Raw genomic sequence first — 72,089 nt, 5'->3', positions numbered from 1 at the left:
TCCACAACATCGGCAGGTAGGAAGCTGCAACGACTGAGGGATCCCACTGCATGTATTCTCCCTGTATTTCAAACTGCAGGTCTCCTTCGCTTCGCCACCTTCGTTCATTAAGTGCCTCACAGATGATCCACATTGCTGCTAATATCTTGCTTCATTTACTATCAACCGCAAAGGTCCATTGAATGTGTGTTCACAGAAAAAAAGGTTGCAGCTCATCCCTGCAACTCGGCCGCTTGGGATATTTCCAAGCTGAGAGAGCATGCACGTCTCCTCATACCTTTAGACAGATCACGGGACTTGATTATGTGAAAGCATTAAATTAATTTCTTATGTGCTGAAGCATTCCGATTACTTTTTCTGGCTATAGTACACGTTGTTTTCGCGAAGGAGAGTTGCTGGTTGGCTCGCCATCTTACAAATGAATGTGCGCCGTTAAAACGAAAATCCCAGACTTCCCAAGCATGCAACATATGCAGCCGCCGCTTTGCGTATAGGAGCTCGTATGCGCGTAAATAATTGAGCCGTTTTTACCGCTCTTTTACTTATGGCGAAAACGTACTGCTAGAGTAAATGAGCGATATTCATTGTAGATGAAAATTTGCTGTGCTCATGAGTTGAGTGACTGAAGATGCTGGCGAAATTGCCTACGTTCCTGCAAAGCCTTGATCACACTCTGGATTTGCCGCGACGTTGACAGGAACAGAGATTTTTTTTTTGTCACCAGAGTAAAATTAGGCGCAAATGGAAAAATATCTTCAATGAGGCCGACCGAGAACTACACTATAAATGCCACCCTAGCGAAAAAAAGCTGCATTTTGCAGTGGCCTAATGCATCTAACATTAGGGCGACGTTTGATTTTCTTGACCTCTGTATTTATTTCTTTACCGTAAGGGAGGGTTACTTTCAAGTTTTGGAAAAGCACGCAAATAGCAAGAGTGCTTTATCTCAATGAAATAAAGATATTACCGTTTTGTTCTTCATCACTGGACTAAAATATCATTCCTATGTAACCAGATTTTAATATTTCTTCTTCATCTCCAAGGCCTTAACCTCACCTGCACAAATGCCTTACGATAGTCACAGCGGTTCATGCGAAACTAGTCAGAGTGCAAATTTCTCGTTCTTATGATAACGTTTTATTTGTTCATGTTCGGTAGAGTTTGTCGTCCGCATGTCGATGCACCTAAACAGTATTTTCTTCTTATTTTTGTTTTTTCTAGTACCGAAGAACAAAGGGTAAGAAAAATCAAGAACAGCAGTTTTCTCAGTAAATCATGCTCAAATACACAGCAGACAGCATAAAATTTTCCTATTTATTTTTTCTGCAAGAGCAATTGCATAATTAGATTTATTATCTCTTCCATGCAGGCAAGTATCTAATAGTGCAGTCAGTTTAGTGCTGAAAGCTACAAATCAGTAGAATTCACAACGTTTCGCTTAATAGACGCTTTGATAGACGCAGCTATAAGTTTCACGGACTGCAGATGTACATATAAAAAAAAATCAAAGGTGTCAACTGTGATTCTTTAATAAGGAGAGTTGGCACGCAGTGGCCGTCTGTAATCAGAGCTGAGTCACGGATAAAACTAATGGGCAGAATTCAGTGGAAGCACTCCTGTCCTTTGCGCTATCACATCTGTTGCTATTTCGGAACATGAAAAGAATATAAAAGACACAAGACCCGCAGCATGCCTTTGGGTCTTCCTACATATTAATATCCGATTCCTTTGCTTCGATTATAACCGTGCAATTAGCGAAGTATTGGTTCGAACTATGTACAATTCCTCAGCGTTATTTTTATACGTGCAATGCGAAGAATTTCTGACTCTAATGACAAGATTATTTGGAGTTCCATGATCACGCAGTGCTCTGCCTATCACATCCAGCACAGCAGTAAAGAACATTCAAAAGCAATACGACGCATTCGAGACATGGGGCATTGTTAGACTGTTTTCAACCTCTGACGTAACATAATTGATCGACGCTGACCAGGAAACATGATTCAGCGTTGGTATAGAAGTTTTAAATGAAAATTACAGAGGGCACTAAAGATTACTTACGTGCGTTGAATGCGAAAGCATTGTTTTGTTTTAAATTTTTGTTTCCTTCTTATTTTTATTCGTTTCTCCTGCTTTGTAACGACACACCTACTCATTAGCATAGTAATTAGGCAACGTACATACTAGGTTCGCTTTTGTTCATCAAAACGTAAAGCGGTTTTGTAGCCTATAGGTTGCGTGCTAGCCTCGCTATTCCTCGTAATTTGCGAAGACATTATTTTTCACTGATACCATGGTGACGTTATCTGCGCTTTTCCGGGCCACTGCTACCTGTGCCTGTTTTCGTTGCCGATATGCCGTATAATGCTGCCGCATTAAAACACCCCAGGTGGAGAAGGTGGTTCTTGCGCTTTCCTAACACGCTTTTATTTCATTGCTGCAGGGAGAGCAGCGGGAAGCCAGTCGTGCTGTTGATGTGCGCCATGCTGTCTTTCTTGGTCGCCTCTATGGCCATCACGGCTGCCTTCGTTCTGTGGGGAGGTAAGCCACTGGAGAGCCTAAATGACCTGGCACCAAGAACAAACTAAAGAGCTGTATTCTGGCGAGAGGAACCTACTTGTACTTTCTGGAATACTGCTTGATTGAAAAGGTCACGCCGGTAATAGAGTCACCTCACACGCGTCATGCCGTTTTCGCTCTATCTTTGTTTCTTTTTCTTATCCATTAAGATTCATAAGTAGGCGCACCACAGTCAACATGCTTCTTAATTGGCAACTTTATGAAAGCAGTGCTGACAAACGAGAGATAAGCCACTCAATGCAGGGGTGTCACTACGTTTTCATTTCCAACGAAAGCTGCGCTCACGCCTACAACGCCAGCTGCGCCTCCATTTGCCCAGGACAGCCTTCGTCTGATTCTACGTTAGAGTCGCTATTCAAGAGACAGTGTATACAGTCATCAATTTATTCATTCATAAAGAACAGCCGCCGAAAACCTGCTACTGGTGTTGTACTGTTTATTACACATATGACATCATGCAAGATTGTCTCATTCCGGTAAGGGGAATTCTTATAACCGGCGTACGCTGACTTCACCTATACCAGTTTTCTAGGACATTGCCAGTAAGCACCATTGGTCTGCCCAAAGTGCCGAACACTGCGTAGCTCGATTACAATATTTTCATTTGTAGTTGAGAGAGAGCTACAAGTAGGGCTATAACGGGCAAAGGGCGCCCCTGTTGGTGAACTACTCTTTCTACTGGCTGAAGAATCTTACTGATAAAATTCTTCATCCTCTTGCACCAACTTGTTTAACGACCATCACAAATCATATGCATGTGCCAAAGATAAAAAAACACTCGGTAATTATTGATGTTCATTGCAATCCAGCACTTCGTAGCAGCCGCGCAATCTAGAAGCATTTGTCAAGGTTATTGGAACTTGGCATACTTTTTTATAAGAAGTAATGGCACAGGCATGGCATATAAGGAGGGGTCAAAATAATCTATGTTCCCTTATAATAATATAATATAACGTATTAGAAAGTTTGTGGGATAAATTGACGCAGCTGTCACAGCACAGTACGATTAGAAGAGATTTCAGAGGGCATTTCCTCTGTGGTGGACATAATTATTCTGATTATTGTAACTATTATGTGCCTCATTTGCCTGTTTATTTCAAGGTTATTTAGAGCACTTACAGTTCGGGGCACACGAGGTGTTTTGCGACGCAACGTTTCATACGAACTCGATGAAAACTTCTCCGCATGAACCCGCAGCTTCTTCGACCCTTTCGACCACGACAGAGGACGACAGCATGGGGTACAACAGGCATCCGAAAGTCATCTACCGCGGAAACGTCGAAATCCGCGTAGCCGCCACTCCCACATCTGAAACAACAGATGTTACGCCTTCGATAAGTGAGTGCAACGGCCCATTTCTCTAGCGCACGGTGTCTGCCAGCTTTCGGTCACCGATGCGGCACAGTTGCTCTCTTTTAAAAGTCGTTCGCAGGTCAGAACTGGGACCATATCGACTGACGTGAATTAAAAAAAGGCGCACTTAAAGAGAAGCATGCAAGTACAGGTTAAAAAAAGTTACTCAAGCTGTACCTCGAGACCTTACGACACTCACTTCTCTCTGCTATGCCATCTACCTTTTACTTTATACGTTGCTCATTGTTCTGTTTGAGAAACTCGATATTCATACCCAATCATTCAGAACAAAAGCATTTTTAATTTCAAAATCGTTTATGAACGCTATTTTTTTTTCATATCTAAGATTTCACTAAAACAATCAATATATCCGCAGATCACCTGACGGTAGTCTTGCATTTTTCTTATTAACGTTTCTGCTATCGTCAAAAGCGTTCCCCATTGGTTTTCTATGGCAGTTTAACTGCTCGATGCGATCGATGGAAACACTCAGAAAGATTTTGCTACATATCAGAAAAATAGACCATTACCTTCAATATTTCCGTTCCAGTATCTGACAATTTTTCGATTTTCAAAGTCTTTGTCTTAGAATGTTGCACATGAGTGGGATGAAATGCTTCTAAGGAAGTTCCAGACACTGACCGCAGCGGTGCTCTAGTCGTTTGAGCATCCGCCTCGCATGCTCAGGTGTGGGGTTCGATCCCCAGCGCCAGCGGGTACCCACTGGTGATATAAAGGGTACAGGCTTTGCCCCACCTCGTGCGCGCCTTCTTTAGGGTGAAATGCTTGGGAACTGGGCCGCTGACCCCACCTTGAGTAGAAGAAACAACCTTGTGCCATGGCGCTCTCTGGCCACAGATGCCATTGGGAATAAAAATTCACCATCACCATCAAAGTTGCAGACACGTTTGCCACGGCACACATTGGACAACCTGCCCTGCACCTAACAAAATTAAAATGCGTATCATTAGCACAATTACCATAAGAAGGCAATATAGCCGCTGGTCCTTAAGGGTAATGGAGTAAAACACGTTTTTGGGCAAGTTGGTAACATTCTTGATTCATATTGCAGCGAAGAAGCACACACACACAGAGAAGGAACACGCAAAAAACACGGACGAACGCTGCACTCACAACTGGTTTACTGCGAAAAGAATTCAAGCTTAAAATGGCTCACGCATCTGCGCACTACAGAAAGAAAACCAAAACAAACACGTGCCACGAGATAACATCTTATCGCATTGCCGCGAAAAGGTTGAATTCCGAAGCGTACAAAAAAACGGATGCATCACTAATGCAGCAATCTGCTTTTTCCTTTATGTGACAGGCCTCCAGTAGTTCACGTGCCGTTTTATACCTGCTTCTGCCTAGGATTCGAACACTGTCGAAACATGGCGAACATGTTACGCATGACTGGCAGTGCCTAACCAAGTGCACATTCTCTTTGTTCTTTAAATTCCTTTGGTGCTCCCCTAGCCGGTCGTTAATACATCGCCCCGTTTGACCGATGTACACTTTTCCACATGAAAGTGGCAGCTCGTATACCACCTCAGAAGCGCATTGCACATAGGGCGTAGTGTGCTTTTTTCCACACCCGCTTCTCCTTGTTTCGCTTCCGGAAATACGAGGGCACAACTTTGACAGCTTCACCGGCGCCGAAAAAACGAGCGGCACCCCATACCTGTTCGCAACCTTCTTCATGTTATGCGACACCTTGTGTAGGTAGGGGGCAACTTCCGCTCGCAGGTTCATGTTCCTTTCTTTCTTCTTGGAGTTCTCTGTGCGTGCCTTCACTTTTTTCAGGCAAGCTTCTGCAACAGAAGTCACGACCGACAAGGGGTAGCCCGCTGACAAAATTCTAGCCAATTGGTTCTGAAAGCTAGACTGCATCTCATGGACGCACGATTTCTCAAGCGCCGAATCCAGACACAAACTAACTATGCCTCTTTTTATCACAAGAACAAAGAGAATGTGCACTTGGTTAGGCACTGCCAGTCATGCGTGACATGTTCGCCATGTTTCGATAGTGTTGGAATCCTAGGCAGAAGCAAGTATAAAACGGCACGTGAACTACTGGAGGCCTTTCACATAAAGGAAAAAGCAGATTGCTGCATTAGTGATGCATCCGTTTTTTTGTACGCTTCGGAATTCAACCTTTTCGCGGCAATACGATAAGGTGTTATTTCGTGGCACGTGTTTGTTTTGGTTTTCTTTCTGTAGTGCGCAGAGGCGTGAGCCATTTTAAGCTTGAATTCTTTTCGCAGTAAACCAGTTGTGAGTGCAGCGTTCGTCCGTGTTTTTTGCGTGTTCCTTCTCTGTGTGTGTGTGTGTGCTTCTTCGCTGCAATATGAATCAAGAAGGGTAATGGAGTAGAATCCAAGAGAAGGCAAGCGTAGCAGGGGGCGGCAGAAGGTCAGGTGGGCGGAGGAGATTAAGCAGTTGGCAGGCATAGGATGGGCCCAGCTGGCAAAGTACAAGGTTAATTGGAGAGACATGATAAAAGCTTTTTCCCTGCAGTGGGTGTAGCCAGGCTGCTGCTGATGATGATCATTAGCAATCTAGCGTTTCCTTCACCTCTTAGCACGGTGTACGCGCTTGGCCTTAAGTATTGGCCCGTACATGTGCAGGAGTCGGGCCGGAGCAGCTGCTCTGCACGTACGGCTTCAGGACAACGTCAGATGCAGTGATGGCGAGCGACGACTTCTGCGACGTCGCCTTCCACGAGTCCATCTGTGTGAAGAACACAACTTCCTCTACGGTGGCAGGCCTTTTGAGTCGGATCTTGTCACATTCATGGGGGCTGCCACAAGATACACTGAGCAAACTTTGGGTGTGGCGCTTGCGTTTCAGTGAGTGCACCTGCGATTTTGTGAGTTGTTAGGGCATTCGAAGGTTCTCTATTTAGTACATGGGCTCCGAGAGCACTGTTTTGTAGTGATAGCTACATTACGGTAGCATTCCGAGACTTCGGCGTGGCGGCGCCATGGCAGTGGCGGCGCCGCCACCTTGTGATGGCGCTGCAACCCTGTGGCAGCACCGTCGCGCTGTGGCTGCGCTGCCACCCTCTGGCTGCGCCGCCACGTTGTCGCGTGGTTGGTCACGTGATGCGGAGCAGCTGCCGGCGGCGCGGCGCCGTGACTGATCACGTGGTTCGTCACCTGATTGGTCACGTGACCAAGTTACTCTCGGCCAGCTTTACCTATCTCGTCACTTCAGGTTTAGGCAGAGCTAAACCACCGCCAATTTTTTTCATCACAGATGTATCCTTGTAGTTAACACCAAAACAAAATTTGTTATTTTTATACTAAATAATTGTTTGTAAGACTGCCTTGTTGCTGCCTTTTATTTCACTTTGAAGTGAAAACCTTCACTACGCTAGGTAAAGCAGTCGTCGCGTAGGCCGGAAAATGACTCTGAATGACCTTCAGCCCAACCACGTTAGCCATTCATGACCATATGTGGTACATTTTTGGTGTCGACCCCTTGACCCATGACAATTAGTTGGCCTTCGAGCCTTTGATCTTTGACCGCTAGCCTTTGACCTTTGACATTGGGTCAACTTTGGGTTGACCTCTAAGCTTAAGACCACACGATGGGGCAATGTGAAGCCACGTGATGATATCCGATGGGGGGTGTCGTAAAACCATGTGATCCCACGCCGTAGCCACGTGTTCGGGTGGGTATATATAGAACAGCTGTCGCGAGCGAAAAGCGGAGCTGCCATGAACGAGCGTCAGGCGCTTAGCAAACGTGCTTGCTTTTCGCCGAATTCCAGGGTTAGCGAAGTTAAACCACTGCCAATTTTTTATGACCGTATTCCAATTATGGACCAGTTGCGCCACGTCACATCTATGCAGGCACATGGATCGGCTGGGAAACGATCTCAGGAAAACCAACCCGAGTCTCCTGCAGCTGTTCTGGCACAGCGGCCTCTACCACACCGGAATACTGGACACGCCCGCATACGCGTCCAGAAATCAAATGACGACGGCCATGTGCCGGCTCAAGGTACCGTTCACTGTCGCATGGCTTTCTGACCGTCCTATAGTAACTATAATATCAGATTCTGTCCAATGCTCCCTGGCCGGCGCCAATGTTGCCCACTTAATCTTCCTGATAGCGCAAGTCTACCCATCATCTCTCTCTTCCACTGGAATCCATGTTGTGACCACAAAAGTCAATCACTTGCCGGTGCTCTGCATGAGAAGTACAGCTCGAACCATTTTCCATTCTATATTTGAAAAGAAACATTCCGCCCTTCTCTACATCTACATATAAATAATGAACGATTTGCAGTCAGGCGCCCTCTACATTCTGACAACTGTTGTCACACTCGTCGCTGTGCCATGAGCAGATGATTCTGCCCATCGGAGATAGGGAGTAGAAAAGCTGTTTCTTGTCTATCCTTCAATCATTGGCATTGCAAAATATCTGAACTGCGTTACTGACATTTGACGAGAACTCAAGAAGGAACTGAACAGCAGTAATCCTCCACTGAATACGCTTTAAAAATTTGTAGGGAGAAGTAATTAAAACCCAGAGAAGAGATGTTATGCGGCTATTTTACAGCTTCATACTTGCTGAAAATTTACTCCTATCAATGTAATTTTATCGTGCAGGACTGTAGTTCTTGAAAAACAAGGCGGCTGCCTGGGCACGCGGTGGAATTAGTCAAAACTAGGAAGCAGCTGGTTTCTCTCCGCTTTTCTATCTCACAGGAGCTGGATAACCTTGGACAGTCCCAGAGGGCGCTAGGCCACCAGCCGCTCAAACTTCTCGCCGTGCCAGCTCCCGGCAGGCAGTGGATATACTTCTTGGACGAAGAGTTTAAGTGAGTTCCGTTCGATATGTTGCGAACAAGTTATTGCAGGCATGGTTTTAAGCCTGAGATTCGAGGTAGGAGGAGCATGGAGAACAAGTAAGATAGCTTGTTAGCAGCGCTCTAGAGAACATTCTGTTTCACGTCTCATATTTGTGGCACACTTCCTGAGCTGTTCCCTGGTGGGTTCGTACATAACCATTAATTCTGGACAAAGGCGTTTTTGATCGGAAAGCTGTTTATGAACATAATTGTTACATACAATGTAAGATTTCGCTTTAACAATGAATATATCCGCAAGCCACCCTACGGCATACCTGTATTGCTATCGTCAAAAGCGTTCCCCGTCGGTTTTCTACGGTAGTCTTAACGAAGCGATGTGATCGCAGAAAACACATTAAAAGAAAGATTTTGCTAAATATAAGAATAATGAACCATTACCTTCAGTATGTTTATAACAGTGTCGTAGAATTTTCCAATTTTCGAAATATTTTGCCGAGAAAGCTGTACTTTAAGATGCAGCAACATGGCGGAACCTGCAACTTTCCTCGGCAGATAACCACCAAAACTGTTGCACTTAAGATCCGCCTGTGACTGACTTATAACGTGAACATTTTACGTGACCCCATTGCGTTTTCTTTCACCACTACCAGCTAGAACGAGTCAGGAAAGGTTTTTTCGTATTTGCATAATATCACAGCGTCACATGGTGCAGGTGGTGCCGCAGCAAGGAAATGTCCTCGTATAAATTGTCTGCAAGCCACTCGTTTAATTACGAGCTTCCAGATCAGAGAAACCGCGAGACCCTAACCAATTTTCAATCGCGGTGTCTAAATAATGGCGCCTATACGGTTAAAAAAAGAGCAGCCTGTATAATAATGTTCTAAAAGGCTTTAAGGGAAGGCGACACGAATTCTCTGCTATTAATTATTTAGTTTTGGCTGGCGTTTCGTATTATATTAAAAATACTAACATTTCCACATTAAGTTACATTACCTTAAAAAATAAAGAAATTTGCTGACTGCATGCGCGGTTACATTATCATCGGCCTAAGTTACGTTATGAGCTCGAATTTAATAAATACAGAGGCATGTAAAAAATTACAAACACCATTCATTTTTCATTACTTACAAACTGTGAAGTGTTTGCTGCTATCAAAGTACTTGAAATGCAGCAAGGAACTACGGCTTAAGACACCAGAAAAAGGTTCGGAGCTCAATAAAAAAAAATAAAATTGTGTCGCAGGTTGGTAAGGCGGGAGGCAGTGGGAGGGAAGGCAAAAAAAAATTGATTATGAGCAAAACAAAAGCCGACGTAAATGACTTCTCAGCGGCCACACCTAAGCGAAGAGGTGCAGCAAGTGAAGGTATAGGAAAAGAAAAGCCAGTGCTGTAGTAGTCTGCTCTGGATAGATTTTGACAAGGTGAGGCACTTTGTTGTTGTAAACGTGGCACATGCCCACGCGGTGAGATTGGCCAAAGTATGGTGGTGAATGACAGGGGTGGTGGGTTAATAAATATGATCTCTACAAAAATATGTCACCGGGCATCAATCTCGCAGAAAGTTATGCTCACTGACTGTGAGCTGTTGGCGGTTGAAATCTCTCTTCCACAGTGCGCCAAAGTAACCATTGCTAACGTCTACTTTCACAGGACAGACTGTTTGGATACCTTACTGAGCGGAGAAAACAACACAGTCATCGCAGGGGATTTTAATTCGTACCACAGTTCTGGGTAGTCACTCTGATTCCTGCGGCCAGCTTCTCTGGTCATGGATGTCTATTAATGCAGTGCGCTGCTGCAATTCTGGAGCAGTAACCTTTATGCATGGAGTTTCTATTTCAGTCATAGATTTAACATTAGCATCTCGTGGGGTTGGAGTATCTGCATGGTCAACAGTAGACTGAGGTACATCTAGCCACTTTCCAATAACCTTTACTATTATGTCCTCTCCTATCAGAAAAGGAGGTGCAACCATGAAATTTGTAAATCACATTACGTATAAAAACTGACATCTGCCTCGCTTCCCTCCAGAGTTAGCTCAGCTCAAGTAGAAAGAGCTCAGCGGGCAATTTCCATTCTGCAAGAAGCTGCTGTGAGCTCTGTATTCTCTGTGTGCGCTACTGCCCCTGCCAGACAGCCGTCTCCTTGGTGGACGGAGGACTGTGAGAAAGCTTATCGCCTTAGAAAATCAGCATGGAAAATCCTATCCTATAATCAGAGCTCGGCTACTCTGCATCTTTCTAAATAGCTCTTTAAAAAGCAGAGGAGAATTATAATCAAAATTTAAACACTTATCTCTCTAAACCTCAGATTAAGAAGGTTCTATATAGATTCATGGCGCAGAATAACTATCCGGCCTCCAACCGCATGAAATCAATGATATTGTCTCCGCAGGAAGCTAAGCAACACCTTGAACGTATCGCTTAGGGGCTGGCTTTACGTTTCGAAGTGCAGAAAACGGAAACTTTGCCCACACTCACCCCCAGCTCGGACTATAGCGAGGTGGACGTGTCGGAACTCCGCCCATTTGTTTCCTCGGTGCAGTCTGCTGCCCCGGATCTGATGGGGTTACTTTGGGCATGTCAAAGATTTTAGCGCAAGACTTTCCAACTCACTCACCTTCTGGATATTGTAAGTGCGTCATTGGAAAACTCCTGGATTCCTTACAGTTGGAAAATTACGAAAATAATTTTACTTTTCAAAAATGTAGAGAATGGATTTCATTTAGACATTATTCGGCCGATTGCTTTAACGTCAAATTTAGTAAAGCTAATAGAAAGAGTAGTACACAGTCGCCTCACAGAGCATGTTCATCACGTTAACAGCCTCAGCTACGCACAGATTGGCTTTCGTCGCGGTTGTTCCATATGATCCGCGCATGTAGATCCCGAGAGCCGAATACGGCTCTCAATGCGCAAAAGAGAAGTTGCGGCCCTGGTGACACTTGATGTTGCTAAAGCCAACGACTGCGTTGAACACACGGTCCTTATTAACAATCTTGGCCAGCTACATCCACCGCACTACATCTATGCTTAGATTTGTGAATTTTTAAAAGATAGATTAATTTATCACTTAATGTCAGCAAATGTGGCGTGCTGGTATTTCCGCCCGATACTCCTTTGTACATCTCGCTAGTATACTGCTAAACTCCAATTCCGCAGGTGGAGTCGGTTAAATACCTAGGCGTTACTTATGATCGAAGTTTGGACTGGCGACACCATATTAAGAATAATGTTAATAAAGGGGAACGCGCTCTGGGCCGCTTGACACGAGTTGACAATAAAAAGTTTGGCATCCGTCGTCACACGTTACTGTGTCTCTATAAGGCTTATATGAGACCGATTCTGGAATTTGGTTATGTCTTGTTCTCTGGTAGCGCAAACTACAAGCTGGAACCATTAACTTTACTGGAAAGGCGTTCCCCACGGCTATGCCTCGGGCTCCCAAAATCAGCTTCAAACGCTGTCCTTTATCTGGAAGCCCGTATCTCCGATCTCTTTTCCCGCTTCCAACTTCTAACAGTGCGTACTTTCCTCAGGTCCTTTGACCCGGCCCCCGGCGTTCGTAGTCCCATTTTTCTATCCCAACCACACCTGTTTTTCACTAATCATTGGCCATGCTATCTGTTTCCGCAAGTTAGGTTCACGCCGAATCTGTTAGCCCCGCTTCAGAGGTTCACGCCGAATCTGTTAGCCCCGCTTCAGGTTGATCTGATCTCCTTGCAACGAGTTGCAGATACGCAGGCTGACCCCGTCTTTTCTTATGACCATATTTTCCTGTCCCATGCGAAACACATGCCCGCAAATATCCTAAATTGTCTCCTTTCTGAACACCTACAGAATTTTCCTCTTCATACTGTTATCTCCACTGATACCTCCGGCAGCTGTGAGAAGGCGGCTGTTTGGATATATTCGCAGGAGCTGGCTTGGAGCTTCAAACGCTGTTCTCAAACTTCCTAGGCATGTAGCACGGGTTCTTATTCTTGCAGACTGCCTTTAAGTTCTAGCCTCTCTCAAAAATTCGGTAAAATCTTTTTTGAATCGTTCACTTGGGTTTTTTGTTCCGCACACAGCGCGCGAGATCCGGTTCGTCTATCTTAACGAGGTGGCTGATTTATTGGCAAGGTCAGCTCTTAGCGCACCTGTAATCTATCCCGTCCCTCACCTCATTCTGTTAGAAACTTCACGTTTCCAGCGCTTCCAACATATTTCAGCCAACCTGAGGGAACCATTGCTCAATATCGTGGAGTTTAACCACTTAAAATTCTCATGAAATATCCGGCGGTGTAAATCAAGGCTTTGTGAGGTGTCAATGACGCTTCTGCGATGCAGAATCGCTCACTTAAATCTGTACTTATGCAGATGTGGGTTCGCTACGACAAACCTTTGTGTATCATATGGGCAAGTTGAAACAATAGATCATTTTCTCCTCTCTTGCCGGTGATTTGCAGTTCAAAGAAAACAGTATTTGGAGGCCCCTCTTTCTAGATTAGGACTCCAACTGTCTCTTCCAGTTATTTTTTCCTTCGGTGCGAGCGTAAAGGGATTCCCGTTAAATAGTGTCAGCAGCTACCTTCATGATTACATAAGTGCAACTGATCGATTACCTTGTTAGCTCTATACAAAATTTTGTCGCATGTCCAAAAATGCTCGATTCTGTTCCTGGTAATTCATATTACTTTAGTTCATTAGACTCTTCCAATTTTTATCTTGATTTAGTCTTCTCACGCCTACTTTTCCCGCGCAAATTCCTCATTGCGATTATCTACTGAACCTTGGCCAATCCCCCTGCGTGGGCATGTGACATGCTCACTAAGAAGAAGAAGAAGAAGCAGATGATGATGATGATGATGAAGAAGAAGAAGAAGAAGTAGAAGAAGAAGAAGAGGAAGAAGAAAAAGAAAAAGAAAAAGGAAAAGAAAAAGAAGAAGAAGAAAAAGGAAAAGAAAAAGAAAAAGAAAGAAAAAGAGAAAGGAAAAGAAAAAGAAAAAAAAAGAAAAAGGAAAAGAAAAAGGAGAAGAAAAAGGAAAAGAAAAAGGAAAAGAAAAAGTAAAAGAACAAGAAAAAGAAAAAGAAAAAGGAAAAGAAAAGAAGAAGAAAAAGAAAAAGGAAAAGAAAAGAAGAAGAAAAAGAAAAAGGAAAAGAAAAAGAAAGGAAGAAAAAGAAAAAGGAAAAGAGAAAGTAAAAGAACAAGAACAAGAAAAAGAAAAAGAAAAAGAAAAAGGAAAAGAAAAGAAGAAGAAGAAAAGAAAAAGGAAAAGAAAAAGAAAAGGGAAGAAAAAGAAAAAGAAAAAGGAAAAGAAAAAGAAAGAGAAAAAGAAAAAGAAAGAGAAAAAGAACAAGAACAAGAACAAGAAAAAGAACAAGAAAAAGAACAAGAAAAAGAACAAGAACAAGCGAAAGAGAAAGCGAAAGAGAAAGCGAAAGAGAAAGAAAAAGGAAAAGGAAAAGGAAAAGAGAAAGAGGAAAAGAGAAAGAGGAAAAGAGAAAGAGAAAAAGGAAAAGAGAAAAAGGAAAAGAGAAAGAGAGAAAGAGAGAAAGAGAGAGAAAGAGAGAAAGAGAGAAAGAAAAGAGGAAGAAGAAGAGGAAGAAGAAGAGGAAGAAGAAGAGGAAGAAGAAGACGAAGAAGAGGAAGAAGAAGAGGAAGAAAAAGAAAAAGAAAGAGAAAAAGAAAAAAAAGAAAAAGAAGAAGGAGAAGAAGAAGAAGAAGAAGAAGAAGAAGAAGAAGAAGAAGAAGAAGAAGAAGAAGAAGAAGAAGAAGAAGAAGAAGAAGAAGAAGAAGAAGAAGAAGAAGAAGAAGAAGAAGAAGAAGAAGAAGAAGAAGAAGAAGAAGAAGAAAAATCTCAACTTGTCTGCTATTCAAGGAGGCGTACGGAATTCGCGAAACGCCTTCGTGTTGCTGCTTTGAGTGAGTTTTTCCTGATTTTCATTCGTCGGCGCAGTATGAATTGGATGAAGGTTGTGATAGATGCGTGATAAAATCAAGTGTGGTTTTAGTGTGCCTGCGCGGTAAAGAAATATCGACTCGCGAATGCCCAAAATATTCCAATAGCGAATCGACTATCCTCCTATTCGATACACTGCACGAATCAAATAGTCTCTCTTTAGTGTTGCTCGAAGCGATTCCAGTGGGAATTCTCTGGAGTCGTTTTCAAAGGGGTGGCGATTCTCCTGGCAGCAGTAAGAATTGCGTTTCCGATATTCTCACGCTAATCGCCGCTCATTGGCTGTGCTAAAGCTATAACTAAAAAGCTAAATATAAATAATAATAAAAACAACCATAATAATAATAATGTAATAAAGTAATAAATAGTAAACTGCAAGCACTAGCCGCGTGAGACGATAATTTGCCGGACATGTGATCATGTGCAGCCAATGAAGGCAACCGTTTCGAAAACAAGCCCCAATCCAACTCGTCACAACGTGCTGCTGTGTTCAGACTGTGCGAATAGGAGGGTTCAGCGCACTGGCGTGGTTCACTCGTGTGGTGACGTTTCTATAGCTCATACACATGATGGCCTTCAAAATTGTACAACGCGACTGGGTTAATGAAAGTAGATACGACGATACAAAAAGAGCTGGAAGTTCGAGTTAGGTCCTTTATGCATTGCGACACGCCACCCCTTGACGTAACATTTGCATTCATCTTAACCCGCAAATTGCTTTGTATCGAGGGCCGCGTGAGAGCGGCAATTGATGACATGGCCTGTGAATTACTCTAGAACCATTTTACTGCTCCAACATTCAAAACGTGTACTTTGTGGCCGAAGATTGAAAGAGAATGAACAACGGTTAATGACTTTGGTAGTCGTCCAGTGTTTTGGGCTACATATCACACCTCACACGATCTGTTTCAAATTTTTGAGCGAAAATATCTAGATTTATTCCCCTTGCTAGGCATTACGCACAAAAACTCTTTCGTTTTGCAAACTGATGTGATATCGTCTCGCTCTTGTCTAGTCGCTTGCCTTTGGCCATCATTACGGGTCTGTTAAGAAAGTACACCGTGGGGTCAGTTGGTCATGTATATCTGAAAGAAGAGAGAGAAGTTGTTGCCAGGAAGAAAGAAAAGGAAAGTGCACAGGCCTGCTCACTGGCTCAAGCCGAGCCACAATCGCTACCACGTGCAGATAGTAAGAGAGTTGAAATATGGGACCGAAAGACAGGATAGTAAAGACGCGCTAAAGACAATGCCGATCCCGGAGGCAGTGCAATACCGGGCCAACCGGTGGTGGGAGTGAAGCATCCTTTAAACTCTGCGCCACATTTCCAAAAATAAGTCCAATTGGACCCGTTACAGATACTCTACGAGGTCCGGACATTCCCTATCTAAAAGAAGAAGTAGCGTTGAGAGAGCACACAGAAAGGCGCACGTCCTGTCCTCGCTTTCTCAGTGTCCTATCTCAACGCCACCTTCGACGTTCAAACAATAACAGATTATTACTGACAAATGAATTGCATATCGATCGAGTTATTTAGCTTTTATGTATGCTTTACAAATTTAAGAAAACCAGCCGCCATTGAGATCATATCTGCATAAATTTTATTTATCACTGCAGCCCCCCATATCAAGAAGTTTTAAGAGCGTAGTTAGCTTTTATTCATGTTTCCCGATTTCATGGGGTCTGCTACTACGTCCTTTCAGCATGAATTTTTCTATCCGAGGAATTAAAGACGGTAGCACCCTTTGTAACTGGATATAGAAACTGAATTGGTGATTGATTGGTGACGTCACTGATTTTGTTACGCCATAATTAACTACTCTCGTGACTATGTTTAATCGCTTTTATTTCAGTAATTAAGGAGGTAGTCATAAAACGAATTAGATATTGAAAATTCCCTAGATGAGAAAAAGAAGTTAGCCCCCAATATTAACTAATGAAGTTAATATTCAGTTATGGTTAAGCTCAACGTGGCGACCTTGGCGTCAGCACTCGGCAGCTTACAATTTAATACATCACGGCGATCGGGCACCTACCGCCTTGAGGTAAGAAAAATGGCCCTCCAAACTGTCGAAGAGAGAGAAAAACTTTATTTGGTCCTTTAAGTGTTTAGCGTTCGATCTTCGTCTGCATCGCTGCAGACTCTTGACCTTCAAAGCAGGGTCGGGCCCCTAGTCCAGGGCTCCACCGAGTCGCGCTCCTTCGCTTGCGTGCTGCACCATTGCCCTTCGGGCGGCGAGCTTTTCCGGCCAAAATCATGTGCTGTGCGATATCACTGCACGTTAGATACCCAGGTGGTCGAAATTATTCCGCAGCCCTCCACTACGGCACCTCTTTCTTTCATCTCAGTCCCTTTTTTATCCCTTCCCTTATGGCGCGGTTTAGGAGTCCGCCTCGATATGAGGCAGATACTCGTTACTGCTCGTTACTTCGACGTCTTCCAGACTGGCTGCTTATATTTTTTAATATCCAGGTCCTCAAACGAGCCTACACGGTTGGACGAAGGGAAACCGGGAGAATTTGCGAACAAAGAGAGGAGGAAAAATAGAAGTTGAAGGCCTTTCACAGGACGTACATTTTGCGTGCGACTTCGGCGCTCATAAATTCCTCTCACGAATGGCCTCAGCAAAAAAATCTTTGATATTCTTAAATGGGGTAGATCACATCTACAAAGAGTAACGGGCGTCATCTCCGTACTGCACAGGTGCTTCATTGTTATGATCAGAAACCTCCCTAGGTGTACCGGTAACAACAAGAGCCCTTACTGTTACATTCACAAGCACTTTGCATACTCCCCGTTGAACTAATACCTGGCCTGTTATTTCTTCCACCACACATGTTTAGTTAATTAGCATCGCATAAAAAACGAAAACAGTGGCAAACAAGCACTTAGATAACCAATGCCCATTAATCTTGCACACTCTGGAAAAATTGAAAATTGGATTTTGGGGAAAGGAAATGGCGCAGTATCTGTCTTACAAATCGGTGTTGCGAACCGCGCCGCGAGGGAAAGCATAAAGGAGGGAGTGGAAGAAGAAAGAGGTGCCATAGTGCCGGGCTCTGGAATGATTTCGACAACCTGATGACCATAAACATGCACTGACATCGCACAGCACACGGAAGTTTTAGCGTTTCGGTTCCATCGAAACGCAGCCACCGCGGTCGGGTTCGAACCCGGGAACTCCGGATCAGTAGCCGAGCGCTCTAATTACTGACACACCGCGGCTGGTACGCACACTCTGGATGAACGCCTCGATAACGCCTCAGCGGTGTCGTTGCAAACAAGCAGACAAGATAGAATTTTCACATACAGAGAAATTGGTACTCAGAAAAAAGAAAGACATAACCGCTGCACTACGTGAAAACGAAAGATGAGGATGGCGCGATACTGTCTTTATGCAGAAAAAAAAACGATTGGTTATCAGGAAATATGCCAGCCGCGGTGGCCCAGAGGTTAGGATGCTCGCCTACTGAACGCAAAGGCACCCATGTGCTGTGGGATGCATCGGCGCTCTCCTTTACAGCCCCTCTACGGCACCTCTTCCGCTTTTTTTTTCACTCCCACTTCCCTCCTTTCCCTTGCGGCGTGATTAGGGTGTCCACCGATATGTGAAACAATTGCTGCGCCATTTCTTTTCGTCAAAAAAATAGCTGCGGTTTACTAGTGCAAATTTCTTTTTTACTGCTGCCCGGTTTACCTGCTGCCCGGGTTACTACTGCCCGGGTTTCGAACCCGACCACAGTGGCTGCGTTTCGATGGAGGCGAAACGCTAAGGCGCCCGTGTGCTGTGCGATGTCAGTGCACGATAAAAATCCCCATGTTGTCAAAATTATTCCGGAGCCCTCCACTACGGCACCCCTTTCTTCCATTCTTCTTTCACTCCCTCCTCTATCCCTTCCCTTACGACGCGGTTCAGGTATCCGCCGAGATGTGACTGATACTGCGGCATTTCCTTTCCCTAAAACTTGGCAGTGCATGAGCTCAGCTCTGCCAGGATATACATACCGAGAGCTGTAGTTCCGCCCTGGTCTAATACCGTGGGAAATTGTACGACGAGCCTTTACATCCTCCTCTTGAGTTGGTGTTGTTGATGACGATGTTGAAAATGCTTCATCTTCATTTTCTTGCGAAGGAACCACGCGAGCTGCTATGCGCCGCCTGATACGCTCCCCCTCTTAGCGTCTTCGCTTGGCAAGACGTTCTTCTCTTTGCTCACGCGTATCCGCCGCTCGTTTAGCCTTCTGATTATTCTTTCTCTGCAGAGCGGCTAAGTGCCAGGCGACGACTTCTGGGTCGGAAGAATTGATCTTCTCATGACGATAAATCCGCATAGCGGCAGCTGAAATCTCCTTTTCGTCACCCTTACGAAGCGATCGTGATACAACGAGTCGTATCACCTCAGCTTTTAAGCATACATCAGCACATACGCAGTTTATCGATACAACCCCACACGCAGCCGCGGTGGCGGCCGAGCTGTGCCGTCATGCGCCGCGCACCTGCCGCCCTTCTCCCGTTGCCGCGCATGCGCATTCACGCGCGGCGCCGGCGTAACTCAAGCTCCTATTTGGGTTGAGGGTCATTAATCGTGGAACAGTGAGGAACAGGCGGAGAGCTCTACCGCAAAGTGCTTCTACCAGCGCAGAAAAATATTGGGACATTTTACAAACTCCGCATGATTCTACAAGGTGATGTTGTGGTGGGTATACAACATGAGCGTTGCAGTCTAAAACAGAAAGGAGTAAAAAGGTGGTTAGTTGTCCTCTAGCGCAATTGCTTTTATGAAAGAAATCGCGCTGGAATACAGCTTACTTCCTTTTTACTCTCGTATGGGTGCATTCGTGTTCAGTGTGTAAATATATACCGCAAACCAGAGTTGAATGCAACGCGTTATACTTCCTGGAACGATGGTTCTACGGAGTGCGAAACCAGCCGGCTTGCAGAAGAAAAACTGGTATGTGCGGGATGCGGAGCCCGCAAAGCGTATGCCTAACGTGTTTACCTATGAGTGTGAGCACGTGTTTACGAGTGATTTCCTGCTAGGAATCAATTAGATTTGCTTGCAAATTTTCAATTAAACCATCTCATTTCGAACAACATTCTGGTTGATTGAATGACATTTTTCGGCAATTGATTACAGGTCATCAGTTGAACAGTTTCGAGAACCAGAACTTCAGGGCAATCAGTGGCGCTAGCTAGGATGTCTAAGCTGTCAAAACATCGACGTGGTCCCCAAAATACAAAACCCGAGTGCGGAGCAGTGCGAGACTCTGCTGTCCAGCGACCGCTGCGAAGCACCACGGAGTCTGGTCCAGAGAGCTCAACGGGCGGCAGTGGCCAGCGGAGCCCTGGACTGAGAGCAAGCGACCATTCATTAATTGTCGATGAGCTCGACAGAGGACTTCGGGGGATAACACGGAGAGAACATCTCTGAAGGTGCACCAAAACAGCAGAATAAAATAGTCTTCTCCCCCTCTTCCTTCATTGCGACACAACGTAAATAAATCGGTGGTGGAGAGCATTGAAAAAATTTGCAAATTGAATTATGAGGGAAGGAAATGGCGCAGTATCTGTCACATCTCGGCGACACCTGAACCGGTAAAGGAGGGAGTGAAAGAAGAAAGAAAGAGGTGCCGTAGTGAAGGGCTCCGGAGTAATTTCGACCACCTGGAGATCTTTAACTTGCAATGACATCGCACAGCACATGGGCGCCTTTGCATTTCGCCTCCATCGAAACGTTGCCGCCCACTCTCATCTCAATTTTTCAAGCTGCAGGTTCAACTTTTTGAATCCAAAGCTGCACTACGAAGGTAAGGCCGAGTTCGCCATGCGTTGACGGCTGACCTTCCAGTGAGCCAGATTTCAAGTGTGGCTGTAGGTCTTATCATATATGGTCTACCATGGTGACACACCACTTTCCGTTTGACCTTTCGATTCGCCGATAGAGAGCGGTAAAATAGCAAGCAGCGTTCACTGGCTAACTAACCTCTCGCGATCAACTATTAAAATAACTGCCACCAGCCAGGGTCGTAGTATGGGCGCGCTGCCTATCCAGAGCGTGGAACACATTCAACGTTACAGACGCCAAGCAGCGTCTACTTGCCCGGTACACCACAGTTTTCGCCCTCTATCCAGGTTCAGCAGTATTTAAACCCCAGGCGGTTGAAGTTTCCGGAGCCCTTCACTGAGCCCGAGCCGCTTCCGAGTCCGAGATAGGGAAACCAGTGTCTCCGTTTTATTTTTAATTTCCTTTTCACCCAGCTCTGCAAGGTAAGGAACCGGGCACGAGACGTGACATTTGGCATCATCGCCTCTGACGTCGACTGCGACGACTACGCCGACCAGTCTGGCTCCTTGAACAAGTTCGGCGAACACAGCCGCCTCAAGGCACTCCGCAAAATCGCCGACTATTACAAAAGCCTGACGGACGATATGTTTAACGAGACGCAATGCAGGAAGGTCGTGTCCTGAGGCACGACTTTGCGTCTATAATTCGAAATCGCTATTTATTCTTAATTAGGGCAGTGTGGACGGGCCAACATCTGAACATCTAATCCGTGGCCACCAGCTAACCAGCAGTCGCGTGCTGCGACGCGGTCTGATTGCGGCAACACATATGCCGCGGAGGAAGCTCTGTCCAGATACCGCGTTAAATTTATTGCACAGGACGGGATGACGTGCGTACCTAGTTCCTTTCCTTCATGAAAAATCGGGTCGCTGTTAAGATAATGCCCGTATTTTTTACACGCCGTGGTGGGAAAAGTTTGGCAAATAATTTATTGTTGGAGACCGCAAAAGCTCTTTGTTTTTCTCCAAATCATATTTCATAATCATATCTAATATATATATATATATATATATATATATATATATATATATATATATATATATATATATATATATATATATATATATATATATATATATATATATATATATAATTATTTATTTATTTATTTATATATATTGATACGGGAATAAAAGAAGAGGCGGAGAGCGAGCGCGAGCGGCGAGCGCGCGGCTCTAGCGCGAGGGAGATAGAACGAAAAAGCTTGGCCGCCGCCGGTCGTGCTTCGCCGGCTCTCCTCCGTACTGCTGCTATATTTCTCTGGGCGGGCCCGTGGCCACCCCGTGGCATCCCACACCGTAACATTTTGGTGGCAGCGGTGGGATCATGCCGCTCACCCGCTCCCAGAGTCAAGCACCCGACGTGCCAGACGACAGGAGTCCACCACCAGCCGATAGCGCCGACGACGCGGCGGCCGGCGCCGCTAGACCTAGGCGCTCGGAGGGGCTCGGCTCTTCGCAGCAGCCGGACGCCGGTGTTGAGCGCCTCCTGGATACAGTCACCCAACGGATGGAAGCATGGGAGGCCCGTCTGACTGCCCAGGCTGGGGAGATGGAAGCTCTCCGGCGCGAACTCCGTCGCCTGGTGCCAGCCGAGCCGAGCACAGGTCAGGTGCCTTTGGGCGTCCCCGCCGCCGCTGTTTACGGCTCTGCCGTCGCTGGGCCTGCGGTCGTGGCCGCCAATGGCGTGCTCGGCGCGGGTGCGTCCTCGCCGCAGTGTTCGTTGGACGTTGTGGAATTGCCCACATTTGACGGCACCATCTCGTGGGATGCTTACCGCATCCAGCTGGACGGTATTGCGGCGGCGAGAGGCTGGGACGAGCAAATGAAGGCATGGATGCTCGTTGCAAAACTGAGGGGCCGCGCCACCGAGCTGCTGCAGAACGTGCCGCCCGACCAGCTGGGCTCTTACACTGTTCTGGCGGGCCTCCTCGCCGACCACTATGGTGCCTCAGGTCAACCCCGTGTGCAGTACCACCGCCTGCGAGCCCGCCGTCAAGAGCCCGGGGAGACGTACCAGGACCTCGCCGCCGCCATTGAGCGCCTGGCTCTGCAGTCGCTGCCGGGAGCGCCTCAGAACGCCGTGGCCCTGGTCGGCACCGAGGCGTTTGTCGACGCCATCCGACTCCCCGAGGTGCAGCGCTTGGTCTGCTCTGGCCGTCCTGATTCCGTCCGCGCCGCCATGGCGCTCGCCATCGAGGCGGAATTGACTTTGCTGGCCACGCGGGGGTCGCCACCGTCTGCCGAGCGCAGCGTTCGGGTGCAGGCTCCTCGGTCCGCAGCCCCAACTGCGGCCTCTATCCGACGCCTGCGTAACGACGTCCGCATGACCTGCTTCCGCTGCGGCCTGCGGGGACACTACGCGAGGGACTGTGCCGGCCCTCCAACGTCGGGAAACGATTTGGCGGAACTCCGGGGGCACCGTTCCGCCGAATCCGTCCCCACACTCCTTCGTTCTCCGCGTACCCTCCTTTCGTCGGCTCCGATTACCACTGATGCTCCTTACGTGCTCGTCGACGTCGCCCTGCTTGACCGGGACGTAAAGGCCTTGGTTGACACTGGATCGGCTGTCAATGTACTGCACACATCGTTTGTTGCTAACGCGCCCCACCTGCTTCTGCCAGCCGCCAAAACCCGGCTCTTAGCTTTTAACGGCACCCCTGTGGAGCAAGTCGGACGTGTCGTCGTCAACCTGACAGCACTCGGAAATACCATCTCCACCGAGTTTGTTGTCGCAGACAGCCCTATTTGGCCAGTGGTCCTCGGGTGCGGGTGGTGCCAGCAAGCCGGAGTCGTCTTTAATTTTACTAGAACCAAACCACGGGCGAGCCGAACTCTCTGTGGGCCGGGCTGGCTTAGCCGGGTTTCCAGCCTCGGTGTCGCCCTGTGGCAGTCCCTGGTGTCGGCGACCAAGCGTGCCTCAGCATCTCTGCGTGACCTCGCCACGAAGTGGCCGTGTCGAGTCAAGCCGTTCGACGTCACTACCGTGACTGTGGCGTCCGCCGTGACCCTGCCACCGGCTGCGGCAACGTGGGTGTATGCCAAGCTTGACAGTCCGGTCACAGCAGACGTGCTGTTCGAACCCATCCGGTGTTCAGCTCCAGCCCGTCAGATGACCTCCCCTCGAAGCCTTATGCCTGTGCTCAAAGGAGAGGCCCACGTATTTATACTCAACATCAGCAGCGTACCTCTCGCGCTGACTCCCGGCACGCAATTGGGTACAGCCTCAGTTTTGGACCCCGGGTCACCAGTGGCGTCTCTGCAACCTGAAGGCCCGCCTCGCCACCCTCCAGCGCCAGCGATCCTATCATGGGAAGAATTTAACTTTGGACCCAGCCTGACCTGCGCGGAGCTCGCCTCTCTGAAGACCTTGCTGCTCGAGCATCGCAGTTGCCTTGCTCTCAGCGCCGGTGAACTCGGGTGCACTTCCTGGGCTCAACACCGGATCAACACCGAAAACCGCGGGCCCGTTCATCGCCAACCTCGCCGTGTAGCGCCAGCCGAACGGAGAGTCATCCAGCAGCACGTGTGCGACATGCTTGACCAGGGAATCATTGCCCCTTCTTGTAGCCCTTGGTCCTCCCCTGTCGTCCTTGTGCGCAAGAAGGATGGAACACTCCGCTTCTGCGTTGACTATCGGAAGCTAAATGCTATTACTAATTGCGACGTGTACCCGCTGCCTCGCCTCGACGATGCGCTTCACCGCCTGAAGGGGGCCCGCTATTTTTCCACGCTAGATCTGCTCTCGGGCTACTTCCAGGTGCCTGTTCACCCCGATGATGCGGAAAAGACGGCTTTCGTGACTCCCGACGGCCTTTACCAGTTCAACCGTATGCCCTTCGGTCTCTCGAACGCGCCAGCCACCTTCCAGCGTCTCATGGACCGAGTCTTAGGCCATTTGAAGTGGACTATGGCGTTGGTCTAACTGGATGACGTAATTGTCTACGCGGCTACATTTGAAGAACACCAGAGGCGCCTCAAACTCGTCCTCGAAGCCCTTACCTCTGCTGGGCTTCGCTTAAAACCAAAAAAATGTTTCTTCGGTTTCGCGGAGGTGACGTACTTGGGTCACGTTGTGAGCCGGCATGGCATCCGTCCCGGCCCTGAAAACCTAAAAGCGCTTACAGCTTACGAAGCTCCCACCACCGCCAAGGAGCTCAAAAGTTTCCTTGGATTTGCTTCGTATTTCCGTCGTTTCATTCCGGACTTTGCCAAGCGCAGCGCTCCATTGACCGCCCTGCTGAAGAAGAATGCACCGTGGAGTTGGACGCAGGCCCAACAGCTCGCGTTTCTTGACGTCAAGCACGCCCTCCTCGAGCCTCCTACATTGGCCCATTACGACGAATCGGCCCCCATCGTCCTCCACACGGATGCCAGCCAAGATGGGCTCGGCGCTGTCCTCCTGCAAGAAGACGAGTCTGGTGACCACAAAGTCCTAGCTTATGCCAGCCGCCAGCGTTCCGACGTTGAGCGCCGCCGCCACTCTTCAGAACTCTAGTGCCTCGCCGTTGTCTGGGCCGTCGAGAAGTTCCGTCCCTACCTGTACGGCCGTCACTTCACCATAGTCACGGACAATAGCGCTCTCACTTGGCTGCAGTCCGCCAAACATTTGAATGCCAAGATTGCACGCTGGTCCCTGCAACTTCAAGAGTACAATTTCACAATAGTGCATCGGCGCGGCTCTGCCCATCAAGATGCCGATTTCCTTTCTCGCCACCCTTGTTCCGTGACGGCTTTGACGGACCTGAGGACTGCACAAACGCAAGATCCCGCCATTGCTGCCATAATCCACTCCCTTGGCACCGCCGCCGGCGCAGGCCTCCGCCAACTACGCCGGGTCTATCGAATGAAGGACGACCTCTTGTGTCATGTGAAGCGGCTCCGTGGTCGACCACCCGTCTGGTTGCCAGTTGTGCCGGCGACACTGCGGTCGCAAATCTTGCGCGGCTTACACGACGCTCCCACGGCTGGTCACCTTGGTCGCGGCAGGACCTACGCACGAGTGTCGGAGCGGTTTTGGTGGCCTAATATGTCCAGAGATGTCAAGGAACACGTGGCGTCCTGCCAGACATGCCAGTACAGAAAACCGTCCACAGGTGTAACCAAGCCACCCCCGCAGGCTTTTTCGCCACCAAGTTCACCTTTCGAGCTGGTTGGACTGGATCATTTGGGCCCGTTTCCGAAGACGCGTGCCGGCAACCGGTATGTTCTGGTTGCGATCGACTACTTCTCCAAGTGGGTCGAAGCACTGCCCGTTCCGGACAAGTCGTCCGCTCATGCCGTCGCGTTTGTGGAACAGCATCTCGTTCTTCGGCACGGTGCTCCCCGGCGCCTCATCACGGACCGTGGGAGCTGCTTTATGTCCCATGAATTCGAGCGAGCCCTCCGCTCCTTCGGCATTGCGCATTCCACTACATCCGTCAATCATCCGCAGTGCAATGGCCTCGTGGAGCGTGTTAACCGTACCCTCACGGATATACTCGCATCCTACGTCGCTCCGTCCCACACAAACTGGGATCGTTTTGTTTCTGCTGCAGCTTTTGCAGTCAACACTGCAGCGCAAGAAACAACGCATGTGACGCCGTTCTCAGTCGTCTATGGCAGAACGCCCTCCATCCCTCTCGACGCGCAGTTGGGCCTTCCCCATCCTACTGCGTCACCAACTGAATCTGCTCAACGACTTCATTCCGCCCGCCTCGACGCCCAGCGCAACCTCCTCACGGCTCACGCGCGTGTGCAAGCGGCCAACGCGGCAGCACCACCACATCCCCCCTTCCGGCCCGGTGACTTGGTCCTCGTTCGCCGCACCATCCGTGCGACTGGCCGTGCCGCAAAGCTCTTGCCCCGATACCGCGGCCCTTACCGTGTCGTTGCCCGACTCGGCCCCGTGACATACCGCCTCGAAGACCTGGCAGAGCATCGACCATGCGGTGTGCACCAAATTTTCCCAGAGCATGTTTCAAACATGAAGCGATATGTCTACGGCGCCTGCGGTGACTCCGACTCAGCTACCGGGTCCTCATCAGTGCCGTCGTCGCCTGCTGGCTCCATGCCTTCCCCACGCAATGCAGTCCCATAAACGGATCGCCGCTCAATATGCATAAAACTCCCTGAAGTTAGCCTAACCGGTGTGGGACCTTCTTCGGCGACTGCAGACACCTTCGCCCAGCTCACACACTTCGAATTCAACGAAGAGTGTGACCATTTCCTATCTGCGAGCCCACATTGCATCGCCCCAGGAAACCCTGCATCAAAGCACGGACTGACTTCTCCGCCCCCCCCAGTGGAAAGGTGATACGGGAATAAAAGAAGAGGCGGAGAGCGAGCGCGAGCGGCGAGCACGCGGCTCTAGCACGAGGGAGATAGAACGAAAAAGCTTGGCCGCCGCCGGTCGTGCTTCGCCGGCTCTCCTCCGTACTGCTGCTATATTTCTCTGGGCGGGCCCGTGGCCACCCAGTGGCATCCCACACCGTAACAATATATATATATATATATATATATATATATATATATATATATATATATATATATATATATATATATATATATATATATATAAATTTTAATGGGACCGACAGGCACAGCGCAGCGAAGAAGCGGACGAGTTCAAGCGGGACAACGAAGAAGCAGACGAAGTGCAGCTGGGTTTTTCGAACGACGCCTGTGAGTGTGCCCGTCGTGTCGCCGGTCAACCAAGACCAACCGACCTGTGCTTCAAATAAACGCCTTGACACTTGGTGGAGGTGCCTCGGTTGCCGTCCCGGTCCTCATCCTGGAACTTCGAAGTGGAACGCTCCTCGTCTCCGCCACCATGCCGGAAGGTCCGAGTGAACCATCGCAGCCCATCCCTGCCACCGTACTCTGTCACGGGGTGCAGCGCCAGCGTGACCCTTCTCCATTTAGTGGCACCGATGACCAAGACGTCGACGATTGGCTGGCCTCCTATGAGCGCATCAGCACTTACAATCGGTGGGACGATTCCGTGAAACTTAGCAACGTCCTCTTCTACCTAACGGACGTTGCCAACCTATGGCTTCGCAACCATGAGGCCGATCTTCCCGCCTGGTCGTCCTTTAAAACGAGCTTCGCCGACGTTTTCGGCCGCCCCGCCGTCCGGAAGCTTCGCGCCGAGCAACGTCTTAGTGCTCGATCTCAGCTCCCTTCCGAGACGTTCACAAGCTACATCGAGGACATCGTTGACCTGTGCAAGCGTGTCAACCCCTCCATGTCCGAAGGGGATAAAGTCAACCACATACTTAAAGGCATAGCCGATGACGCTTTCCAGATGCTGCTGGCGAAGAACCCCACCTCCGTCGCTACCGTCATCCCGCTGTGCCAAAGCTTCGACGAACTCCGCAAGCAGCGCGCATCTACGCGGCAGTCCGGCGCGCCTGCGGGGGGTCTTGCTGGCTTGGCCCTTGGTGGCTCGTCTGCTGAGCAGTCCCTGTTCATGCAGCAGGTTAAAGACTTCATCCGCGAAGAGATCGCTCGCCAGCTTTCTCTGCTGCATCACATTCCCGACCCCGTCTGCCCTCCGCACGACCTGGCGCTATCTCTCACGCCCACTATCCGTCGTGCTATTCAGGAGCAGGTCGCTGCAGTTCTGCCATCCAGTCCCCCACCTCCTCCTGTGGCAGCGCCGCTCACCTATGCTGAAGCAGTCACCGGTACACGGCGCTCGCCCACCTCTGCCGCCTACCCTAGCAGCCCGGCCTTTTATGCTCCACCGCCGTCTATACCCCCGCCGCAGGTCCCGGTTCGTCGACCCCGCCGAAACCCTACGAACCCCTGGCGTACCGAGGACAATCGACCGATATGCTATTCCTGCGGTCTTCCGGGCCATGTCGCACGCTTCTGCCGTCAGCGATCTCCTCGTTCTGGCGATTTCATGCGCAATTTCCGCTACGATTCCGGGCCGCCCTTGCCTAATGTCTCTTCTGCCTCCTCTACACATCGCTCCCAGTACCCTACTCGCCGCTCGCCTTCCCCTCGTCGACGTTCCATTTCTACGATGCTCCGCCGCCCGGACCCTCTCCCAGAGGAAAACTGACTGCCGCAGTTCAGGAGGCAAGAACTGCGTGTTTTGCCAACTTTTTAAGTCCTCCGTGTTCTCCTGCTAACGTGATTGAGGTGTCTGTTGAAGGCGTCCCCGTTCTCGCGCTCGTCGACACGGGTGCTGCAGTGTCAGTAATTAGTGATGCTCTTCGCCGCAAACTTCGTAAGGTGACAACGCCGCTGTCTGACTTTTCACTACGTACGGCCACCTCTCAGCGCATCCACCCCATCGCAGCCTGCACGGTCCGCGTTTCTATCAACGACGTCGCCTATACCATTGAGTTTGTTGTGCTGACCGCCTGCTCTCACGATGTCATCCTCGGCTGCGATTTCCTCTCGACCCACCGTGCAGTGATTGATTGTGCCCGTGCGGAACTTGAGCTTTCTCCTCTGTGTGATGTTTCGTTGTGTGACCTACCTGTGCGCTCCGCTAAGCTTCTTGTAGCTGCCGACACCGACATACCTCCCTCTTCGTCAGCCCTCGTTCCGCTCCGCCCCGACTCTTTCCTCAGCGGCCCTGTTCTTTTCACACCTACCGCAGCAGCCACTCGCCATCAGCGCCTCCTCATTCCATTCGCCGCTGTCTCGATTTCCGATGGCCACTGCGCCATCTATGTCACCAACCCATTTTCTTGCCTGTCGTTTGTTCTTCGCGGCGAATGCCTCGGCTCTATTGAAGAACTGGACCCTGCTCTTGCTTCCGAGTTCTCCGATACCCGTGCCTGTTCCCCATTTACTGCCTTAGCATGTTGTGCGAAGATACTGGAAGATATATATAGCAACTGCACAGCTACTATAGTCCTCCATAAAGTCAGCAATAAAATTCCAATAAGGAAGGGCGTCAGGCAAGGAGACACTATCTAGCCAATGCTGTTCACCGCATGTTTGCAGAAGGTATTTCGAGGCCTGAATTGGGAAGAGTTGGGAATAAAAATAAATGGAGAATACCTAAATAATCTGAGATTTGCTGATGACATTGCCTTGCTGAGTCTTTCAGGAGGTGAACTGCAAATCATGATCAACGAGTTAGACAGGCAGAGCAGATCGATGGGTCTAAAAATTAACATGCAGAAAACCAAGGTAATGTTCAACAGCCTAGCAAGGGAACAACAGTTCACAATTGGCAGCGAGAGCCTAGAAATGGTGCCGGAATACGTCTACTTAGGGCAGGTAGTGACAGCTGATCCGGATCATGAGAGGGAGAGAACTAGAAGGATAAGAATGGGGTGGAGCGCATATGGCAAATTCTCGCAGATCATGAGTGGCAGTTTACCAATTTCCCTCAAGAGGAAAGTGTACAACAGCATAATCTTACCGGTACTCACCTACGGGGCAGAAACGTGGAGGCTAACGAAAAGAGTTCAGCTTAAGTTAAGGACAACGCAGCGAGCCATGGAAAGAAAAATGATAGGTGTAACGTTAAGAGATCGGAAGCGGGCAGAGTGGGTGAGGGAACAAACACGGGTTAATGACATCCTGGTCGAAATCAAGAGAAAGAAATGGGCTTGGGCAGGGCATGTAATGCGAAGGCAAGATAACCGCTGGTCTTTAAGGGTAACGGAGTGGGTTCCAAGAGAAAGTAAGCGTAGCAGGGGGCGGCAGAAGGTTAGATGGGCGGATGAGATTAAGAAGTTTGCAGGCAAAGGGTGGATGCAGCTGGCAAAGGATAGGGTTAATTGGAGAGACATGGGAGAGGCCTTTGCCCTGCAGTGGGTGTAGTAGGGCTGATGATGATGATGATGAGCCTGTTGTGCGACAGCGCCCGATCCGATTTCCATCGACGTCTTTCGTCATAACATCGCTCCCGACCTTCCGTCCGCTTACCGTGACCAAATCTTGGAACTTCTCTGCCGCTTCCGCAACTCTTTCGACCTTTCCCAGCCCTCCTTGGGGCGCGCATTGGCCGTCTCTCACACAATTGACACTGGTACCCATGCTCCCTTGCGTCAGCGACCGTACCAAGTCTCGCCGAGCGAGCGCCGCGTCATCCGTGACAATGTTGACGACATGCTTCGGCGCGGCATAATACAGTCTTCTCACAGCCCTTGGGCCTCTCCTGTTGTCTTGGTGACGAAAAAAGATGGCTCCATCAGGTTCTGTGTGGACTACCGCCGTCTCAACAAGATCACACGCAAGGATGTTTATCCTCTACCCCGAATCGACGACGCACTGGATTGCTTGCAGGGAGCGGAGTATTTTTCATCCCTCGACTTACGCTCTGGCTACTGGCAGGTCCCGATGGCAGCGAACGACAGGCCGAAAACCGCGTTCGTCACCCCAGACGGCTTGTATGAGTTCAATGTGATGCCATTCAGCCTCTGCAATGCTCCAGCCACATTCGAAAGGATGATGGACACTATTCTCAGTGGCCTCAAATGGGAAACTTGTCTGTGTTACCTAGATGACATTGACGTTTTTTTCAAAGATTTTCCTTCCGATCTGCACCGCCTTCCGCGCGTACTCACTAGCCTTAATGACGCCGGCCTCAAACTAAACTTGAAAAAATGTTACTTCGGTGCAACGCAGCTCACAATATTAGGCCATGTCATCTCCAAAGACGGCGTTCTTCCTGACCCTGCCAAACTTCGCGCCGTCGCTGACTTCCCCAAACCAACCACCTTAAAAGAACTTCGCAGTTTTATAGGCTTGTGCTCATATTTTCGCCGCTTCATCCGAAATTTCGCCAGTATCATCGCCCCTTTAACGCAGCTTCTTGCCGGCAGCCCGAACCTTTCGTCTTGGTCCCCCGCCTGCGATACCGCGTTCAGCACTTTACGCCGCCTGCTGGTCTCTCCCCCCATCCTTCGCCATTTTGATCCCGCCTGTCCGACAGAAGTTCACACTGACGCGAGCGGTGTGGGCTTGGGCGCAGTTCTTGCCCAGCGAAAGCCTGGGTATCCGGAATACGTCGTCGCTTACGCCAGCCGCGCCCTCACCAAGGCGGAATCAAACTATTCTGTCACAGAAAAAGGATGTCTCGCCATCATTTGGGCAATTGCCAAGTTCCGCCCTTACATTTACGGCCGGCCGTTCTATGTCGTCACAGACCACCACGCCCTATGCTGGCTATCCTCCCTCAAAGATCCTTCTGGCCGACTCGCCCGCTGGGCTTTACGTCTCCAGGAGTTTGATATACACGTCATTTATCGCTCCGGCCGCAAGCACTCGGACGCCGACGCCCTTTCTCGTTCACCACTCCCATGCGAGTCAACCTCTGCCCTCGTCTGTGCCTACGAATTCTCTTCGTTCAACATCCCTGATATGCTCTCCGAACAACTGAAGGATCCTTGGATCACCTCGCTGCTAAACTTCCTGAACACTCCCTCGCCGCATCATTCGACCCGGACCCTTCGCCGCCAAGCTCACCACTTCGCCGTTCGTGATGGCCTCTTAAACCGCCGTAATTACCTCCCCGACGGCCGGAAGTGGCTGTTGGTCATCCCTCGACACCTCCGTGCTACAATCTGTGCCTCTTTTCACGCCGCTCCACAATGCGGCCACGCCGGTGTACTGAAAACATATGCCCGCCTTCGTCAGCGATTCTACTGGCGAGGTATGTACCGCTACATACGTCAGCACATTCGGTCATGCACCGGCTGCCAACGTCGCAAGAAACCTCCCCACTCCGCCGCCGCTCCTTTGCAGCCGTTACCTTGCCCTGGCCGTCCCTTTGACCGCGTCGGCATTGATCTTTATGGCCCGCTTCCAACTACTTCGGCTAATAATCGGTGGATCATCGTTGCCGTTGACCATCTCACCCGTTACGTCGAAACGTCGGCTCTCAAATCTGCTACCGCAAACGATGTCGCTCACTTCATTCTACACAGTCTTGTTCTTCGTCACGGCGCCCTGAAAGAACTTATAAGTGACCGCGGCCGTGTTTTTCTCTCGGACGCCGTCGAGGCCCTGCTCAAGCAATGCCAAATCGTTCATCGCTACACCAGCGCCTATCACCCCCAGACCAACGGCATGACTGAGCGGTTCAACCGCACTCTGAGTGACATGCTCGCCATGTACATTGACACCGCCCACTCCAACTGGGATCAAGTGCTCCCGTTCGTCACGTACGCGTATAACACAGCTACTCAGACAACAACGGGGTTTTCTCCTTTCTTCCTCTTATATAGCCGGGAGCCTACATCCACCATGGACACCATCCTTCCTTATCACCCTGACCCTTCCGAGACCACCTTACTCTCCGAAGCTCACTTGTATGCCGAAGAATGCCGGCAACTTGCCCGCTCTTTCACCACACAGCAACAATGGGATCAGAAGCACCGTCGGGATTCCCCGGACCCTCCAGCGTCATACCCATCTGGCGCCCTCGTTTGGCTCTGGGTGCCTTCCTCCACTCCCGGCCTCGCCACGAAACTACTGTCTCGCTTTCACGGACCTTACCGGGTTGTCCACTAAACTTCTCCAGCGACTTATATCGTTGAACCGCTCGTTCCCTCTTCGGACCACCGTCGCCGGGGGCTCGAAACTGTGCACGTTGAGCGCCTCAAGCCTTACTATGACCCGCCCATCCTCTCCTCTTCGTAAGTCGCCAGGATGGCTCCTTTTTCGGAGGGAGAGTAATTGTAATGGGACCGACAGGCGCAGCGCAGCGAAGAAGCGGACGAGTTCAAGCGGGACAACGAAGAAGCACACGAAGTGCAGCTGGGTTTTTCGAACGACGCCTGTGAGTGTGCCCGTCGTGTCGCCGGTCAACCAAGACCAACCGACCTGTGCTTCAAATAAACGCCTTGACAATATATATTTAATAATCATATTTCTTTTCAGATTTTTGCGTCTCTCACAGCAATATTCTTCATTCGTAGAAAAAAAAATTTTATAAAACACGAACTACTTCCTTCACTTCCTAGAAATATAAATAGCCCTCTATGTGGATACGCAGCCGCTCAATTATTCGAACAGTATCGCACAGGCAAGTTGCTAAAACAGTTATGTTGTCAGGAATGATCCCGGGCCGTTGCCGCAAAGCAGTACGGCAGGTTTCCGCCGCAACCTAGTACAGGTATTCGTGCCATCATCAGTGTTTGAGCAGTCGTCTAGCGCAAAAAAAAATGAATGAGCGGCTCGCAGTCTGAACTTCTGTGATCGAGACAACCTCTGTGACTCTGTTCAGCGTCAACGGTCTGCAAAAATTCATCGTCTTCTGCGGGGCGTACATTCGAGCCAGAGCGTGAATGATTCGAAGAAAAAAGGCAGCCACCTGTACTGCTTCTTTACAAGTCCATCTCCTGCTTCGTATGGCTATACTGTGGATGAGCAATGAATATACGCGAGGAGCACGTGGTAACGAGTTACCATATAATGGCTAAAACATAGCGTTCAGAATAAAATACTTCTTGCTGTAAAAGATTCTTAAGAGTAACAGTTGTGGATTGCTGCCCTCTCTGATTAGATTAATTCATAATCTGTAGTTGACTTCCCGCCTTTACAAGATGAATGAAAATGGTGGCGTTTGCTCACTTCGTGGTTTGAGCGCATCTTTCGAACTCGGGCAAAGAAGGTTCACACCGGTGGAAGTTCACTTTGTGGTTTGAGCGCATCTTTCGAACTCGGGCAAAGAAGGTTCACACCGGTGGAGGTTATTCCTTGACAGTTCTTCCGAAGGGAACTGCACGCGAATTGACACTCCACCGCACAGATCTTCCTTTTTGGAGCGAAAACTACACTACGCCGCTTAGTTAAGCCGATTTCGCACGGTGTTGCCGGCTTACTTTCAAGTCAGCCAGAGGTCAAGTGCTGCTTTATAATTCCGTTTTCGAGTACAATCGAAAAAGCGTAGTGAAACGAAAGTGCTAAAAACTCTCGTGTTGCTTAAAACTACTTTTTTTATCGTTTCAAGCACGAATATACGCGACCATGGCTTCCTGGTCTTACGGCGCTGGGATCTAGGGGCTCTCGCAAATGTGGTGAGGGCTCCTTGCCACCGGGGGTATCTGTTGTTAAACCGTCGTCGTCGCGTCTGATGACTCGGTTGTTGCGACGCGCTCATTTTTCTTCAATCTTTCTTTCTCGCCCGAATCTTTTCCTTGCGAGCAGACCCCAGCGAGGTGGCATTCAAGGACAGAGATCGCACGGTGGGATACAGAGGAAATGCACATCCCTTTCGTTTGCAACGAGCTAGACTTCCTCCAGCGGATAGATTCTTCACCATACAACACGCCATTAGCATGCACCGGTCACAACCTCATACTTCTCCATTCCCGGTCTCTGGAGTCTTATGCACCCAGGGAAATTTTTAGAAAAAGAGGCAAACTGCGAACTTAGCGCTACCTTGGACCCCATGCCACAGAAATGTCCTTAACGCCCCCGGGAGGGACGAGGCATAGAGACGAAAGACGAATGGGAAGCCTCACTACTGAGCTCCGACAGGGTGACACAGCTACAACTCGCCCGACTGGCCGAAGCGACCGCCGAGAGTCAACACCTTTCGGCCGTCGTCTAGGCGGGTAGTTCTCTGGCTACCCTCTTTCTGTTCTACATTTCAAAGCTTTCTTATCCTATCGTAACGTTACACTCTCCTACTGTCTGCACGAGGCAGCGATTGTGGCGCAGCTTGAGCCCATTGGCAGGCCCGTCCAGTTTCCCTTCATCTAGCAGTCGCAACAACAACTTTTCACTGTCGGCTGCTAGCGATGTCGGCAGTACAGGTCGTACGGTTGTTGTGCTCTTCGATGACCACCAACAAAGCTGGCGTCAACTTGGCTCATGCAACCATTGCGATGTCTGCGCCCTCGCGGCCTTCGACTTCGCACAAACACCTGATACTGTCATTTTTGCGTGTGTACATATTGCCACAGTCCCAATCAATCCAGTTGCGCCATACCGCGGCCGAACAGTTTTAGATGGGACTTGCCATGCCTTGCGCAATCGAGGGGCTAGAGGTTTTTGTCTTCTTCCTCGCTCGAGTTCCCTGCTGTCTGGCACTTCCAGCACGTCTAATTAAACCTGGATTTGAGTGCTTCGTCCGTTTATCGGTGACATATTTGGTGGAGGTGCTGGGTACGGTTCATGTACGCTGACCTCGACGACACTCTTGACGTCAGTTCTCAACGCGTGGCTACAACACCAGTCCACAAGGCGAGCCGCCGCCTGCGAGGCCGGCAACCAGAGTTCGGCCAACTCCCAAGACCACCAAGGGCCATGACGTCCGCTACGGCTAGCCAGACAAGACAGCATTCCGGGAATGCCGCGCCGTTCGTCCTTCACACGTCTCGGTCGCCCCCATCATTCCACTGTGAGAGGTTTGAGTACGTCGAAGACTGGTTGGCCAGCTTTGACCGTGTGGCGGGCTTCAACGAGTGGGACGGCGAGCGCAAAATGCGGAACGTGTACTTAGCACTACAGGACTCGCCAAGATGTGGTATGAGAACCACGAAGCTTCCATCACTAAGTGGGAGATGTTTCTCTGAGAGCTCTTAGCCACGTTCAAAACCAGCGAACGAAAGGAGAAGGCTGAAATCTTGCAGTCGAGGTCGCAGCAGCTGAACGAGAGCGTCGCCATGTTCATCGAGGACATGACGCGACTCTTCAATCGCGCCGACCCAGCTATGCCCGAGGACAAGAAGATACCCCACTAAATCCGCGGCTTCAAAGAGCAATTGTTTGCCGGACTGGTACGTGACCCGCCAAGAACGGTAGCCGACTTTGCCAAGGAGGCAACAAAAATGGAGCGTTCTCTGCAAGAACGGGGTGCGCACTTCGGCCGTCAGGCTAGTGTAGCAGCCGCTCACCACTGTACGCCCACGTCGCTACCCACTGAGGAGATTCTAGAACTTGTGAGGAGCCTAGTGCGCGAAGAACTCGAGAAACTTCGCTTCGAAGCTCCACAGGCCAGCGTCGCTGCCATACCGGACGTGGTCCGAGATGAAGTCCGGCGAGCTGTTGAGTCGCCACCCGCTCCGCAGCCAGCTCAATATGTGATGACATACAGCCAAGCACTACAAAGTCGTCCTGAGCCAGTGAGTCAAGCCATTTCTCCCGTCACTCATGTGCCTTCACTGCGGTACCCAACTGCAGCTGTACCCGTCGTACCGCAGGAGCCTCTGTCCACCATGAGCAAAGCGCGCGTTTGGCGCGCGATAGGCCGCTCTGCTACCACTGTGGGGAGCCCCCCAAGGCGGTTTTCTTCGCCAAGGCAACCGTCCTTTTCTAGCCAGTTCAGAGGCGCGTCCCCACATCGGGAAAACTGAAGACGGCGTCCCCCGGGGGTAGAGCCGCCGCTATTGAATCAAGTGAAGAGCCTCTACCCGACTATTCGCGGCTACGATCAGACCGACGACGACCTCACCCGACGACCTAAACGACAACGACGGGCTGTGACCGACTGGTGTCTGCCGAAATCCCAGTAATCGCTGATAATCGCGATGTCCCCGCAGTTCTGGATACCGGCGCTGACATTCCTGTAATGAGCAGTCGGCTAGCTACGGCCCTCAGAAAGGATCTGACCCCTTGGTCTGAACCCCAGATCCGTACAACCGGCAGCCATGTGGTCACGCCCATTGGCGTCTCCACGTCACGAATCCAGATCCGCGGTGCCACTTTCCCTGGTTGCTTTGCTGTGCTACCCGAGTGCTCCAAAATATTGATACTTGGTTTGAATTTCCTTCGGGAGTACGGTGCTGTCATCAACCTTGAGGGGCTGGTCTTGCCATTTTCCACTCAACTTCCTGTTGACGGCTATACCGAGCCACGTGGGACTATGTTACGCGTCTTTGACGACCACGTATTAGTCCCGTCAAAAGCAAGCATGTTTGTTACCGCAGATTGCGACATCACTGGTACTCTTGGCATCGCTGAACAATGTCGAGCTGAACAATGTCCGAACCGAGCTCTTGGTAACCAATTTTGGCTGTGAACCTCAGTGTTTGCCTGGCAGAACAGTTATTGCGTATTTCGAAAAACTCCGCGAATTCGCGGGACAGCACACTTTGTCCGAAGCCTCGGCCTCAGTGGAGGCACCGACCACTCCCAAAAAAACTGACGTGAACCCGAACCTCCCGTCTAATCAGAACCGCTGCCTCGAAAGCGTAATCCAGTCTTTCTGTGACTGCTTCGCCTCGACCTCTAAGGTAAGGCAGACACAGTTCACAAAGCACCGAATTTTACTCGACGCCAACCAGTGGCCGTTATGTCAGCCGACTTACCGGATCTCTTCAAGGGAGCGTGATGCCATTCGTCGCCAAGTTCAAATAATGCTCCAGGACGACGTGATACAGCCGTCGACGAGCCCGTGGGCGTCGGCTGTTGTTCTAGTAGCAAATAAGGTTGGAACCCTACGGTTCTGCGTTGATTACCGGCGTTTAAACAAAGTCACAGAAAAAGATGTTTATCCTCTGCCGCGCATTGATTACTCCCAGGATCGGCTGCGCCACGCCAAATACTTCTCATCGCTAGATTTACGCAGCAACTATTGTCAAATCGAGGTGGACGAACGCGACCGGGAAAAGACTGCCTTTATTACACCGGACGGTCTGTACGAATTCCGGGTGCTCCCTTTCGGCCTGTTCTCGGCTCCTGCAACCTTCCAGCGGATGATAGATACCGTTCTTGCCGATCTGAAATGGCAGTCCTGTCTCGTGTACTTGGATGACGTTGTCATCTTCTCTGATACGTTTGAAGAGCACCTGGAACGCCTGCGCGCTGTGTTCGAAGCAATTCGGTCGGCCGGTCTCCCTGAAGCCCGAAAAGTGTCACTTCGCTTTTGAAGAGTTGAAGTTTTTCGGACACATCGTGAGTGCTAAAGGGGTTAGCCCCGACCCCGATAAGACAGCCGCCGTGGCTGCTTTTCTTGTGCCCACCGATAAGCCAAGCGTGCGCCACTTTCTGGGTCTCTGCGCCTATTATCGGCATTTTGTGCAGAACTTCTCCCAGATCGCTGAGCCCCTCACGCGCCTCGCGAAAGATTCCGAACCGTTCTTCTGGGGCCTGGAACAACAGAAGGCCTTTGAAGACCTCCGAACGCGTCTCCGAAGTACGCCCATCCTTGGACACTTCGACGAGTCAGCCGCCACCGAACTGCACAGAGACGCCAGCAACATCGGCCTCGATGCGGTCCTTGTGCAGTGGCAGGATGGTCTCGAACGCGTAATCGCATACGCGAGCCGCACGTTGTCACGATCTGAGGCAAACTATTCCACCACCGAAAAAGAATGCCTGGCCATTGTGTTGGCAGTGACCAAATTTCACCCGTACTTATATGGCCGCTCTTTTAGGGTCGTCAGTGACCACCACTCGCTGTGTTAGCTGGCGAACCTCAAAGATCCCTCGAGACGGCTTGCATGCTGGAGCCTTCGCCTTGAAGAGTTCGATGTCACCATCGTTTATAAGTCCGGTAAGAAGCACAGTGATGCCGACTGTCTGTCTCGTGCTCCTATCGAGGACAACCGAGCTGATCCCGACGACGATTCTATTTTTCTCGGCGCCATCTCCACGTCCGTCTTTACTCAACACCAAAGGGACGACAGGGAACTACGGCCTCTCATTGAGTATCTTGAAGGAAGCGCTGCGTCGCCCCCGCGAATCTTATCACGTGGGCTGTCGTCATTCTTTTTGCGCGATGGCGTTCTGTATAAGAAAAACTACCACCCGACGGAAGCTGTCTATCTGCTCGTCGTACCTGTGGGCTTGCGCGACGAAGTTCTGCAGGCGTGCCATGATGACCCATCTTCTGGTCACATGGGTTTTTCTCGCACTTTGGCGCGGATACGCCAAAAGTACTACTGGCCCAGGGTGGCTTCAATTGTCCAGCGTTACGTCAGAACTTGCCGCGAGTGCCAACGTCGCAAGACGCAGCCGATTAAGCAAGCCGGACTACTGCGGCGTATTAATCCGCCACAAGTCCCCTTTCACCAAGTCGACATCGACTTACTCGGCCCATTTCCGGAGTCCTCGCTGGGTAACCGCTAAATTGTGGTCGCCACCGACTACCTCAGCCGGTACTGTGAAACATAAGCTCTTCCTCGTGGTACCGCTGACGAAATTGCGAACTTTTTCGTTCAAAATATTGTGCTTCGTCACGGTGCACCCACCATCATTTTAATTGACAGCGGAACGGCGTTCACCTTGGCACTTACGCAGGAGGTTATGCTCCTGAGCGGCACCAGTCACCGCAAGAATACCGCTTACCACCCTCAAACCAACGACCTCAGCGAACGGCTCAACAAGACGATCGCCGACATGATTTTCATGTATGTCGATGCGGACCACCGGAACTGGGACGCCATACTCCCTTACGTCACATTTGCCTATAATACTGCAGTCCAGGAAACGACACGCTTAACTCCTTTTCGTTTAGTACATGGTCGCGAAGCCACAACCATGCTAGATGCAGTGCTTCTTCCAGCTAGCACTACCTCCTCGGTTATGGGTGCTGCCCAATTCGTTCATTACGCTGAGGACGCCCGTCAACTAGCTAGACAGCGCATCCGGCACCAGCAAGTTCTGTACACTCGGCGCTATAACCTCCGCCACCGAAATGTGCGTTACCAGCCCGGCGAACATGTGTGGGTGTCGAGCCCAATCCGCATGAGAGGACGCTCTGTGAAGCTTCTACGACGTTATTTTGGCGCCTACGAGGTACTCCGCCAAGTCAGCGAGGCAAACTATGAAGTTCTACCCCAGGGAACAGTTCGCTTCTCTAGACGGCCGACCCCCGAAGTCGTCAATGTCGCACGGATGAAGTAGTACCACGCCCGCTAGCTCTTCAGGCGTGTGTACACTAGCCTCCGGAACATTCGCTGTTCCTTACCTTCTTGCTACTCATTGTTGCGGCACCGAATAGTTGCCCTTCAGAGAGGAGGAGTAATGCCAGTACCAAGCAATCCAGTGGCGCCATACCGTGGCCGAACTTTTTTAGATGGGACTTGCCATGCCTTGCGCACTCGACGGATAAGCTTTGATCCCAAGAAGTGACTTTCTTGGCATTATGCGTGACTTTAAAGGGCAAGCCAAAACGTGTGATCGCTAAGCCTCGCAAGCACTTCGGCACCGGGCCCGGCGTCCATTGCCGCGTTCGCCTGACCAGCGAGCAGCTACTCCGCTACGACTTCGACGATGGATGTGGACCACACCCAGGGCTACGACCCCGAGTCTGGAGGATTCGGAAGTGTTCCGAGCAGCAGCAAACAAAACAAGGCCAACTTTGATAATTCACAGCCAGAACCTGGATGAAAGACGATGTACCTGTGGGCAGCACAGCGTGCACAAGGGCACTCGGCTCCGAAGGCATACGAAGATGACACGAAGTCACCAGTAGCGGATCGCACGAGCCGCAAAAGGCCCCCGAGACTGCTTGACCTCGACAAGTATGAATTTAAAGTGATTATCAAGCCGAAAGACCGTTTGGACCTAGAAATGTGGTGTGGGAGTGTACACCTACTTAACGTCGCGTTCGAAAACGCGTTACGTGGAAAGACGCAACGCGCCAAACCTTACATCAGAGTTATTGAAGAGCAAAACATCATCATCGCGGCAACTTCCCATGTCGAAGACGCCACAGTACTTGCGAAGATCGATCGCATCAACCTAGACGGGAAAAAGTACCACCTCAATGCCTACGTGAGAACACCGCAAGACTCATACAAATGTGTGGTGCACGGGATTTACCCCAACGCATCGGACAGAGACCTAGAGAAAGACATTTCCTCGAAAATCCACGAAATATAAGGCGTCCGAAGGCTCGGCAGATCCAACTCAGCAGTGATACAGTTCCATAGATGCAAAGTCCCTTTCTTTGTTACGTTCGGGTGGATCGAGCGCAAATGTTTTCTTTATAGGAAAACTAGACCGTTTTCCGTAATGTGCAGCAGGGAAGGACATAGACCGGACGTCTGCCCCAGCCCAGCTGAATCTAAATGTGACTCGTGCGGCAAGCTGAATCCCGGGGAAACTCACGATTGCACCCCTACTTGTGCGGCATGCCAGGGGAATCACCACACCTACTCAAAAGAATGAAAAGCAAAGTTTCTGGATTCCATCAATAAGTCTAGGAAACATCAACATTTTGGTGATCAGGAAAAGAAACCGACAACCAGTGGCACCAGCAAGAGCTACGTGGCAGCTGCACGCACCAGCCGAAAAGAGCAGTTCGAGAAGAAGGAATCCAGAAGAGCGGCCCTCCAATTCTACGTCCAGGTCCAGGTCAAGATATAAGTCTAGTCAACGTCGCAACTCGTCAGGCCGATCCGGAACGGAAGAGTCAAGACATCATAAAGAGCAGGGGACCACCAGGTCGATCTCCTTTGCACCTAAGGCAGATCCACCGGCACAGGAGAGGCCACGCACCCGAGAACGCGGAACGTCTTCCGAGAAGCAAGAAGACTCCAGACACATCGTAAAGGTGGGCTATGCTGGGTTGCCTCCATCCCTCCCCGGAAACGCGTTATCTAAGTAGTTTAACGACCTGAAAGCAGATATTATTCAGCTAAAAAAACAGAACGAGGCGTTACGAGCTGAACTTAAATTGGTCAGGCTGCAGTCACAAAAAACTCCCGACAAAACACCCGAAGCCCGGCCAAACTCAGTCAGTTTATGAGCGCGTCATTGCAGAGCTAAGGGCTGACATAGGAGCAGGATAAAAAGTTCCTACAAGTTATTCAGATGGTCAAAAACGAGCTCGCAAACGAGCCGCCAGCTCTAGGCAATACATAAACACCGCCGTTGCCACAGTCCGAGACGAATTCAAATCTAAACTCAACGAGTGCAAATTCCGAAATAGGAAATCCAAATATGCCGACAGGAACCCCCTTCCAGAAGAGGACGAATAAGGACCATAGCACAGAGGGGAGAGGAAACAATAATTTGGCAATGGAATTGTCGGGGATTCAAAAAGGAAAAAGCAAGCCTTCAATTTTTCATCGACACGTCGGAGACGCCACCTGCTGTAATGGTACTTCAAGAAGCAAATACGGTCATCAGCATGAAGGGGTACAAAACTTTTCAAGACGAGCATAGCCTAGGAATACTTGTTCCCAAGGAGTTTACCGCAACGCTGCAAGAATCGCTAGCCGAAAATATCGAACATGCTTACATTGAAATTCTTCCCAAACACAGGGGAAAAACGCAGTTTGCACATACTGAACGTGTACGTACAGTCGCACCAGGGACTCATGTCGTCAGACAGCCACGCTATTTAATAAATTTATCAAGAGGGCAGGTAAGCACCCCCTCGTAAAAGCCGATGATTTCAATGCGTCCCATCAAGCATGGGGATATCACTTTAACAGCCCGAAAGGTAGGAGGATCCTTGAGATCGCTAACAGAGAAGGTTCACAATCTTACGGTTCCCCTGCAACCCACCGGAGCGGGTAATAGCGTCAGCAGAGACACCTGTCCAGATCTCACGCTTGTGAAAACTGCCTGCAGGCCACCTGGTCTAACACTGGCGAGTCCCTGGACAGTGATCACTTCATCGTCTCGAGCACACTTCAGGGAGTTAAATGTCTGAAACCATTTGGCAAGGCTAAGATTGTGAACTGGGACAAGTGGAGAGAGGAAATCGCACGTCTACCGGACGAAGATATAACAGATATTGAGGCATGGACAGCGGTGCAGATGAAAAACCGTGCCAGGCACTCTACGACAGCGAACACCACGGAGGAAACTCCGGCAGTTGACCCACACCTGTTACATCTGTGGGAAGCGAGAAGATCCCTGACAAGGAGGTGGAAAAGGCGAAACTTAAATCGCAAGCTGAAGACAAAGATTACAGAACTCACCAAAGAAGCGGATGACTACGCACGTAACCTCGCTAAACAAAACTGGCTCAAGCTGTGCGATGGGCTCAACGGTAGAATGGGCACGGCTAAAGCATGGGGACTCCTCAGATCTCTTATCGAGCCGAACTAAAACCGGAAAGAGCAAACAGATACGCTCTGTAACGTTTCGCACAGCTATAAAGGGGACAACGAAGCCCTCATTGTAGAACTTGCACGGAAATTCCTCGATCTCTGATCCTCGTACCCTCTCCCTGCGTAAACTGGTGCACCCAATGACGATATGGACAAAGACGTAACGGTTGAGGAACTGAGGGCGGAGCTTGGCGTCATGCTTAAGAACACCGCTCCTGGACCGGACCAGATAAACACCAAGATGCCCTTTAATATGGATGACATCTCCTTAAGAAAATTAGTGAAATACTTCAACACGCAGTGCTGGAACAAGGGCCAGGTCATCGACTCCTGGAAATTGGCTTTAGTGCAATTTATTCCCAAGCCCTAAAAGCCACGCGATATTGATCATTTACGACCCATCTCCCAGACGTGGTGCCTGGGTAAACTGTTCGAGAGGGTCGTGAACGCCCGACTGAAGCCACTCCTGAGGAAGACTGATATCCTCCCTGACACGCTGTACGGGTTTAGAGAAAAGCGGTCTACACAGGGTATTCTCCTCCGTATCAGAGAGGATATTCTGGGCAACCCCGGCAGATGTCAGGTCAAGGCCATCCTTGCGCTGAATTTAAAAGGGGAATTCGACAATGTCAACCACCAGGGATACTGAATGAACTTAACAGCATCAACTGTGGTGACCGCACATATAATTACGTGAGGGACTTTCTCTCCAATAGAAAAGCGTCAATATGTATTGGTGATCGGACCTCCTCTCTGTTCAATCTAGGTTCCAAGAGCACCCCGCAGGAAGCGGTCTGGTCTCCGCTTCTCTTCAACCTGGCCATTCGTGGGCTACCAGAGAAGCTAGACCGCATCCACGGCATTGAGCATGCTATATACGCCGACAACATTACGATCTCGTGTTGCAGCGGTAATGAAGGGGAAATTCAAGACCGGCTTCATGAAGCAGCCAATGTCGTGTGCCAGCATGCGGCGAGGCATGGCTTAACGTGCTTTTCCGAGAAATCAGAGTTACTCCTGATCGACCGTGGCAAGAAACAGAATATGGGGTTTTTGCCGTCCACTCCCTCGGTCGCTATCATGGTCCAGGGTATGAGCATTCCGATCAAGAAAGAGATCAAATTCCTGGGAGCCATCATACCCAGTGGCAACACAAGCACCACTACAATCAGACAGCTCCAAGCCTATTCCAAGCAAGTCCCTAGAATGCTACGTCCGGTAATCAAGAAAAGAAATGGGCTAAGAGCGAAGGAGGCCCTAAGATTAGTTCAGGCTTTCATTCTCTCTAAACTAACATACGCCACCCCGTGCTTACGGCTTAGCAAAAAGGAGAAAGACCAACTAGATGTTATTACTCGACAGGCAGTTAAGACGGCGCTGGGACCCCCTTTATGCACATCCACTAAGGGCGTACTACAGCTGGGGATCCATAACACCATCGACGAACTAATGGAGGCCCGCCGTGTAAATCAAATTGTCAGGTTCTCAACATCTAAGCCTGGCAGGAAAATATTACAGAAGCTGAGAATCACTCCACCCCGGGAAGTCGCTGACAAGATCGACATGCCCATGCAGATGAGATCCCACATCACGACTCCCCCCATACCAAAACGCATGGATGAGGAATACAACAGAGGACGGAGACTAGCCAGAGCTAGACACCTCTCTAAGCGCTGGGATGGAAACAAGGACACGATCTACGTCGATGCAGCTGGACCCGTTAACGGAGTCGCGGCAATTGCAGCAGTTTCACCCCGCGGGGATATCATTGCAAGCAGCCTTATCCAAGCGGTGGATACCACACCGGCTGAAGAAGCAGCTATCGCACTAGCGATATCAAAGAAAAGCGAGGCAACGATTATGTCCGACTCACAAACAGCGGTACGCAATTAAATCTGAGGCCTCGTTGGCGCTCCTTGGTGGGCAATTTTGGAAAGGTCTAATCCTTCCAACATCCAGATTTTCTGGACGCCAGGGAACCACTCAACGGCGGGCAATGCGGCGGCCAACACAGCTGCTCGAGCTCTCCTCTTCCGAGCATCTGGCACGCAGCCTCTCTCTGACACAGTTGACAACCCCTCACCATTACTAAGTTACGCAGAAATTACGGAGTACCATAAGATCACAAGAAGGAAATATCCTCTTCCACACAAAGCCCTAAGTAAATATGAAGAGCCCACAATCAGGCGACTACAAACGAATACACCGCCCAATCCTTACATAATGGGTAAATGGTACCCAGACATCTACGATTTGTGCTGCCCCTTCTGTGGAGCACTTGGCACACTCTTTCCCGCGGTTTGGGAATGTCAAGAAAACCCAGACTTGGACAGCAATCCCGATCCTACTTTTGAACGCTGGGAGGCAACCCTTCATAGCCACAGCCCCCCCGACCAGAAATCGCTGGTTGAGAGCGGCCGGATTATGATGGTGACCAATGGGTTCTCCTACTGAACCCACCCTGTTTTTATCAATCTGATCTGGCGTAAAAAGTTAAGAACATGGTATTTTTCAAGTCGCGTTGCGGGTAGCAAAAAGTGGGCGCGAGCAATTGAAATAATAATAATAATTGGTTTTTGGGGAAAGGAAATGGCGCAGTATCTGTCTCATGTATCGTTGGACACCTGAACCGCTCCGTAAGGGAAGGGATAAATGAGGGAGTGAAAGAAGAAAGGAAGAGAGAGGTGCCGTAGTGGAGGGCTCCGGAATAATTTCGACCACCTGGGGATCTTTAACGTGCACTGACATCGCACAGCACATGGGCGCCTTTGCGTTTTTCCTCCATAAAAACGCAGCTGCCGCGGTCGGGTTCGAACCCGGGAACTCCGGATCAGTAGTCGAGCACCCTAACCACTGAGCCACCGTGGCGGGTCGAGCAATTGAAAGGCGCAGAAAATGACGTCGTTGAACACCTCAAGCCCCGCCGCGGTGGCTCAGTGGTTAGGGCGCTCGACTACTGATCCGGAGTTCCCGGGTTCGAACCCGACCGCGGCTGCTGCGGTTTTGTGGAGGAAAAACGCGATGGCACCCGTGTGCTGTGCGATGTCAGTGCACGTTAAAGATCCCCAGGTGGTCGAAATTATTCTGGAGCCCTGCAATACGGCACCTCTTCTTCCTTTCTTCTTTCACTCCCTTCCTTATTCCTTCCCTTACGGCGCGGTTCAGGTGTCCAACGATATATGAGACAGCCATTTCCTTTCCCCAAAAAACCAATTATTATTATTGCACACCTCAACCGCGCAGTGAGGGAAACTACTGAGTAAAGCGACAGAGAAAGAAGCCTGCTAAAGTGAAGGAATGAAAAATGGCCCCTTTTGCTAGGAGTTGTCGGTGCCCTCGTCAAACATCTCCAGACGGTTGTAACTATTCCGACCTCCACTGCACCTCTTTCTTCCTTCTCGCAGTCCCGCCTTTATCCCTTCCCTTACAGCGTGGTTCAGGCGTTCAACAATATATGAGACAGATACTGTGCTATTTTATTTCCCAAAAAACCAATTATTAGCTTTATTATGTTTGGGTGTCCACTGAGATTTTTGAGAGAGTTACTGCGTCATTTCCTTTCCTCAAAACCAATTTTTAAATTTTCCTCTCCTCTATGCTAATGGAAATTTTCCTGTGCTTTCGCGGCCAACACAGAAGCGCACGTGCGAGAGATCACGAGACAGCTAAGAGGAAGTTGGAGAGCACGTGAGCACGATTTTATCTGCAGTCGTGGCATTCCGCCGAGTCGCACGGGCCTACAACATCAGTGTAGGAAGACGCCGCTGTTCAGATCATGTCGCAGGTGAGTGCTCCTGGCAAGCCTTGTTTGGAATGCACAGAAGGAGACTCTTTGAAGATGCAGGCAGTGATCCGGATGACTTTTGGTAATTACGTGCAGGAATATCTAACGGCACAATCTTTCCACATCTGCTCCGGCACTGGATCTGTACATCATCGTACAAGGTGAGGACCACAGTGCCTTTCTTGCAACGCGAAGACATACAATGTTGTGAAACAGCAATCGTGAGCAGGCAGATTCTTGACTATATAGGATATCTGTCGGGGAATCTGTAAAAGAATAGTTTGCCCGGTAACTGGTCTCCAGGCCATCATCGCATAATCTTCGCATTTTCTTTTCATCGGCGATCGAAGCGTTTACTGTGCACTCGACGCGCGTCGCAGCTGGCTTCCTGGACGCGCTCTTTGTGTTCAAAATGTTCACGCCACATAACGAGTGGGGAAGCCGGTCATTGCGAGTTGGGCTCCCTTTGTGCTACGCGCGTCGGCTCCGACATATTTTTTCGAGTGTCCCCGACTATCATATAGCGCAACGGCTTTTTTTCGTTCCATGTGCTGAAGCAACATTCGAACGATGGAACGGTGTGCATTCGAACGACGCTGTCCACCTGATAGCCACTCCAGCCTCATGGACTAGCTAGCATCCGTGACTAGGCCTAGTACTGAAATCTGTTTAGTCTACCATTAGAAAATTTAAAAACTTCGCATTTTTACAATGAACAAGGATTGCGAATACGCATTTGCGACTCTCGTCACTGCGATACTCTTAAGGACCCAGGGTCGGCAGGCCGTGTGTGGCGCGATTACTTGCGGCTGTTCAAGTGCAGGTGGTCTGAATTTCCGAAGCCCTTCACTTCGACGTCCCTCACTGCCCGAGTCGCTTTGGGACGCTAAACCCCCATAAACCCTACAGCTTTGTTCCTTTTCGAAGACGACATTCGCATTCAAGTGAAAGAACTAATGAAACGTCCGCAGCATCGCGTCAGGAAACCGGCGACACCGACGTGCGAATATTCTCAACATCATTAAAGCGTATAGTCTGCAAAGTTTGTATCGAATCTGTAAATTCATTATTACTAGAAGAATACGGGACCACAAGAAAGAAAACTAGGGGAACACGAGACCACTAGAAAGAAAACTTGAGAACACACAAGAGGTTCTTTTGCTTTCCGTGTCGGCGTCTTTTATTTCGCTCATGTGCTGGACGACAGCGTATACAGCTCGTTCGGTCGAAAAGCCGTAGGCGTCGTAGTACGTGTGCGCAGTGCGCGTCAGAAATATTCAGGGGCTACGTAAAAATCCGCGCACACTCAGAATAAAAGCAGGAGTCTAGCCAGAAACAAAACCAGTGCCTATGGCACTCGCAACGGCGATGCTTCAAATGTGTCACGAGCGCTGAGCGTTTCACGTGAAAGGCTGTGTAGTGAATGCACGGGTTTCTTAGAAATGCATCTTCGTGATCTGCAATGTGGCGTGCACGAGTAATTATGAGCATGTACATTACAGATCCCGGAATTATGCGAGTACTCTGCGTTTCTGGTGGATTTCCTCAGTGCTTGGCAAGCAGCCGTAGCGCCATTGTTTGGCAACCACTGAAACCCCCTTCTCCATGCATGCGTAGGAGACCTCTCAGCGCTGTAGTAGTGTCGGCACGCTCGCCAAGTTCTTCAAAATGGGTAATCACTGTGTTTTTCGTCAAATTTTGGGGTTCGCTGCTAAAGTTGGTCAATTAAGAGCCCGGTACGGGCGTGAACAAGGTCGTCAAGGGCGCGAGCAACACCAACTTTTCGAGACAGCAGCAGCGACATGATTTCTTCGGCAATGCCCCGAGTACCGAAGCTGTTATCACACTTGACTGCGACAAATTTGCTCGCTCTCGGCGGTATCGTTGTGTGGTCGTCAGAGATGCGTAGTGCTGCTCTGTGCGGCTCGAGGTCTGTAGCAATGGCTTGCTGTGTCGAAAACGATACCAATTGCTCATTCAGGTTGACGACCATGCCATACTCTTTAAGGAAGTCCATGCTGAGAATCAGTTCTTTGGAACACTCTCGTAGCACGGCGAAGGAGCCAATGAAAGTTGCACCTCGGATTTTTATACGGCAGGTGCAGACGCCAACCGACGCCACCACATGGCAACCAGCTGTGCGTATTTGCGGCCCATGCCAAGGTGTTAGAACCTTTCTGAGGGTCGTAGCAAGGCGGCTGCTCATGACCAAAAAGTCGGCTCCGGTATCCACCAGTGCTGACACATCATAGCCATCGGCGGCAACAAGAATTTCGGCGTCGGAAATAATTCTTTGACAACTCGTCGGTGAGGTGTTTGGTGCCGTCGTCGGTGGGGTCGTCATGAGGTAATCGGTGTCATCGTCGTTGCGGTCGGCGGTGAGATCGTCTTTGAGGTCGGCGACTGGGGTCGTCGGCGTTTGCGTCGTCACATGCAACCGTCGGATTGAGGCTGTTCACTTTCTGCGGCAGCGGTGGTCCTACCCCCGGAGGCCGCCGTCTTCAGTTTTCCCGGCGGGGGGACGTGCGTCTAAATTGGGCAGCGGATGATGCGTGACTGGGAACCCGTCTTGGAGACGGCGACATAGACTGACCTCGTGGAGGCGGTGAGGGCAGCACATGATCGGCCAGGTACTGCTCAATGTCTCGCGGTCCCTCAGCATAGCGTGGTCGAGGTGCGCTCGGTGGAAATCCTCTTGATCACATCCGCCGGTATGGGCAGTTGCGGATGACATGACCAGGCTCCCCGCAGTAGTAGCATAGTGGCCGGTTTTTGGGTGTGTGCCACACGTCCGCTTTTGTAACAGGGCGCGTGTCACGCATCTCGACGGGGGGAAGGTGTCCCTGCGTTGGTTCGGCAGCAGGGCGAAATGCTTGTGGCACTGGCGCAGGTCTCCACGGGCTTCACTGTAGCTCATGATGTACGGCTCCGGCTGCAGTGCCGGTGGTGGCTGGACCACTCACCGAATTCCGTCACGGACGACATCGGCTACAGCTGCAACACTGGCAGGTGGAGCATCTAAGCGGAGGTTGCGCAGTTATTCTTGAACCACACTCCGCACAAGCTCTCGATGCGCCTCGTCTCCGACGACTGGCAATGACGCACAATAGCTGTTGGCCGCAAAACTGCCCAGACGACCGTACTGTGCACTGCGTTCCTGCAAGGAACATTCCATGGCCGTGGCGTCTTTGGCGAAGTCAGCGACGGCTCTTGGAGGGTCTCGTATGAAGCCAGCGAAGAGCTGCTCCTTCACACCACTCATGAGGTGGCGCACCTTCGTAGCCTCGGGCATGGCATGGTCAGCCCGACTGAAGAGACGCGCCATATCTTAGACAAATATGGTCACGTTTTCGTTCGACTACGGTGACTTGGAGCGAAGGGCGATTCCGGCGTTTTCCTTGCGTGCGTTGGTGCTGAAGGTAGCGAGCAACTCACGACGGAACGCTTCCCAGCTGGTAAAGGATGCCTCATGGTTCTCGAACCATGTCTTCGCCGAGTCTTGGAGCGCGAAATATACGTTTCGTAGTTTTCGTTCGTCGTCCCACTGGGGAAAAGTGGCCACACGGTCAAAGCCGGACAACTAGTCCTCGACATCCTCGCACCAATCGCCGTGGAAGGTTGTCGGCGAGCGAGGTGTGAGGATTACAACCGGTGGGACAGTGCCGGAAGGCTGACCTGTCTGACTGCCAGTAGTCGACGTCATGGTACGCACCGACCTCGTCAGTGGCCGACACTCATGTTGCAGGCCTCGCAGGCGGCGGCTCGCTTTGTGGACGAGTGTTGTGTCGAAACAGCGCTGATGATCGTCATAATTGTCTTCGGGGTCAGCGTTCATGGGACGATACCCCGCACCTCTACGAAAATGTCGCCGACAAACGTAGGGCGACACGAAAGGGGGCTTTTAATCCGAAGGCCGCGAAGACCAGCAGCGCGCGTCCGAGTGGGAACGTCGTCTTCTTCGCTTCCACACGAGCCCAGCCATGCCGATCGGCCGCATGGCGGCGCTCGCAGCATGTGAGCAGTGTGGCATTATTATCTGCGTATGTTTCAATAAACTTTCAATTGTTAGTAAGCGCTTGTCCTTCCGTCTCTTCTTGTTCCCTGTCCCCTGTTGCAGCGCTGGTGAGTTTCGAAAGTGGAACTGGCTAGTAATTTTGAAGCAACAGGCGGCATCTAAATGTAAGAAATGCACCTGAAATTACCGCAGGGTTCTGTTGATTGAGCCCATATTTTATATCACTCAGGCTAGACGGAAACGCCCTATAACACCCTACAAGCAGTTATGCACGTTTATTGATGAAGAAAGCACAAAAACGGCGTCACTGTGAGAATATAATAAAAATTCATGTCCTCATTAGCATTGCAGGAAGCCTTAAAACGCGCTAGACATCGGTGCTTCTAGCTTGGTGGCCGTTGCAGGAATTTGGGCCTGTTGGCACGACCTGAACAGCACAGGAGATACAGTGAAAAGCAGAGATGGTAGGAATGCCCAAGAAGCAAAGCGTCTTAATGTAACCTGGAGCCACAGATGGCGTGAAAAACACAATGAACGCCAAAAAACATTCAGTAGACAATGTACTTTTACCGTCGGAAAGCCCCCAGCATCACAATGGTGGAATTAACGCTGAAACCAACCTCCTGCAAAACTAGTCCGGTGTCGCATGATGCCACCTCCCGCAGATAATGCACATTTTAGTGATAACTTTCTTTTGATCATTTCTATGAAAGACACTTGTATTGATTCCTCTTTTTCATTTTTTTCATGGGTTCCAGGTAAAGAATTCACCTGTCTTCGATCTTGAAACCAAATGATTTTTCCGACACCGGCGCCTTGTTTCGGCATATGGGCCGTTTCCCAGCGCTGTCTCCACCTCCAGAAATTTAACCTTAAAGTGAGCTTGTCTTACTCTAAAGTATGGACGCGCTCATGACAGATCCGTCACTTTGGTCTTAATGAGGTCACGTTTTTTAGGCATCAGTGTATCGCGTTTAAAACTGCGAACTCAAAGGTACATATCATTTCGCCCTCTTGAAACCACCGCCCAGTTATTTTGATAGTGTAGAGTAATCTTAACATTTCATTGCCATAGCTTGTCCTTGCTAGACACAAACTGTTAGCAACAAATGCGGTTGTCCGTTGTGGCGATGGAAACCTGGTTTCATTTCCTGTAGATAGACCAGCCACTCGCCTGCCCAATACGGCAGCTGCCCTTGACGCATACTTGGTCGTCTGAAACGTGTACGTCGCGTGTGCCACGGCAGCAGTCAAAATAAATGCAAGAATTAGGAGAGGGTCAGTTGTAGTATCCTAGTTACAAATGAGCATTTAAAAGATGCGGAGAAGCGAAGAAAGTGTCAGCCACAAAGCGCATAACAAGCGTATCGCAGCTAAACTTTCACTACTTCAGTTGTTAGTGCTTTTCACTGGCACACTTTTATTTCTGATACCCACACAGCTCACCTTGTGAAGATGTGTGGGTCAGCCCACAATGGCCAAGTAGAAGATTTTCTGAAGGAAGTGTTTGCTTTAATCCAGTTGTCGTGCCAAAAGTGGAAAAATTGAGAAAATGCTTCATATGCGATGAGCTATTGATCCTCATATAGCATCGAAGGTAGAATGTTAGTCAAGTTGTTGCACTCAAATATCCACCATTTTGCTCGCCTGCTAGAGTGGGATATCTAGCATTCAGCGCGACGTTTCGTCAGAGGGCGAAACACATGCCTACAGCGACCGAACTGTTTGTTCCGCAGCTCGCAAAGCCGCTGCGACTAGAAAGGCAGAAAATCAAAACGAAATCCTGTTTCACTGCACATGAATGTGGACCATTTTTAGCCAGATGTTATCCCTACTTGTCACGTGTTGTGCCCGAAATGCCCCCAAAACGTGTTCTAGACAAGCGTTTTTCTCTTGGTACAGGTAGTCGGTCTCAGTAGTGTACCTCCATGTCCAATGAACGCTTGTCAAGTAAAACTGCGTAGTTGAAGGAAACCACGGTGCCGCTATAGACAAGAAAAAAATACCCAGTATGGCAACTCACACAATAAAGAATTCAATATGATCGATATATGGAGCGCGGTCTTAGGCTTTGTTCTCAATTAGACCACTGATACGCCTCCAAAAGGCCATGATTTATCCATTCTTATCTTATCCCTCTGGAGGCGGTACGTGTCCTCCGATAAAACAAATGCCTAAAGGCTACCGAGTAGACACTACCTGTCATTTTGCTTCTCGCTGTCCGCAGTAAATAGAGATTGGGTCAAAGAAATGCCATATTTGAGCATGCAAGTTAAAAATACCTCCTCATTTATCACAACGTCCATGATGTGTATTTGTCCACGCAAGGCATCAAACCCATACATTTTGTTGTGCGGAGTTCAATTCAATTCATTTTATTTTACCAGATGTTTGGAAGGATACCTGGGCTAAAGGTGTGAATCACAGCTTGGCATGGCCCAGACAACCTCTCAAGACAGTTTCGACATAGTTATTAACAATAGTTACGAAAAACAATGGATAGATCGACAATAGCAGATACTATACAATAATAACTTTGAGCAGTATTGAAAACACAAACAAGCTTAGTTTCCAAATATTATCAGAAACAACCCAAGAATACATGATACGCACATATTTGAATAAAACTGTAGATTTGTGCAATCATAACTGAAATCAAGATAGCATACAGGTACGGAGTTGTCGATAACTGTTGCGCAATTCACTAATTTCTTGGTTTTTGCTTCGTGGCCACTGGGACAAAAATTGGAGGTTGCAGTGTCTAGATAAAAACAACGACGATTTTCAAAGGTTCCAATATGTGAATCCTGTAAGTAAACAATGCATAGTTTGTTAGTGTTACAACTTATAATTGCTACCTAACCATCGACTACGGTGGGGTAAACACGCCAGTGTCGCCCTCCTCGTTGGCAGCGGCGGCAGCGACAAACCGCCCCCGAATGTGGGGTTGTGAGAGCCAGGTTGCTCTTTCTGAGCAGCCAGCCTCATGGGTCACGTCACCTTGCGCCTTCAAAACAATATGCCCACCCCGGCAGGCGGCAACCTCCCCACTAGATTCTTAGCAAAGTGACCACCTGGGCAAGTGTAAATTTCGTTAATGATTGGTCGCAAAAAGTTGCTCGGGAAGTGAGAAACAGGGTTTCGCAAGCCCCATTGCTGGCTGTGTTTGAAGCAGCCACATGCCGAGGCTGCTTTACATCACTTAACCGCTGCACCACTCGTAAGTGGTCGTAGGAGAACTCTGAGCCACCTATGAAATTAAAGTAGACAAAGACCAATTCCGCATATATGCCCATTAAGTCATTGGCACTATCGAGAGACAGCCTGAGTGTTGCCAAGTTTTATCCATGAAACTTTGTTTTTTTTTCAGAAAAGGAACTCGCGCACTAACTTTCTCTTATATATCGGTGAACACCTGAACCGCGCCAAAAGGGAAAGAATAAAGAAGGGAGTGAATGAAGGAAGGAAGAAAAGGGTTCTGCAGTGGACGGCTCCGGAATAATTTTGACCACCTGGAGATCTTTAACGTGCACTGACACCGCACTGCACACAGGCACCTTTTGCGTTTTTTCTTCATCGGAGAAAGCCATGTTCAGAGTGGCGGACCGAGTAGTCATTTGAAAGCCGTGTTCAGTGCGGCGGACTGAGTATTTAGTTAAAAGGCATGTTCAGAGTGGCGAAGAGAGTAGTCTGTTGAAAGGCGTGTTCAGAGTGGTGGACCGAGTAGTCAACTGAAAGGCATGTTCAGAGTGGCGAACCGAGTAGTCATTTGAAACGCGTGTTCACAGTGACGCACCGAATAGACAGTTGAAAGGCGTGTTCAGAGTGACGGATCGAGTAGTCAATTGAAACGCATGTTCAGAGATGCGGACCGAGTAGTCAGTTGAAAGGCGTGTTCAGGGTGACGGATCGAGTAGTCATTTGAAAGGCACGTTCAGAGTCACAGACAGACTAGTCATTTGAAAGCCGTGTTCAGAATGGCGGACCGAGTAGTCAGTTGAAAAGCGTGTTCACACTGGCGGACCGAGTAGTCAGTTGAAAGGTGTGTTCAGAGTGGCGACCCGAGTAGTCACTTGAAACGCGTGTTCACAGTGGCAGACCAAGTAGTCAGTTGTATGGCGTGCTCAGAGTGACGGATCGAGTAGTCATTTGAAAGCCTTGTTCAGAGTGGCGGACCGATCAGTAGTCAGTTGAAAGGCGGGATATGAGTGGCGAAACGAGTAGTCATTTGAAAGCCGTGTTGACATTGGCGGACCCAGTATTCAGTTTAATGGCGTGTTCAGATTGAAGGACCGAGTAGTCAGTTGAAATGTGTGTTTATAGTGGCGAACGGAGTAGTCAGTTGAAACACGTGCTCAGAGTGGCGAACCGAGCATTCAGTTGGAACGTGTATTCCGAGTGGCGAACCGAGTAGTCATTTGAAGGTCGTGTTCAAAGTGGCGAACCGAGTTGTCATTTGAAAGCCGCGTTCAGAGTGGCGGACCGAGTAGTCACTTAAAAAGCGTGTTGACAGTGGCGGACCGAGTAGTCATTTGAAAGCCGTGTTCAGAGTGGCGGACCGAGTAGTCAGTTGAAAAGCGTGCTCACACTGGCGGACCGAGTAGTCAGTTGAAAGGTGTGTTCAGAGTGGCGGACCGAGTAGTCACATGAAACGCGTGTTCACAGTGGCGGACCGAGTAGTCAATTGAAAGGCATGTTCAGAGTAGCGAACCGAGTAGTCATTTGAAAGCCGTGTTCAGAGTGGCGACCCGAGTAGTCACTTGAAACGCGTGTTCACAGTGGCGGACCTAGTAGTCAGTTGTATGGCGTGCTCAGAGTGGCGGATCGAGTAGTCAGTCATTTGAAAGCCTTGTTCAGAGTGGCGGACCGATCAGTAGTCAGTTGAAAGGCGGGATCAGAGTGGCGAAACGAGTAGTCATTTGAAAGCCGTGTTGACATTGGCGGACCCAGTATTCAGTTTAATGAGGTGTTCAGATTGAAGGACCGAGTAGTCAGTTGAAATGTGTGTTCAGAGTGGCGAACGGAGTGGCGAACGGAGTAGTCAGCTGAAACACGTGCTCAGAGTGGCGAACCGAGCATTCAGTTGGAACGTGTGTTCCGAGTGGCGAACCGAGTAGTCACTTGAAGGTCGTGTTCAAAGTGGCGGACCGAATAGTCAGTTGAAAGCCGTGTTCAGAGTGGCGGACCGAGTAGTCACTTGAAACGCGTGTTCACAGTAGCGGACCGAGTAGTCATTTGAAAGCCGTGTGTTCAGAGTGACGGGCCGAGTAGTCACTTGAAACGCGTGTTCACAGTGGCGGACCGAGTAGTTAGTTTAAAGGCGTGTTCACACTGGCGGACCGAGTAGTCAGTTGAAAGGCGTGTTCAGAGTGGCGGACCGAGTAGTCACTTGAAACGCGTGTTTACAGTGGCGGACCGAGTAGTCATTTGAAAGCCGTGTTCAGAGTGGCGGACCGAGTAGTCACTTGAAACGTGTGTTCACAGTGGCGGACCGAGTAGTCAGTTGAAAGGCACGTTCAGAGTTGCGGACCGAGTAGTCGTTTGAAAGCCGTGTGCAGAGTGGCGAACCGAGTAGTAACTTGAAACGCATGTTCACAGTGGCGGACCGAGTAGTCAGTTTAAAGGCGTGTTCACACTGGCGGACCGAGTAGTCAATTGAAAGGCGTGTTCAGAGTGGCGGACCGAGTAGTCACTTCAAGCGCGTGTTCACAGTGGCGGACCGAGTAGTCAATTGAAAGCCATGTTCAGAGTTGCCGACCGAGTAGTCATTTCAAAGCTGTGTTCAGAGTAGCGAACCGAGCAGTCACTTGAAACGCGTTTTCACAGGGGCGGACCGAGTAGTCAGTTGAAAGGTGTGTTCAGAATGGCGGACCGAGCAGTCAGTTGAAAGTTGTGCTCAAAGTGGCGGACCGAGTAGTCACATGAAACGCGTGTTCACAGTGGCGGACCGAGTAGTCAATTGAAAGGCATGTTCAGAGTAGCGAACCGAGTAGTCATTTGAAAGCCGTGTTCAGAGTGGCGACCCGAGTAGTCACTTGAAACGCGTGTTCACAGTGGCGGATCTAGTAGTCAGTTGTATGGCGTGCTCAGAGTGGCGCATCGAGTAGTCAGTCATTTGAAAGTCTTGTTCAGAGTGGCGGACCGATCAGTAGTCAGTTGAAAGGCGGGATCAGAGTGGCGAAACGAGTAGTCATTTGAAAGCCGTGTTGACATTGGCGGACCCAGTATTCAGTTTAATGAGGTGTTCAGATTGAAGGACCGAGTAGTCAGTTGAAATGTGTGTTCAGAGTGGCGAACGGAGAGGCGAACGGAGTAGTCAGCTGAAACACGTGCTCAGAGTGGCGAACCGAGCATTCAGTTGGAACGTGTGTTCCGAGTGGCGAACCGAGTAGTCAGTTGAAGGTCGTGTTGAAAGTGGCGGAACGAATAGTCAGTTGAAAGCCGTGTTCAGAGTGGCGGACCGAGTAGTCACTTGAAACGCGTGTTCACAGTAGCGGACCGAGTAGTCATTTGAAAGCCGTGTTCAGAGTGACGGGCCGAGTAGTCACTTGAAACGCGTGTTCACAGTGGCGGACCGAGTAGTTAGTTTAAAGGCGTGTTCACAGTGGCGGACCGAGTAGTCAGTTTAAAGGCGTGTTCACACTGGCGGACCGAGTAGTCAATTGAAAGGCGTGTTCAGAGTGGCGGACCGAGTAGTCACTTGAAGCGCGTGTTCACAGTGGCGGACCGAGTAGTCAATTGAAAGCCATGTTCAGAGTTGCCGACCGAGTAGTCATTTCAAAGCTGTGTTCAGAGTGGCGAACCGATCAGTAGTCAGTTGAAAGGCGGGATATGAGTGGCGAAACGAGTAGTCATTTGAAAGCCGTGTTGACATTGGCGGACCCAGTATTCAGTTTAATGGCGTGTTCAGATTGAAGGACCGAGTAGTCAGTTGAAATGTGTGTTTATAGTGGCGAACGGAGTAGTCAGTTGAAACACGTGCTCAGAGTGGCGAACCGAGCATTCAGTTGGAACGTGTATTCCGAGTGGCGAACCGAGTAGTCATTTGAAGGTCGTGTTCAAAGTGGCGAACCGAGTTGTCATTTGAAAGCCGCGTTCAGAGTGGCGGACCGAGTAGTCACTTAAAAAGCGTGTTGACAGTGGCGGACCGAGTAGTCATTTGAAAGCCGTGTTCAGAGTGGCGGACCGAGTAGTCAGTTGAAAAGCGTGCTCACACTGGCGGACCGAGTAGTCAGTTGAAAGGTGTGTTAGGAGTGGCGGACCGAGTAGTCACATGAAACGCGTGTTCACAGTGGCGGACCGAGTAGTCAATTGAAAGGCATGTTCAGAGTAGCGAACCGAGTAGTCATTTGAAAGCCGTGTTCAGAGTGGCGACCCGAGTAGTCACTTGAAACGCGTGTTCACAGTGGCGGACCTAGTAGTCAGTTGTATGGCGTGCTCAGAGTGGCGGATCGAGTAGTCAGTCATTTGAAAGCCTTGTTCAGAGTGGCGGACCGATCAGTAGTCAGTTGAAAGGCGGGATCAGAGTGGCGAAACGAGTAGTCATTTGAAAGCCGTGTTGACATTGGCGGACCCAGTATTCAGTTTAATGAGGTGTTCAGATTGAAGGACCGAGTAGTCAGTTGAAATGTGTGTTCAGAGTGGCGAACGGAGTGGCGAACGGAGTAGTCAGCTGAAACACGTGCTCAGAGTGGCGAACCGAGCATTCAGTTGGAACGTGTGTTCCGAGTGGCGAACCGAGTAGTCACTTGAAGGTCGTGTTCAAAGTGGCGGACCGAATAGTCAGTTGAAAGCCGTGTTCAGAGTGGCGGACCGAGTAGTCACTTGAAACGCGTGTTCACAGTAGCGGACCGAGTAGTCATTTGAAAGCCGTGTTCAGAGTGACGGGCCGAGTAGTCACTTGAAACGCGTGTTCACAGTGGCGGACCGAGTAGTTAGTTTAAAGGCGTGTTCACACTGGCGGACCGAGTAGTCAGTTGAAAGGCGTGTTCAGAGTGGCGGACCGAGTAGTCACTTGAAACGCGTGTTTACAGTGGCGGACCGAGTAGTCATTTGAAAGCCGTGTTCAGAGTGGCGGACCGAGTAGTCACTTGAAACGTGTGTTCACAGTGGCGGACCGAGTAGTCAGTTGAAAGGCACGTTCAGAGTTGCGGACCGAGTAGTCGTTTGAAAGCCGTGTGCAGAGTGGCGAACCGAGTAGTAACTTGAAACGCATGTTCACAGTGGCGGACCGAGTAGTCAGTTTAAAGGCGTGTTCACACTGGCGGACCGAGTAGTCAATTGAAAGGCGTGTTCAGAGTGGCGGACCGAGTAGTCACTTCAAGCGCGTGTTCACAGTGGCGGACCGAGTAGTCAATTGAAAGCCATGTTCAGAGTTGCCGACCGAGTAGTCATTTCAAAGCTGTGTTCAGGGTAGCGAACCGAGCAGTCACTTGAAACGCGTTTTCACAGGGGCGGACCGAGTAGTCAGTTGAAAGGTGTGTTCAGAATGGCGGACCGAGCAGTCAGTTGAAAGTTGTGCTCAAAGTGGCGGACCGAGTAGTCACATGAAACGCGTGTTCACAGTGGCGGACCGAGTAGTCAATTGAAAGGCATGTTCAGAGTAGCGAACCGAGTAGTCATTTGAAAGCCGTGTTCAGAGTGGCGACCCGAGTAGTCACTTGAAACGCGTGTTCACAGTGGCGGACCTAGTAGTCAGTTGTATGGCGTGCTCAGAGTGGCGCATCGAGTAGTCAGTCATTTGAAAGTCTTGTTCAGAGTGGCGGACCGATCAGTAGTCAGTTGAAAGGCGGGATCAGAGTGTCGAAACGAGTAGTCATTTGAAAGCCGTGTTGACATTGGCGGACCCAGTATTCAGTTTAATGAGGTGTTCAGATTGAAGGACCGAGTAGTCAGTTGAAATGTGTGTTCAGAGTGGCGAACGGAGAGGCGAACGGAGTAGTCAGCTGAAACACGTGCTCAGAGTGGCGAACCGAGCATTCAGTTGGAACGTGTGTTCCGAGTGGCGAACCGAGTAGTCAGTTGAAGGTCGTGTTGAAAGTGGCGGACCGAATAGTCAGTTGAAAGCCGTGTTCAGAGTGGCGGACCGAGTAGTCACTTGAAACGCGTGTTCACAGTAGCGGACCGAGTAGTCATTTGAAAGCCGTGTTCAGAGTGACGGGCCGAGTAGTCACTTGAAACGCGTGTTCACAGTGGCGGACCGAGTAGTCAGTTGAAAGGCACGTTCAGAGTTGCGGACCGAGTAGTCGTTTGAAAGCCGTGTGCAGAGTGGCGGACCGAGCAGTCAGTTGAAAGTTGTGCTCAAAGTGGCGGACCGAGTAGTCAATTGAAAGGCGTGTTCAGAGTGGCGGACTGAGTAGTCAATTGAAAGCGTGTTCTGAGTAGCGGACCGAAAAGTCAGTTAAAAGGCGTGTTCAGAAAGGCGGCCCGAGTAGTCAATTGAAAGGCATGTTCAGAGAGGCGGATCGAGTAGTCAGTTGAAAGGCGTGTTCAGAGTGGCGCACCGAGTAGTCAGTTAAAAGGCATTGTCAGAGTGGCGGACCTCGAGTAGCCTGTTGAAAGGCGTGATCAGAGTGGCGGACCGAGTAGTCAATTGGAAGTCACGTTCAGAGTTGCGGACCGAGTACTCAGTTGAAAGGCATGTTCAAAGTGGCGAACCGAGTAGTCAGTTAAAAGGCCTGATCAGAGTGGCGAACCGAGTAGTCATTTGAAAGCCATGTTGACATTGTCGGACCCAATATTCAGTTTAAAGGCGTGTTCAGAATGGCGGACCGAGTAGTCAGTTGAAATGTGTGTTCAGAGCGGCGCACCGAGTAGTCAGTTGAAACACGTGCTCAGAGTTGAGAACCGAGTAGTATGTGAAAGGCGTGTTCAGATTGGCGGACGGAGTAGTCAATTGAAAGGCGTGTTCAGAGTGGCGGATCGAGTAGTCATTTTAAAGTCGTCTTCAAAGTGGCCGACCGAGTAGTCAGTTGAAAGGCGTGTTCAGAATGGTGGACCGGGAAGACTACCCGACCTGCGGTAATAAGGCAGTATGTGAAAATCTGTAAGCCGCTTAAACGACAGCTGTCAGTGGGACGTTAGCGCAGTGAAATCTATAATGTTACCGGTGGTTAACAACTGAGTGGACCAGTCTCCCGCCATTTATGTAACCTATTTAAAGTCCGGTCACCCAGCGGCTCTGCTTCAAGTGGATAGCTGTCAAGTGGATAGCTGTAGTGGATAGCGCAACAATTTGGCAAAAGATGTCACGGCACAGGCATGACTGGACGGTATTAGCGCGCCTGTTGTGTTTTTACTTCGGTTTTATTTTTAGTTAAGGGTTCATTTTGATGATCAAGCAGGCTTCAGACAAAGTGGACAGCTTGCCACCTGTCAATCATGGCAGGTGGTGCACCTTCCACACTCAAGCAGGCTTTGGACAAACATTACCGAAATCCGTAATTGGGGCCTTAGTCCTAGAGTGCTCAACACAAAACGCAAATCAAGCCACTTGCCCTCTGTCGACAGAGAGCCGGCTCCAGAATGATATAACACTATGCTGACAACCGGCGCAGCTGCCACTGCCACTGAGCACCGAAATGGTTCGCCACTGCCACTCGAGGGCCGATGAACAAACACAAATACCCGGGTAAATGTAATTGCAAATGTATTGGGAAAGGCCGGTCCAAAAAGGGACCGGAATAAAACCAGGAATTTCCAATATTTTGCCAATATGCCTGTGCAGTTTCCGTAGCTGCAGTAGAGCATGGGTGATTCGGCGGATTTAGAGCTTAGGAGAAATGTACTCTGCACATCGAGCTTGATTTAGGCCTCCCGGTTCAATTTCGGTGTCCCAAGTTAGCCTTTGGCTGGATGATGAAGAGGAAGGAACAGCCGCGCTCCGCAGTTGGCTTCTTTTCCTTGGCACTTATCTTGAAATGAGCCTTGCGTGCGGGAATGCGACACCACCAGATGCAAACAATGCGAACCTGGGGAAAATACGTTAAAACTGATAGCGCTGTGAAAGAAATACTTTTGTCACACCTTGGCAGATTTCACTTTCGAGCTTTGTAATATCGTTATTCTGGGTGATCAGTGAAGCGTGGCTCGGACTGTTTCACTTGTCATGGAATACTTCTCATTGTCGACAGCGTGATTATGAACCGAGCAAGGGTTAAAAAATTCTATTTTTTAAATCCCACTTTCTAGCAAATACTAGTCACCTGTCGTTGATATAGGTCTTTTAATTCAGAACCACAATTGTACATAAAGCGACTCTTTCGTATTTATCATTTAACTGCGCCATTATGAATCAGTTTTACAAGAACAAAATTTCCCAGCGAAATTTCAAATAAGGCTTTTTCAATTATCCGTGAAGAAAAAGTGTTGCCGCATTTAAAATCATTGCTTTTTTTTTCATGTTCCAGTTTTGAAATATTGACCTCATCCACGTACAAAATGCTAATGTCGCCTGAAACAAGTTATGTGATTTCTGTGGTGCAAATTTATTCTTGCTATCTGGAGACAAACTTTTAGCTGCGTGCAATGTCTTTAAAGACAGAAAATTCAAGAGAAATTTGCTATGGTTGAAGAAATTTCCAGTCATTTCTTGACGTATCTCGTATACATCCCTTAAAAAGGCACTGTAGGCAAGAAAGAGTTTCTCTAGAAATGGCTTTTAAAGAATAACTACAAAACTCAAGTCCCACGACACACTCGTAGCTTCGTTACAAGATCACTGACCACCCACGGCACGTGCATCGCGTTGCCTTCGGCGTCTTTAGGGGGGACGCCCGCTAAATGAGGGGGGGGGGGGGGAGGGGGGCTGCGACGAGGGTGCTGTACCACACCATCATTCAGCCTGCCTCTTAGTGCAATTATTGTCGCCATCGGATTGGAACGGGGGCGTGAAGGGCCAAACCCTTCAAAACGCCTCTCAGACGCCGAATGTAGCCACGTGGAGAAGGCCCGTAGGCATACTGTGGGTCTAACAACATGCATGGCATAAGCTTCAGACGCTGCCCGGCAGAGGTGTGCCTCAAAATCTACGCAGAATGTGCGAGAACAGATCTGTGCAGAGCGGGACACACGTTTACGCCAAGGGGCGTAATGTGGGAGACCCTGAGATAGGTACATCACCTGCATTTTGATTCTGCTACTTCCAAACGCCATTGTCCCAAAACTGGAACATTTGCATAAAGCTCACTGCCAGTAAAAGACATAGAGGCTTACTCTAGCTTATTTTTTTCATGCCCAGAAATTCTGCAGAAAATCATTTTCAAAAAGGAAAGTTCATGAACATAATTTTTATTCATATATATGTAAGATTTCATTGTAACAATGAACATAACCTCCAATATACTGTAAGCACGGCTTACATTATTGCTATTAGGTTTTTGCTACCACGAAAAATCATTCCCCATTGGTTTTCTAAGGCAATCTTACTCGATAGCAGCGCTGGAAAAACTTCTTTACTGTATCAGAAGAATGGACCATTAGCTTCAATATTTCCATAACAGTACCTTAAACCCCCAAAAAAGCACCAATAAAGGTCCACTTGCCTGCAATTTTTCATGTTCTCTAAATAAGTTGCTAATACATATGATAGAAGCGATGTTTTCCACAATCATTATACAGCATACAAAACAAAGAATTTTGAACAATGGTTTATCGTGAACGTAAATAAAACATTGCATGTAATATTTTATAATTTGGAACATTGGCAAATAGGAGTTTAACAAATCACAGGGATTAAAACTAAGAAAAACATGAACTGATAAAGGAAAGCTTCTGTGCATACTTAGCGGCTATGACAAGGACGTTAGAACAATCTTTGAGAACTCAGCATATTCCCGCAGGTATATGTATTTTGAATAATATGGTGTGGTACGGAGCACAAAATGGCCCATCAAACGCATGGTGGTGGCCTATGACGTGATGGCCTGTCTATTCCTGCACTTTTGCACACCGCACTCATCGCTGTACGTTATTTGTACTACGTCGGCCCTCGACGCAGCAGGAGTTGTAGAAACCTCATTTTGCGCAGTCAATCATGTAATACGACCGATCGTAAATCGCTTCCAAGGATAATGTTAGGCATGTAAAGCATGAAGATAAAAAAATTGGCACTTACACAGAAAACTGCGGTTTTGCACTGCGTTGCCTTGGTGTTAGACATTGAAATATCTGGTTACTGCACTCGAGATTTGTCGCCATCGCTCTCCATACTGATGCGACGAAGACATATCGACCCAAACGGCCCCTGTCCGTTTTTACCGCTACCATTGTTCATAGCAGCCAGTTTCCATATTACCTAGGGTTAAACAACATTGAAAATGATTGGTACCCAGAAAAATAGTCCGTAATTGAAATCGTCTCAGTAAAGGCAGAGGATAATATTAACGGGGCAAGGTTATATAGTGTTTTCCTCCTGAACAAACCAAAAGGATTCAAATTTTTACTTTTTTCCTAATAAAAAGGAGTAAAATCGTCATGAGTGTTCCTCTCATGTTCTCGTCAAACTCAAGATATACATCTGAAGTTTTTGATATGAAAAAGTGTTTGCGCCCCCTGGTTGTGCGCATGATGTGATCTGACAAGGCTTTAAATACGTACCCTGTAGCGAAAAATAAAACCAGTTATTCGTAGCACTCATCTCTGTCGTGTCGTATTCTCGACATGATTGGCAGTTTCGAGGCACCGCCTTTGAACACAATCACAGTGTCGGCACAATGCCTACGTAATGATCTAACATCGAGGAAAAAGTTTAACACAGGCAATTTTAGGGCATCTCCTTGTCAGATGTTGCCTCGAGTAGCTGCGATCATTTTAAGCTATAAGAAAAAAAAATTTGCTGTGAAATTAATAGCGAACCTACTGATGAAAAGGGACGTTATAAGCTACGCCCGCTCGTGCCATGTGTGCCAAAGTGTGAAGCCCTGAGACGGACGACCACCCGGCCTCACTGGCAAATCGCGGCGTGTGATATCATAGGACAATATCCTATGACACTGAGTAGGAACAAGTTCTTGCTGGTGGTCACGGATCACTTCAGCAAGTGGGTTGAACTTTTCCCCTTAGAAAGCTGACGGCACGAGTGATCATGGAGAAGCTGATGGACGTATTCACCAGGTTCAGTTTTTCAGAGCAGCTGACAATGGACAACGCGTCCTACTTCTCTGCGAAGGTGTTCGTTGATTCGTGCGCTGCACTCGGCATTAAGCACAAGAAAACTACCACCTATCATGCTGAGTCGAACCTCACAGAACGAGTCAATCGCAACGTTAAGCACATGCTTGTCGCGTACTCTGAGAGGGATAAAGATTGGGACTCCTATCCGCCGGAGATCGCGTTTGCTTTGTGTTCGACCGTTAGCCGCTCGACTGGGTATGCACCGTCTTCTCTTAATCTGGGTAGAGAGCTGCTAACTATGATGGACCGGATTCTATCGGACAGCAGGAAGACGCCAGTCGCTTCGTCAGCACGAGCTGAATACGCGACGCAGCTGCGCGCTAAGGTGGCGGGGGCCTTACGCAAGGCTCGCCGCAACCTGGGCACTGCTAGCGCGCAGCAGAAAGCACAGTACGACCGCTCGCACCGGGATGTTCACTACGTAGTGGGCGATCTGGTGCTTCGCGCCAGCACGTTGTCAGCGACGCTAGCAAAAAGTTTTCGGCCTCGTTGGCGCCGAAATGGATCGGGCCGTTCCGCGTGCGAGAGAAACTTTCCTCGCTCGTTTACAGGCTCGAGGACTTGCGGTCCAAACCCACAGGCGGACCGGTGCACTTATGTGACCTGAAACGTTGCGTGCAGCGAGATGAGTGGGTAGAGGACACAGCCCGACCCGCGCCGCAGTCGGATAACAAGCGCTGCGACCAGCCGGCGAACCCCGTGTCCCAATATAACTTGCGCCCTAGGCAGAAACAGAATCTGCCTGCGCAGCCTAGAGGGAGGGCGCGAGCTGGCAGGCAGTCTCGTTAGATGCATGAACGTACGGGCCGCTCATGCCGATCAGTGTCACGCAAGACTGACTTGCGTTAACCCTCATGACTCTCGTGAGGGTCGAACAGCCACGTAGCACGCGCTGCGGGAGTTGGCTACATCTGTGTTGACCTTTTTCAGATCAGATGGAAAAGAAGCAGGGCATATCAGAACAACACCGTTCCACTACCAACTACCAGCCACCATCCAGCTTCGGCAACGCGGTGCGCCCAAGCCCCGACGCTACGCCCCGCCTGCGACCTGCAGTTGCCACCCTGGCCACCCCGGCTACCTGCCACATCGCATCTGCCCACCCGCCGACTGTCAGCCATCCCCTGCCGCGGGCCCCGTTACCACCGCAACCCTGGGCTTGACTGCTGACCAGGTTTGCCAGGGCAGCCCAACCACGGCTCCCACCCGCCGACTGTACGCCATCCCCTGCCGCGGACCCCGTTACCACCGCAACCCTGGGCCTGCCTGCTGACCAGGTATGCCAGGGCAGCCCAACCACGGCTTCAACCATAGAAGCGCCGCCGCCCTGGCCTCTGAAGCCCCCTGACCCAGTACCTCAGGGCGGCGCAGCCATGGTACAGTGTACTAAAACGTACCCAGTGGCGCGACTGCCTCCGCCGGAGAGTTCCTTGAGCGGTAGAAAGTTGCGGCGGCGCTGCAGTCGACCGCACTTGAAAGCTCGTCAGCCTTCAGTCTGCTGTTCTGCTAGGATAAGCGCTTGGATAAGGATAAGAGGCTAGGATAAGAGTATCCAGGGCCAGACGGTCTTGCATTTGCTTTTTGTTTCTTGCAGATTCGTTTTACTCATGTCAAGGCTCCGATACTGTCGTGGGAACAAGTTGCAGTTGTGCTGTCAGGCCGGAAACGGGCACTGCATCGCATATCGGTTTTCCCGCGCGTTTGAGCTGGATACTCGGGCGACGTACATCTGGCTAACTTCTATCTGTGACTGATGGCGCACTCCGCATAAAATACGTACCTTATTGCGCATGTGTCCTCACTCTTGAGCGTCTTCAATGACAAAATAAAAAAAAGTCTACTGTCTAGGTTCAGCAATAATTATAGGCCCCAAAACAAAAACGCATAAAAAAAAGCTTGTCGCAGGTGTAAGGTAATGGTGGTATACTTAACTGTTTCCTTATTAGGACCATATTTGGCAAAAACTTTCAAATTCACTGCGTTATTTGCGCCTAGACGGCTTTTTACGAACGCAACGCGCTCGAATGCCCTATATTGAATGCATGCATTCCTGGTTTAATTGCTGGTGTAATTTTTTCCTTACTCCTTTTTTGGATCTTTGCTATACACAAGTTATTTGAAGAATCATATCTACAATAATGAACAGCACAGTTGTCATATCCAACAGTGCACTTTTATTTACACAGCATATGCTCACTCCATGACAAAGTTAATCATTGTTCAACAGATTCAATACACTTTCATAGTCGACATAGTTTAAAATGTTGGTGAGACTTCCTGGGTGCTGCATCCCGGGCCTTATTTAAGCCGTTGATATAAAAGTGCATTCGTGTAACTACATAAAATCCAATCATACTTGCTGTTAGTGTTTTTTTGTGTTCATCGCATCCGATAGCTGCCATCTCTTTGGTAGGTATGACAGCCAGTATATCCATGATTAGTCTTGGTAGCGCTTGTTACAGCTAAAACACCCTGTAAATATGTCCTCAGGGTCAGTAATAAACTTGAAAAGTTTCACGGAGGGATACAATAGGCCACCGATGTCACAGGCACTTGTGAACTGTGCTGCATCCAAGTTTCTCCCTTCTGAAGCAGAGAGTAGAAGCTCGTTTGTGCAGTCAAGGCACTTGGACATTAAAACGCACTTCCTTGCCACATAACCAGCCACATAATAGACGAATCTCGAGTCACTTTTTTGTAGGTTATAATCGTGGCTTTGTACAGGCATATCATTGACTGCAGATTCCGCTCCTGCCACGTCTCCATTGCTGAGCAGCACATCAACCAACTGCTGCTTATGGAAACCTTCTCGTTGGTCCTGTACCGTCAAGAGGGAATTCAATACCTCACTAGCTACATTTGCACCAGCAATGCTCCTGGCCAGATTTTAATAGCTCAAGCAATTAACTGTGGTCAGGAAGTGCTGAGGGGTTGGATGCGCATTGCAGCCTGATGATTGCCTCACGATGCCGAACAAGTTTTCAATTTTGTCTAGGCTAAGACGAGATGTCATAATATAAGGGTATCCTACTTCGGAAGTAAGATATTTCACGAGCTATAAAGTGCTGTTGATCGACACTCTGAGGCCTTCCGCTGTTGAGGAACTTAAAAAATGTCTTGTGTCTGCATGTTTCTCCCACTGATTTAAGAAATCTAAAAAATCCTAAAGCTCTCGTAATTTCGGCGAATTTTGCTTCAAGGCTTAGGCAGGGAAGCGTGACGTCATGATTTCGATCAGTGACTGCATTCTCCTGCACAAGAAAACATAAATAAAAATCAAGAAGAAAACAGTTTCCAGTGAAAATACCATTAGACTGAAAACTTAACGATGGAAATCATAGCAATAAATTTAAGTTTCAAGGACAGCTTCGAAGCATCACTTATTATATAGGTATATTTTATAAACATTCAAAGCACAAACCTGAAAAATTTTTGTGTTCCATCAATTTTTCCACAGGTGGTTTCTACTTGTGCCTTGAAGAGCTCAAGGCCTCTCAATGACTCAGAACTGAATAAATGAAAAGCGTAGGTGACTCTCATTTTTTCAAAAGTGTTGGGCTGAAGGTGTGTCCTAGTTAGCCGAGGCATTGCCTTCATGGTGACATTATTCGAGTCAAGCTCGAAAGCTTTCCGAAGTGGCTCCAGTGATACCTGCAGTAAAAGCACATACTTAGTAGTTATTAAAAAACTTGCATTTAATATGCAACTGATAAAAATCCACAAAATGCTCTTCTCTAATGCAGAAGTATGCATACCATTCCATCTGGTGTGTTGAAGCTTGTTTGTAGCAGCCTGTTGCGAATATTCTTCACCAAATGAGGAAAATCGGAGAAAAAATGGAGGAATCTTGTATCGTCCACTGGGTGTTTTCGTTTTGCCGATATTTGCTGTGAATTTCCTTTCATTCCCATTATTTTCCACATCTTGCGGTTCCAGGGTGCCGCATCACAAATTATGTAATAAAAAAATAATCCTGCTTTTTCTGCTAGCATGACAGCTTCGAGAATGATTTTTGACAATAAATGTCCTTTCACATTGGTGTTTGTTGCAAATGTGCCCAAGATCTGGGTTCACCTTCCAGTTAGAAGCACAAACATCACCACGAGTCCATGATTGGAAAGGACATGGTTCTCTCCTTTTGGTGTGTAGGGTCCGAGATCGACGAAACAAGCAACTTTACCCGCTGTGTCAGCAGTGAGATGCTCCGAAAGTTTCATCTCGTCAATTACTTATCCCCCATGGCACTTGAAGGGGTCGATCCCTGATGTCTTTTAATTTAATTTTTCAAGCATCTTTTCATTAAATCCAAACCTACCAATGTAGTTTGACATGTACCTCCGTATTGTCGTCTTTCCTGGAAGTACTAAATTGTTTTGTCTCCGAATGTAATCATAGAGCTTGGGACTACGCAATTTTAGCAGAATACACTCGAGCATCCATTCCTTGTTGAAATTCATTCCTCGTGTGTGCTTTCGCTTCGCTGCATAACAACACTGCCTTACAGCTAGTTGCTGCTTTGGAGACAAGTGTTTTAACCTGTCTTGCAGAATTTTCTCGCTTGTGGCTGCAGTTTCAGTTTTCATCCTTGAAATGCTTTCGCTCAAGCTCTCAACTTTGGATTCTAGCCTCTTGATCTTCGTATTTGCAGCTCGGAGTCGGCCGGATGTCTTGAAACTATGCTTGGGAACCCTTTTCTGCAGGCGACATTTTCTTGTTTGCAGAGATTTACGTAGATATTTGTAACGTAAGCAAGGTTGCCCTGGAAAAAGACAATGTAATTTTTTAGGTAGGAATCAAAACACTTCACAGACATAAATACTATGTATTACAAGAGCCTAATCGAACACTTTCGGATCCTTCTCACAATCAACGTGCGCGCACCCCCCCCCCCCCCCATACGCGCGCACACACAAACACATGTACACGTACACACACACACACACGCACGTACGCACGCACACACACGCACACACACACACTTCTGAAATGGAATAAAAAAGATGGTGACTGCTGCCAGCGAGACTGAAATTTTTTTAAACCTATTCCAGCTAGACGCAACGCGGAATTATTCTTTACAATTAGATACCTTGACGCATGCACTATAAATGACGAATTGCCTTAAAATTCCACTGATCCTGTTAAAGTCATGTCACAAACTAAGTTGAGCGGTGCTAATTTGACGGCAAGTTAATTCGTTCATGTTTGAGGGTGGAAAATATTTAGCGCAATATAGAACACAGTGCCTTCTGTATACAGGTGGACACAAGCGCTGTGTTGCGCTAAAAACAATTTTTCTCCCTCAAATTAAACTTTAGCAGAACATTTGTGTTCAGCTTGTGCTCACCTTCGTTTGGTGCTTTCCCAATGCAGTTCACGCTGAAGTAGATACCTCCATTAGTTTCCGTTTGTGCAAAAAGACCTTTCGTCAATTCGAACGATACCGACGACACTTCTGCTGCTCCGCAACAAATCGGAATGCTAGCTGCCCTCCTTAGGACATCTTCAGCTTGTTGAAATGACACAATATTACTCTCTTCTACTAGCTTGCCCAAAAGACGCGACTTGCACGTCACTGTGCTTTCGGCCACAGTGTCGAAAAACACTGCTCTCGCGACAGTAATTTCATGCGTCGCAGCATTTAGTGCACAGCACACGTAGCACACTCCGGTAAGTCCAGGGAACTCATGCAGCGCACAAGATTTCGAAGGAGGTGTGAGTCCACGCAGGTCGGCGGCATTAACAAGTTTGTCCGTTGCGGCTACACCTTCACATTCTTCGTTGCCCACTGCAACGTCCGCACCATGATCTCTCTCTTGATCGCGGTCCGAGCGGCGAACTTTACATGTGGTATCGCATGACTCCTCTTGCTGGCGTCTTTTTCTTTGGAGCCTTGGAGTCGGAGTTGTCTTGCTCAAATAGGCGGACAAGTTCGGGAGTAGGGTTGGAACTGCATTAGGGCGAGCTTTGCAGTCCCCCTCGGGAGTCTGACTTCCTTTCCATCTATAACGTGGACATAATCCGTCAAAATGAGGTGCGGTTCAAAGCGGAGCTCGCAAACTGCACAATCAGGGCCAAGCGGCCTGTCAAGCCTGCGCAGATTTCGCTGCCAAACAAGCCTTTGGGTTTCATTTTCGGAAGCCTTGAAAAGAGATAACTTCTGCTCTTGGGCTTTTCTTGCGTACCCAGTTGTCAGCCTGGCGCGTAACAGTGTTTTAACCGCCGCTTCGGCGGCATCATCAATACACTGACGCAGAATAAGGCACGAAAGAGGCGAGGTGCCGCGACGAAAGCAATGCGAAGCGATGCGTTAGAAGCACACGACGAGCGCGCTCGCTTCAAGTGCGGGCGACGACAGCGCCGCCGCTACTCTCTCCCGAAGGAGGCACACGGCGAGCGATGAGTCGGGCCTCCGCTCGAGCCACTGTGCATGTTTCACTGTACCTGCGTTTCCTTGCGTAATATTTATAGCAACTGACATTATAATATATCACTGTTCAAACCTTGAATTACACATTTCTGCGCACCGCTGCATTGTGTTCAGTAGATGGCTTTTCGGCGTAAGTGTTGTTAGCTTGGTGTCCGAAATGGCAGAACAAGCGCTTTTCTCACTTGCGCAATACGGTGGGACGCCTAGCATGGCGTGCGTTCACTATTGTGTTCGC

The sequence above is a fragment of the Amblyomma americanum genome, chromosome 8 (assembly GCF_052857255.1).
Source record: "Amblyomma americanum isolate KBUSLIRL-KWMA chromosome 8, ASM5285725v1, whole genome shotgun sequence".
In the NCBI taxonomy this organism is placed as follows: domain Eukaryota; kingdom Metazoa; phylum Arthropoda; class Arachnida; order Ixodida; family Ixodidae; genus Amblyomma; species Amblyomma americanum.
This window is presented reverse-complemented; position numbering follows the sequence as displayed.